The 67,984-nt window shown below is 46.4% G+C and overlaps 35 non-coding genes and 2 pseudogenes across 35 annotated transcripts; 36 read left to right on the top strand and 1 right to left on the bottom strand.

Moving 5' to 3' along the window:
* Positions 1-8,975: 8,975 nt before the first annotated feature.
* Positions 8,976-9,049, bottom strand: TRNAN-AUU (transfer RNA asparagine (anticodon AUU)). Its single transcript has one exon. It is a non-coding gene; the product is annotated as a tRNA-Asn (tRNA).
* Positions 9,050-26,001: 16,952 nt separating this feature from the next.
* LOC135020955 (U1 spliceosomal RNA) lies at positions 26,002-26,165 on the top strand. The gene has a single exon (XR_010218288.1). It is a non-coding gene; the product is annotated as a U1 spliceosomal RNA (small nuclear RNA).
* A 152-nt stretch (positions 26,166-26,317) lies between these two features.
* Positions 26,318-26,480, top strand: LOC135020983 (U1 spliceosomal RNA). The gene has a single exon (XR_010218316.1). It is a non-coding gene; the product is annotated as a U1 spliceosomal RNA (small nuclear RNA).
* Positions 26,481-27,151: 671 nt separating this feature from the next.
* On the top strand, positions 27,152-27,315 carry LOC135020974 (U1 spliceosomal RNA). Its single transcript, XR_010218307.1, has one exon. It is a non-coding gene; the product is annotated as a U1 spliceosomal RNA (small nuclear RNA).
* Positions 27,316-27,467: 152 nt separating this feature from the next.
* LOC135020980 (U1 spliceosomal RNA) lies at positions 27,468-27,630 on the top strand. Its single transcript, XR_010218313.1, has one exon. It is a non-coding gene; the product is annotated as a U1 spliceosomal RNA (small nuclear RNA).
* Positions 27,631-28,301: 671 nt separating this feature from the next.
* LOC135020972 (U1 spliceosomal RNA) lies at positions 28,302-28,465 on the top strand. The gene has a single exon (XR_010218305.1). It is a non-coding gene; the product is annotated as a U1 spliceosomal RNA (small nuclear RNA).
* A 152-nt stretch (positions 28,466-28,617) lies between these two features.
* Positions 28,618-28,759, top strand: LOC135021004 (U1 spliceosomal RNA; annotated as a pseudogene).
* Positions 28,760-29,451: 692 nt separating this feature from the next.
* Positions 29,452-29,615, top strand: LOC135021020 (U1 spliceosomal RNA). Its single transcript, XR_010218349.1, has one exon. It is a non-coding gene; the product is annotated as a U1 spliceosomal RNA (small nuclear RNA).
* A 152-nt stretch (positions 29,616-29,767) lies between these two features.
* Positions 29,768-29,930, top strand: LOC135020985 (U1 spliceosomal RNA). Its single transcript, XR_010218318.1, has one exon. It is a non-coding gene; the product is annotated as a U1 spliceosomal RNA (small nuclear RNA).
* Positions 29,931-30,603: 673 nt separating this feature from the next.
* Positions 30,604-30,767, top strand: LOC135021015 (U1 spliceosomal RNA). Its single transcript, XR_010218344.1, has one exon. It is a non-coding gene; the product is annotated as a U1 spliceosomal RNA (small nuclear RNA).
* Positions 30,768-30,919: 152 nt separating this feature from the next.
* Positions 30,920-31,082, top strand: LOC135021008 (U1 spliceosomal RNA). The gene has a single exon (XR_010218338.1). It is a non-coding gene; the product is annotated as a U1 spliceosomal RNA (small nuclear RNA).
* Positions 31,083-31,753: 671 nt separating this feature from the next.
* LOC135021026 (U1 spliceosomal RNA) lies at positions 31,754-31,917 on the top strand. Its single transcript, XR_010218355.1, has one exon. It is a non-coding gene; the product is annotated as a U1 spliceosomal RNA (small nuclear RNA).
* A 152-nt stretch (positions 31,918-32,069) lies between these two features.
* Positions 32,070-32,232, top strand: LOC135020996 (U1 spliceosomal RNA). Its single transcript, XR_010218329.1, has one exon. It is a non-coding gene; the product is annotated as a U1 spliceosomal RNA (small nuclear RNA).
* A 671-nt stretch (positions 32,233-32,903) lies between these two features.
* LOC135021019 (U1 spliceosomal RNA) lies at positions 32,904-33,067 on the top strand. The gene has a single exon (XR_010218348.1). It is a non-coding gene; the product is annotated as a U1 spliceosomal RNA (small nuclear RNA).
* Positions 33,068-33,219: 152 nt separating this feature from the next.
* On the top strand, positions 33,220-33,382 carry LOC135020977 (U1 spliceosomal RNA). The gene has a single exon (XR_010218310.1). It is a non-coding gene; the product is annotated as a U1 spliceosomal RNA (small nuclear RNA).
* Positions 33,383-34,053: 671 nt separating this feature from the next.
* LOC135020967 (U1 spliceosomal RNA) lies at positions 34,054-34,217 on the top strand. Its single transcript, XR_010218300.1, has one exon. It is a non-coding gene; the product is annotated as a U1 spliceosomal RNA (small nuclear RNA).
* A 152-nt stretch (positions 34,218-34,369) lies between these two features.
* Positions 34,370-34,532, top strand: LOC135020990 (U1 spliceosomal RNA). The gene has a single exon (XR_010218323.1). It is a non-coding gene; the product is annotated as a U1 spliceosomal RNA (small nuclear RNA).
* A 671-nt stretch (positions 34,533-35,203) lies between these two features.
* LOC135020958 (U1 spliceosomal RNA) lies at positions 35,204-35,367 on the top strand. The gene has a single exon (XR_010218291.1). It is a non-coding gene; the product is annotated as a U1 spliceosomal RNA (small nuclear RNA).
* Positions 35,368-35,519: 152 nt separating this feature from the next.
* LOC135020994 (U1 spliceosomal RNA) lies at positions 35,520-35,682 on the top strand. Its single transcript, XR_010218327.1, has one exon. It is a non-coding gene; the product is annotated as a U1 spliceosomal RNA (small nuclear RNA).
* A 673-nt stretch (positions 35,683-36,355) lies between these two features.
* LOC135021014 (U1 spliceosomal RNA) lies at positions 36,356-36,519 on the top strand. Its single transcript, XR_010218343.1, has one exon. It is a non-coding gene; the product is annotated as a U1 spliceosomal RNA (small nuclear RNA).
* A 152-nt stretch (positions 36,520-36,671) lies between these two features.
* LOC135021007 (U1 spliceosomal RNA) lies at positions 36,672-36,834 on the top strand. Its single transcript, XR_010218337.1, has one exon. It is a non-coding gene; the product is annotated as a U1 spliceosomal RNA (small nuclear RNA).
* Positions 36,835-37,505: 671 nt separating this feature from the next.
* On the top strand, positions 37,506-37,669 carry LOC135021025 (U1 spliceosomal RNA). The gene has a single exon (XR_010218354.1). It is a non-coding gene; the product is annotated as a U1 spliceosomal RNA (small nuclear RNA).
* A 152-nt stretch (positions 37,670-37,821) lies between these two features.
* Positions 37,822-37,984, top strand: LOC135020982 (U1 spliceosomal RNA). Its single transcript, XR_010218315.1, has one exon. It is a non-coding gene; the product is annotated as a U1 spliceosomal RNA (small nuclear RNA).
* Positions 37,985-38,655: 671 nt separating this feature from the next.
* On the top strand, positions 38,656-38,819 carry LOC135020966 (U1 spliceosomal RNA). The gene has a single exon (XR_010218299.1). It is a non-coding gene; the product is annotated as a U1 spliceosomal RNA (small nuclear RNA).
* A 152-nt stretch (positions 38,820-38,971) lies between these two features.
* LOC135020989 (U1 spliceosomal RNA) lies at positions 38,972-39,134 on the top strand. Its single transcript, XR_010218322.1, has one exon. It is a non-coding gene; the product is annotated as a U1 spliceosomal RNA (small nuclear RNA).
* Positions 39,135-39,805: 671 nt separating this feature from the next.
* LOC135020957 (U1 spliceosomal RNA) lies at positions 39,806-39,969 on the top strand. The gene has a single exon (XR_010218290.1). It is a non-coding gene; the product is annotated as a U1 spliceosomal RNA (small nuclear RNA).
* A 152-nt stretch (positions 39,970-40,121) lies between these two features.
* On the top strand, positions 40,122-40,284 carry LOC135020993 (U1 spliceosomal RNA). Its single transcript, XR_010218326.1, has one exon. It is a non-coding gene; the product is annotated as a U1 spliceosomal RNA (small nuclear RNA).
* Positions 40,285-40,957: 673 nt separating this feature from the next.
* Positions 40,958-41,121, top strand: LOC135021013 (U1 spliceosomal RNA). Its single transcript, XR_010218342.1, has one exon. It is a non-coding gene; the product is annotated as a U1 spliceosomal RNA (small nuclear RNA).
* A 152-nt stretch (positions 41,122-41,273) lies between these two features.
* Positions 41,274-41,436, top strand: LOC135021006 (U1 spliceosomal RNA). The gene has a single exon (XR_010218336.1). It is a non-coding gene; the product is annotated as a U1 spliceosomal RNA (small nuclear RNA).
* Positions 41,437-42,107: 671 nt separating this feature from the next.
* On the top strand, positions 42,108-42,271 carry LOC135021024 (U1 spliceosomal RNA). Its single transcript, XR_010218353.1, has one exon. It is a non-coding gene; the product is annotated as a U1 spliceosomal RNA (small nuclear RNA).
* Positions 42,272-42,423: 152 nt separating this feature from the next.
* Positions 42,424-42,586, top strand: LOC135020984 (U1 spliceosomal RNA). Its single transcript, XR_010218317.1, has one exon. It is a non-coding gene; the product is annotated as a U1 spliceosomal RNA (small nuclear RNA).
* Positions 42,587-43,257: 671 nt separating this feature from the next.
* On the top strand, positions 43,258-43,421 carry LOC135021018 (U1 spliceosomal RNA). Its single transcript, XR_010218347.1, has one exon. It is a non-coding gene; the product is annotated as a U1 spliceosomal RNA (small nuclear RNA).
* A 152-nt stretch (positions 43,422-43,573) lies between these two features.
* On the top strand, positions 43,574-43,736 carry LOC135020976 (U1 spliceosomal RNA). The gene has a single exon (XR_010218309.1). It is a non-coding gene; the product is annotated as a U1 spliceosomal RNA (small nuclear RNA).
* Positions 43,737-44,407: 671 nt separating this feature from the next.
* Positions 44,408-44,571, top strand: LOC135020965 (U1 spliceosomal RNA). The gene has a single exon (XR_010218298.1). It is a non-coding gene; the product is annotated as a U1 spliceosomal RNA (small nuclear RNA).
* A 152-nt stretch (positions 44,572-44,723) lies between these two features.
* Positions 44,724-44,886, top strand: LOC135020988 (U1 spliceosomal RNA). Its single transcript, XR_010218321.1, has one exon. It is a non-coding gene; the product is annotated as a U1 spliceosomal RNA (small nuclear RNA).
* Positions 44,887-45,557: 671 nt separating this feature from the next.
* LOC135021017 (U1 spliceosomal RNA) lies at positions 45,558-45,721 on the top strand. Its single transcript, XR_010218346.1, has one exon. It is a non-coding gene; the product is annotated as a U1 spliceosomal RNA (small nuclear RNA).
* A 152-nt stretch (positions 45,722-45,873) lies between these two features.
* Positions 45,874-46,015, top strand: LOC135021000 (U1 spliceosomal RNA; annotated as a pseudogene).
* Positions 46,016-67,984: the final 21,969 nt, after the last annotated feature.

Genomic DNA, 67,984 nt, shown 5'->3' with positions numbered 1-67,984 from the left:
CCTTGGCGGGTGACACTCGGGTGTGGGCCGCAACCCCGTTGTGATGCCACTGACCCATGGGAAGCTTTACGTGGCTTACCCATGTGTTAGTAGCCCCAAGCATCTTTTGTGTTAGTCCCTGAAGAAAAACTTCAAATATTTACAAATAAATTTTGTAATCAATGGGCCTAATTCAGTAAGGATTGCAAATTCTGCTAAGTAACAGAATTTGCAATCCTTTGGTTCGCATGCTGGGGCCACCCAGCATGCCGCCTCCCTTCTTGACCACGCTGAAATTGCAGTCGCAGTGCAGTTTAGCGTGATCATAAAAAATGGGTTAGCCTCCTGTTGGTGCAGACTGTATGTGTGCGCAGGAAGCCGCCACCATTTTTGTGATCGCAGCTGCTGCATGTGATGTCATACAACCGCTCTGACCACGCCTCCTGTTTCTCCGTTGCCGACCCCATTTTGAAGCCCTGCCCACGCACCGCTCCATCTCCGACTTGGAAATGGAGTGTTGCTGACCCCCCCCCCAGCACCGATTGACAGTCAGAGGCGATCGCATTAACTGCGGGGTGCCGCAGAAAATGCAGGCGCATGTGTATGCTCTTAGCAATTTTTGCAGTTGGACTGCTTATTGCGATTGCAATCCAACCTGAATCAGGCTCTATTACCTATCACAATGCACTGCGGGTAGTACAAAATGGGGTTAATATAAGAGAAAACCCCCCAGAGCTGTGCTCCTTAACTGTCCCTGGTGGCTAGTGGAGCAGCTGCCCAGTAATCAGTGTCCACGCCAGTGCGCACATGGCCCGCCCCCTACAGCCACGCTGGATCACGGTATAGTGTGGGCACAGAAGTCCCTTACCTCCCTTTCATCAGCGGCCTCGTGATCCCGGAGGGCGCTGTGTGTGTGACTTACCTTAGGAAGAAACCGGAGCCTCCGCTGCAGTGACCCAGCAACCAGGGCGCGGGAGTATACTACGCCGCTGGGAGTGATGGAGCTGCAGTAAAGATGTCTATTAGACCTAGCCTGCTGCAGCCCTTGTAGATTCTTATAAAAAAAAGTTCTTCTTTTCTTGTCAAAATTAATAGCTAAGAATAGGCTGCCTGAGGCAGCCCCCTCTTAAGTGGCCTGCTACTGAAGGCACCAACTACAAACTGAGCTCCCTGTTCATGGAAGCGAGGTTATAGAGGAGGGGGCGCTGAGCATCTTGGGAACAGTCAAAAGCTTTGAGCCTGTTGGTGCCTCAGATCAAGATCCTACTCTACACCCCAATGTGAATCCTTGTGGAGTCCAGTGTACCCCACAGAAGAAATGAATGTGTCACACCCATTGGCAGCAACATTAGAATAGCTGCTGATGGGCACAATTGAGAAAGGAAGGGGGGAAAACATTTGAATCCAGCACATATATGTAATTTGAATATGTAATTTGTACCTTCCTACTTTAAAATGTAATGGATGAACCTCACCCTGTGAGAACTATCTTCATGATCAAGAGATCTCATACGCAAGAAAAGCATGTGCTGGGATAGGGCTGTGGAGGGCGGCTGCTCGGGCACACACCCGTCAAGTTAAGGAGATTCAACTGAGGAAGCACAAGGGAACTGCAGGGAGACCACATATTTTCAGATGAACATGAGAGGGCGGAAGGCTGCCTAATACTGAAGCACCCTCAAACATCAAACCATATGCAACAACTAGTACAAGCATTCCTGGGGAAAGGTCTGCAGCAGACGGATTTGCATACGGTGATGTCATCCAAGCAATGGGCATAGTTGGCTGCAACCCTCGTCTGCATATGAAAAGAGAAAATGGTCACGCAGGGCATGGCGGCCTTTGTGGGGTTGCGCTTGGCTGACCCCTAGATCGCTTTATACACCCCCATCAGTGTGGGTGGGTGGGGCACCCTGGGCAGCATAAATTCCTCACAAAAGGCTGGCAAAAGTGGACATTAGTGCCTGGGCACTGTCCTTACCCCGCCAGCGTAATTAATTATTTGTTTCTGAGCGGGACAGAAGCGTGCCATTACAGCGGCGGGGCTTCTTCCTCACCTCACCAGCACATCTATAGAGCGTTACAAGTCTATCACTATAGAGTTTATTATTTCCCAGACTGTGTACTTTTGGCGCTGGGTTGTGAGCTGAAAAATCCTCTCTGTCCCTCTGACAGATTTACTGTAGGTCTATCCCCCATAAGCCGATGTGTCTGTGGGTACTTGGTACATGTGTGTCAACATGTCGGTGGCTGAATGTTTTTCCCAAGAGGAAACTATATTAGGAATGCAGACATATGATGGTGGCCCTGTTGGCACCACCAATAACTGACTGGGTGAAAGTTTCAATAATATCAGAGTGAGGTTGGATAAATCTGTGTCCCAGACACAGACGTAGAGAATAGATGTGATGTTCATGGCTATGCTTCTTTTCCCTCAGGCCCGCAAAAATGTTACTACACACTGATACTGACTCGGATACTGATTCCTATGTCGACCCAAATTGGCATCTGACGTCGCCTGCAGTGCACCCTGCAGTGCCTGTGTTTGTGTGGAAGCATGGCGCACAGCATTCCGCTCGCTGCAACCCTCGTCTGCATATGAAAAGAGAAAATGGTCACGCAGGGCATGGCGGCCTTTGTGGGGTTGCGCTTGGATGACCCCTAGATCGCTTTATACACCCCCATCAGTGTGGGGCTCATGTTGGCCATGCCCAAGCCCCTGAAGCATTCAAGCTGATTTCTTGCAGCAGCTGGACCCAGTAACAGCTCCAGAGTTGCTCTACAAGACAAGTAAAAGGGTGTGAGCCCTGCAGCACCACCTGTAGTTTGCATACACACATATATAGGACAGCATCTCTTATATGCCCCAGGGGCAATAAAATAGTAGCCTTATCTAGGGTATCCGTCCATGCCGCTACAGCACTACACACCCAGGCCGACGCAATTGCCTGTCTGAGTAAGGTACCTGAATGTGTATAAATGGACTTCAGGGTAATCTCCTGTTTGCGGTCAGCAGACTCTTTGAGGGTAGCCGTATCCTGGGACGGGAGGGCTACCTTCTTGGATAAGCGTGTTAATGCTTTGTCCACCCAAGGGGAGGATTCCCATCGTAACCTATCCGTTGATGGGAAAGGGGAATCCTTTTGGAAATCTGCAGGAGATTCCCAAGCTTTTTCACATAACTCGTTCAGCTCGTGTGAGGGGGGAAAGGTTACCTCAGGCTTCTTTCCCTTGTACATATGTACCCTCTTGTCAGGGATAGGGGGCTCCTCTGTGATGTGCAAAACATCTTTTATTGCCATAATCATATATCAAATGTATTTTGCCAATTTTGGCTGTAACTTTGCATCATCGTAATCGACACTGGAGTCAGAATCCGTGTCGGTATCTGTGTCAACATCTGGATAGTGGGCGCTTATGAGACCCTGACAGTCCCTGCGACATAGGATTAGGCATTGGTTGAGACCCTGACTGTCCCAAAGCTTCTGCCTTGTCTAATCTTTTGTGCAATGAGTTTACACTAGCATTTAAAACATTCCACATATCCATCCAATCAGGTGTCGGCGGAGACACCACGTTCATTTGCTCCCGCTCCTCTCTAATATAGCCTTCTTCCTCAGACATGTCGACACACGCGTACCGACACACCACACACACAGGGAATACTTTTACTGAAGACATTTCCCCCACAAGGCCCTTTGGAGAGACAGAGAGAGAGTATGCCAGCACATACCCCAGCGCTATATAACCCAGGAATAGCACAGTAACTTAATGTTTGAACAATCGGTGAGGGGGAACATCTTGAAACCCCAGTTTGTACCCTTGGGACACTATTTGTAAAACACACGAGTCCATGTCCGAATGAATCCAGAACTGACTGAAGAGTTTTAGACGTGCCCCCACTGGTGCGGGCTCCTGCAAGAGAGCCCCAGCGTCATGCAGTGGATTTGGCAGAAGCAGAGGATGATCTCTGCTCCTGCGATCTTGAAGAGGATGCAGACCTCTTCTCTCTTCTCCTTCCTCTACCTGCAAAGAAAGGGGAATCTTAACTTCTTGCATATCTATTGGGCCGAAATGACTGCATCAGATAATGATGCGTCTTCATCCGTTGGGAGGGAACATAGGGCAAGAAGGTTGACTTACCTGCGGGAGCTGCCGAGATCAAATTAACTAGGCAGTCACCAAACAAGGCTTCACCTTCATAGGGAAGAGACTCCCTTTCTTCTTGGAGTCAGCATCAGCATTCTCTTGGTGAATCCACAATGCCCTCCTATCCGACACTGCCATGAAATTGGCCCGTGAACTCAAGAGTCCTATATCCCTTGCAGTCTCACGTAAGTATGCTGCAGTGTCCTTGATATGATACAACGTAAGGAGTATCCCATCTCTCCAGGGTATCTATATCGGATGACAAGGTATTCGACCAATTCTTGAATACTACTACTCACCCATGCACATGTAATGGCAGGTCTAAGTAATGTACCCGTGGTTACATAACTAGAAATAATGTAGCTTCCTGCATACGATCCGCTGGATTTGTGACAGGGCCCCGTGCAGAACAGGGGGTGACTCCCACTTTATTCTGTCCGCGGCGGGAAATGAATAAACAACCAGAATCCTTTTGGGGATTTGAAACCATCTTGTCGAGCTGGCCCAGACTTTCTCAAACAGAGATGGAGGAACGTTACATCAGCTTTCATTATATATCTATATATACATACATATAGACCCCTTTGTCAGGAACAGCAGGGTCTTCAGTGATTTTAATATGTCCTTAATATCCACAATCATGTACTGAATGCTCCTTGCCAATATTGGATCTAATCAGGAAACATTATGGTCGACATAAGTATCAGTATCCGTGTCAGTATCAGTGTGTAGTAACTGGGCAAAATAACATTTTTGCGACCCAGCGGGGCCTGAGGGAAAAGAAACATAGCCATGAATATCACATCTATTCTCTACGTCTGTGTCTGGGACACAGATTTATCCAACCTTACTCTGATATTACTGAAACATTTACCCAGTCAGTTATTGGTGGTGCCAACAGGGCCACCATCATATGTCTGCATTCCTAATATAGTTTCCTCTTGGGAAAAACATTCAGCCACCGACATGTTGACACACATATACCAAGTACCCACAGACACACCGGCTTATGGGGGACAGACCGTCAGTAAATCTGTCAGAGGGACACAGAGGATTTTTCAGCTCACAATCCAGCGCCAAAAGTACACAGTCTGGGAAATAATAAACTCTATAGCGATAGACTTGTAATGCTCTAAAGATGTTCTGGTGAGGTGAGGAAGAAGCCCCGCCGCTGTAATGGCGCGTATCTGTCCCGCTCAGAAATAATTAATTACGCTAGCGGGGTAAGGACAGTGCCCAGGCACTAATGTCCACTTTTTCCAGCCTTTTGTGAGGAATTTATGCTGCCCAGGGTGCCCCCCCCCCCCGTGCCCTGCACCCTGCAGTGCCTGTGTTTGTGTGGGAGCATGGCGCGCAGCGTTCCGCTCGCTGCTCGGTACCTCAGAATGCCGTCACTGAAGAAGAAGTCTTCTGTTCTTCTGCTACTCACCTGTCTTCTGGCTCTGTAAGGGGGTGACGACAGGCTGCGGGAGTGTGCATCTAGGCGTACCCAGCGATCAGCACCCTCAGGAGCTAATGGTGTCCTGTCAGCCTGAAGCAGAGCCATTGAACTCACTAGAAGTTGGTCATACTTCTCTCCCCTAAGTCCCACGAAGCAGGGAGACTGTTGCCAGCAGCCTCCCTGAAAATAAAAAAAACTAACAAGTCTTTTCAGAGAAACTCAGTAGAGCTCCCCTGTAGTGCATCCAGTATCACTGCGCACAATACTAAAACTGGAGTCTGGAGGAGGGGCATAGAGGGAGGAGACAGTTCACACCCTTTGAAAGTCTTAAAGTGCCCATGTCTCCTGCGGATCCCGTCTATACCCCATGGTTCTTAATGTGACCCCAGCATCCTCTAGGACGTATGAGAAAACAAATAACGCACACACGAGGAGGAGAGAACTAAGGAAGCTATAAGGAGTAGAGGGGAGGGAGGGGGGTTGAAAGGTAAGGTAGTAAAGGCATATTGGATAAACTACAACCTTATACATATTCATTAATGTACCAGTAGTTAGAAGTAGAAGAGCTCTAACAGAAACCACAAAGCTTATCTAAAGCCACACCACACTGGATATGCCCAATCTCATTTGATTTTTGAAGCAAAGCAGTATTGGACTTTGTTAATACATGGATGGGAGACTGCTTGGTAGTATCAGATTCTTTAGGTGTTTTTAAACTACCAACACCATTTTCTTGGTACATTTAATTTTTACATGTATTCTTTTATGTACCAGAAGTTAGAAGTAGAAGAGCTGTAACAGAAACCACCAGCTCATCTACAGCCACAGCACACTGGATTTGCCCAATCTCTCCTGATCATGGAAGCTGAGCAGTGTTGGTCCTGGTTTTAGTAATTGGATGGGAGACCACAAGGAAATACCAGGAGCTGTGTGTATTTTTACAATACTAACACCGTTCTCTTGATGCATTCCATTTTGAAACATTGGGGCAGATCTATTAAGCCTGGTGAACTGATAAAGTGCAAGGTGATAAAGTACCAGCCAGTCAGCTCCTAACTGTCATTTTTCAAACCCAGCCTGTGACATGGCAATTAGGAGCTGATTGGCTGGTACTTTATCACCATGCAAATTATCATTTCACCAGGTTTAATAAATCGGCTGCTTACTCATTTATGTACGAGTAGTTAGAAGTAGAAGAACTCTAACAGAAACCACTAAGCTCATCTACAGCCACACCACACTGTATATGCCCAATATCACCTGATTTTAGGCCTGGTTTGTTCTTGGATGTGAGACCACCTGGGAATACCAGGTGCTGTAGGTAGTTTTATACTACCAACACCGTTCTCTTGATGCATTCCATTTTGAAACATTGGGGCAGATCTATTAAGCCTGGTGAACTGATAAAGTGCAAGGTGATAAAGTACCAGCCAGTCAGCTCCTAACTGTCATTTTTCAAACCCAGCCTGTGACATGGCAATTAGGAGCTGATTGGCTGGTACTTTATCACCATGCAAATTATCATTTCACCAGGTTTAATAAATCGGCGGCTTACTCATTTATGTACGAGTAGTTAGAAGTAGAAGAACTCTAACAGAAACCACTAAGCTCATCTACAGCCACACCACACTGTATATGCCTCTTCTTACATTCCGCTGCACTTATTGTGGGGTAGCCGCAATCCCTTCTGCTGTACGGTTCCACATTACATTGTTTCTTGTCACTTCCTGTTGATGCAGTAAGGAAACATCCAGGAATTACAGCAGCTTAGTTTTTTTTTTTTTTAACTGGGGCAATTTAGCTAGATCACAGGGCAATTTAGCTCCTTTGGTCCTTTTTTAGGACCAGTTAATCAGACAGTTGAGCAAACTGAAAAACAGCTAACAGGAAATTTCCACTTAAATGGTATTTTCTAATCTTATCTGACCATGACTAAGAATAAAGGATACACAAGATAAACTCTTAGAGCCATGGACCTTATCCATGTTTAAGCTCCATCAAATCTGTAATCAATAGCACTACATGCTCCCACTTTACCACTGTACTATATACTCTACCTGTGTTTTTAAGGTAAAAACACCATTTAACCCCAGTGACACTTGAATTAAAGCAGCAGCCTCTGGAATAGCATTCCTTAGCATTAATCCCAGGAAATCTGCAATCTTCACGCTCTTTGATAGCCATGCTACATTGCTGTTTACTTGGATGGAGCAGAGAGCACAACATCAGGACATAGGAAATATTACAATGCATGATAAGAAAGGTGTGAGCTCTACAGCAAGGCCTCTAACCCTTTGCCAGTGCCAAATACATAGGGCTTAACTCAGATCTGATCACAGCAGCAAATTTATTAGCTAAAACCATGTACACTGCAGGGGGGGGGGGTGTATAATATGTGCAGAGAGAGTTAGATTTTGGTGCGGTGTGTTCAAACTGAAATCTAAATTGCAGTGTAAAAACAAAACAGCCAGTATTTACCCTGCACACAAACAATATAACCCACCTAAATCTCTCTGCAAATGTTATATCTGCCCCCCCCCCCATCCCTGCAGTGCACATGGTTTTGCCCACTAGCTAACAAATTTGCTGCATCTGGGAATTACAGCAGCTTAATATTTCTTTTTACAGAAGGTTCAGCAAATTAAATTATTTAGTGAAATACTGTAATCATAACAGTTACAGGGATATTGTAGGTAGATTTATTGTCAGTGGATAAATGTAAAAATTAAACCCTTAGGCATAGTTCCAAAATGCTGTCATTGCAATCCAGATTTTAAGGATATCATGCTTGAGCACAGGTGACTTAATTAGAACTTCGGTCAATGTGAATTAACCATTGGACTCAACCATGGTTATCCTTAAAACCCAGGGGTCTATTTAAGATCGATCTTAATCGATGTTGGGCTTCCAGGTTGAAAAAAACACACACATTTGTTTTCACATTAAACAGACTTCCACATGAGAAAGCAGCAAGGATGCAGTGGCGTTAATGTTTCCTGGTGTCAACTTGTATTATTTCAGTAGACATTGAAATGAGGATGCATCTTGCTGCCTTTCCAATGAAGCAAGTTTAATTTAGTAATAGGTGAAAAACCATCCTTACAAAGGTGTTAATCAGAGACTTGGCTTTGTGGACACTTTTCAGAGAACAAATTTGTTAGCATAAAAATAAAGCCAGAAAATGAAGAGCTGTTTAATCACTCGATTGGATTTTTCTGCCAGCATATTTTTTTTCTCTGCAACCCACTGCTAAATTGTGCTTCCTAGCTGTTTTTTATAAAATCACTGAATCAAATCTAACTCTGATTACATCAGAGAAGGCCATGTACCCTACACCATAAGAGGAGGTTTGAAATTTTGACTTGTCTACTTAAATATCACCAAAATCTGATCACAAGGTTAATTACGTCCCTGGGTGGGATTGAACCACCAACCTTTTGGTTAATAGCCAAACACACTAACCAATTGCGCCACAGAGACACTTTGCAAAAGTCCATACTGACAAAGGCTAATAAGCATTCATCTAAAACGTTTCCTAGAAAAACTTTAAAAAGTCAATAATCTGGAGAGTTTTTGTAAGATGTTTCTTCCATCAACCAACGAAGAAACACATTGGTACTTTCCCATGATGAGTGAGTGCTTCAGGATCTCTTGCACTTACATGTGCAGCAGAGTACTGCAATGGAAGCATGCTGGGCCCATAACCCAGAGGTAGGCAGATTTAAACTATCCTCTGCTATATGCATTTTTTTTTGTTAATTAAAGTAATCCAAAACTGGGATTGATATTTTGTCTCTTTTATTTTTACTTAAAGTACAATAACTTTTACCATTTTAATTTGTTTTAATAGTATATTGACAGTATTATTTTCTTTCAAAAATCCACTTCATTTTCTTTACCCTATTATTAAAATGGTAATTGAAGAAGAGGAATTGTTGCTTTGACTGCAGCATTCCCGGGGTTAACTGGTGTTTCTTCAAGTCACAAGGTATGGAGCTGCTGTATAGTTACTCGCAAGTCAGTAGTTGTATGATGCTCACACCTGTTAAGCTGGATACACACAGAATGCCCTACACAGGGGGTGAAATGAGCGCCACCCCCACCCCCCGTACGTTCAGCACACATCACGCTGTGCTGAGCGGGGGGAGAGATGTGTGCTGAGCAGTTCGCTCAGCACACATCTCTCCCCAAAATCGGGCCGTGAATACGGACCTTTAAACTGGATCCACACTTAGATTATCTGTCCAATTTTTTTTTCTAGTTGAAACAAAATTATGCTAATATGTGGCAGCAAATTACAATTGACCATTTGTTCACAAACACTGGAAAACATCCAAAAATGGTCATTTAGATAAATTGGTTAAATCCATTTCATTTAGCTAATTTATCCAAACTACCTTTATTGTATCTTTGTGGGTGAATGATGTGTGGGTCAGTGTTGAGGGTGGTGGAGGAGATGGTTAATAGGCACAGCAGGGTGTGGACAGTCAAATAGTGTGCTTAGAGGTTCAGAGTCATTGTATGAGACTCTGGCAACAGTGACTTGATGAGTCTGGTGTCCATAGGGTGGGACGCATTAACCTTTTTATGCTATTGAAATAGTTCTCCTCCTGACCGACGCAGTTCCTTGCTCCGAGGTTGGTGTATTGTCCTGTTGCAGCGCCTCTCCACTGTGGTCACAGTGAGCTGTGTGGTGTTGCTGGCGCATGCCAATCTCCCCCCAACCTCCCTCTTGCATTTCAGACCTACGTACGCATGATGGGATCTTGTATGATATGCGCGTGTGCTGTAGAGATGAAAGTGGGGGTGAGGAGGCAGATCGTGAGATGGGGAAACTTTGTGGACTGTTAGCGAAGGGGAGCACTGGGCAATCTGAGTTGCAAAGAGGGCAGCAGAAGAGGTTATTGCATGTGCACTGGTGACAGGTCTATCCTTGGTGGCCAGCCTCAGTGGCAAAGGGGTACATGAGCTAGTGTCCCTTGACCAGCCATGTACCATGGCCACCTCCCTACCTCCTATATATTCTCCCTGATCTGTCACTTTGTTATGGTCTGCTGCTGGCACTGGTGTATCGTCCTGCAGTTGCCGTCTCCGCCCATTGCTGTGACTTCCCCCAGAGTTAGCCACACAGAGTATTGAGTATAAGTGTATACAGCGCTAACAAAAAACTGGATATGGGAAATTAATAATCACAATTTATTATAAAACATTGTTGCAACAATTAAATTCATATATAAAAAAAAGGAGGGGGACAATACTTTGTCAATAAAAAGTAAAAATATATATATATAGGGCAGGCACAGCAATTTTTGTTTGATAAATTACCACACGAGGAAGCCGAATAGGTACACTGGTGCAAGTCCTTGGAATAGTAGCCACAGTCCTAGGGAGCAGTTTGCAGTGCTAGCAGATAAAGTCCAAATGAAAAAGGCCGATCTTTATGATGTTTGATCCGGACTGAGGTGCGTCCTGTCAGATTGTTGGATCTTTCTGTGCCTTGTGGACATCCGCTATTTTTCCCAATTTGCTGGTGGACTTCTAGGCTGGTTTCCAGGTTCCAAAAGTGATTCCAGTGGTATACGGCTCCTCAGAACCAACGCGTTTCGCTGTATTCACAGCTTTTTCACTTGAAAAAGCTGTGAATACAGCGAAACGCGTTGGTTCTGAGGAGCCGTATACCACTGGAATCACTTTTGGAACCTGGAAACCAGCCTAGAAGTCCACCAGCAAATTGGGAAAAATAGCGGATGTCCACAAGGCACAGAAAGATCCAACAATCTGACAGGACGCACCTCAGTCCGGATCAAACATCATAAAGATCGGCCTTTTTCATTTGGACTTTATCTGCTAGCACTGCAAACTGCTCCCTAGGACTGTGGCTACTATTCCAAGGACTTGCACCAGTGTACCTATTCGGCTTCCTCGTGTGGTAATTTATCAAACAAAAATTGCTGTGCCTGCCCTATATATATATATTTTTACTTTTTATTGACAAAGTATTGTCCCCCTCCTTTTTTTTATATATGAATTTAATTGTTGCAACAATGTTTTATAATAAATTGTGATTATTAATTTCCCATATCCAGTTTTTTGTTAGCGCTGTATACACTTATACTCAATACTATTTACCCAGGGACTAACTATCCCTTTAAAACAGCAGCTGAAAAGGATAAGCATATCCTCTTAACAGCGCCGGACTAATTACCTTGGTAATTTATTTTTTTGCACTTAGCCACACAGAGTGACAGATCTGGGAAAATATATAGGAGATCATTACTTTCACTTGCAGCCTACCTTATTTTTTGCAGCCTAGCATGCTCCTGACCCCTTCTCTCACTAATACTTATACAACATTCATGAACTCATCTTAAGGTTTCTTTATTATTCAGTCACACTGTCTTGGATCCAAACCATTTCCTGTGGCATTGCAGTCAAACAATTGAGCTATTTACCCTTGCATAGAAAGGTATAATCTAAGCTAGAGAATTCTATTTGGAGCTCACCTTGTACTTTGTGAAGAAATAATCAGCTTTGTGGCTGAGCAGATATATGGAGTGTGTGGCTGCACACTGCATTGATCTGCTGAGTTGCAATGCTAATATTTTTTTTTTTTGCAAAGTACCAATAGCTTCATTGTGAAGGTGGAAAGAAGGGTGTTACGGCATGGAATGTACAAACTGCGAGACCCTGCTGGTAGCGCCTTTGTCTATTTAGTAGGAAGGGCACGTAACAGCCGGGGGGCAATGGAGGAAGCCCCTTTAGGGCTGGAGCCCGGCGGCAACTGACTCCGTTGTCTCTGGCAGTTCCGCCCCTGGACTAGAGGAATGGTCAAGAACATGGCAACATTTAATGCCAAAAAATGCAAAATCATACACGTCTCAAAAATGCAAAGGCTAACTATAATATTAAGGGCATTATAATGGCAAGAGGAAAGCTATCTAAGTATTACTATTTCAGGTAAGCAATGTAACAAAGCAATAGGAAAGGCAAGTCAGATGCTTGTTTGCATAGGTTAAAGAACCAGTAGCAGAAAAAAGTAATACAGGTTGAGTATCCCATATCCAAATATTCCGAAATACGGAATATTCCGAAATACGGACTTTTTTGAGTGAGACTGAGATAGTGAAACCTTTGTGTTTTGATGGCTCAGTGTACACAAACTTTGTTTAATACTCAAAGTTATTAAAAATATTGTATTAAATGAACTTCAGACTGTGTGTATAAGGTGTATATGAAACATAAATGAATTCTGTGAATGTACACACACTTTGTTTAATGCACAAAGTTATAAAAAATATTGGCTAAAATGACCTTCAGGCTGTGTGTATAAGGTGTATATGAAACATAAATGCCTTCTGTGCTTAGATTTAGGTCCCATCACCATAATATCTCGTTATGGTATGCAATTATTCCAAAATACAGAAAAATCCGATATCCAAAATTCCTCTGGTCCCAAGCATTTTGGATAAGGGATACTCAACCTGTAATGCCACTGTATAGGTCCTTGGTACAGCCACATTTAGAATCCTGTGTTCAGTTCCAGAAGCCATATCTCCAGAAGGCTGTAAATACATTAGGGCAACTAAAATTGTGCATGGCCTACATCACAAAACTTACCTGGAAATACTAAAAAATGTTGATGTGTATAGTTTGGAGAAGGGAAGAGGGAACATACAGTAATAGAAACATTTAAATATATAGAGAGGAATGTAATAGGGTGTGAGAATCAGAAAGTGAGAGATTTTGTGTTTTTTCCTGTTGTTTTTTTTTTTTTGTTTGATTGTTTGTTTTTAAAGTGGCAATCCTTTACATGGCAAAACCAGGTTGATATTTGCCATGTAAAGGATTGCCACCGTGGGCATGTGTAGAAGGGGCACTGCTACTGTTGGCATTATGTGTGTAAGCTGCACTGATATGGTGGTTATGTGTATAAAGGGCACTGCGACTGTGGGTATTATTATTATTATTATTACATGCGGTGTAATGACAATAAGATAGTGCTACTGTGTGGCGTATTTTGATTTGGGGTGCTATTGTGTGGCCATGCCCCTTCCTTGTGATACCACACCTTCTTTTTTTAAGGAGCGCACTGTCCCTTTATTAAGTATTGGAGAGAGGGCCCAAATTAATAGTTTGCAGGGAGGCGCCAAACACCCTAGCACTGGCCCTTTGGTAGGGGACAGGATTTGCTTCTGCTTGTGCACATATGTTATGATTGCCAGCCAACAGCACTGGTTTTGCCTATAACACTAACTATAAATATTTTGAATTGGTCCTGGACCACCAATCCAAGGCACCCCTGCAAGTGTCCTGAGGCACCCCAGGGTGCAGTTTGAGAACCACTGGTCTAGTGAGTACCCAGGATAATTATTGTAGCTGGTCTGCGGGTAACAGCTCTCAGATCCACTTCTAGAAAAAAATGCAGCAATGTAATTTGAGTGACAAACTGCAGAGATGAACCCTTTCTGTGACTGCTGCACAGGGATCACACAAACTCTATTCATAGGGCTGACTTCACTTAGGGGAGATGTTCTCACCCCGCAAAGAAGTGCGAGTATATACCGCACTTACGGTACCATTGGATTTACAGATATTTTCTTGCAATACACTATGGGGGTCATTCTGAGTTGATTGCTCGCTAGCAGTTTTTAGCAGCCATGCAAACGCATTGTCGCTGCCCACTGGAGAGTGTATATTCACTTTGGAGAAGTGCGAACACTTGAGCAGCAGAGCGCCTGCAAAATCGTTTCAAAATAAGACCAGCACTGTAGTTACACTTCGTGTGCGTTGATTCTAACAACCGAGGGACGGCTTTTGATGTCACACACCCATCCAGCGAATGCCCAGCCACGTCTGCATTTCTTCTGCCACGCCTGCATTTTTCCAAGCACTCCCTGAAAACGGTCAGTTGCCACCCAGAAACGCCCTCTTTCTGTCAATCTCCTTGTGGCCTGTTCTGTGATTGGAATAATCGCTAGAACTAGTGCAAAACCACAATGGACTTTGTACCCGTACGATGCACATGCACATTACGGAGCATGCGCATGCACAGATTAGCCATTTTTTTTCAACTGATTGCTACGCAGCGAACAACGGCAGCATGCGATCAACTCGGAATGACCCCCTATATACATAGAAACATGGATTTTTTACTGCAGGAATTATGGTTAGTTTAGGGGTATCGGTTAGGGTCAACAGAGGTGTAGCTAGGGGTCCAAGCGCCCCTGGCAAAGTAAGGGACTGGCGCCCCCCCTTTCGATAAAGCATTGCAGTCCATTGGCGGTTACCATGTTGGAGCCACAGCAACTGACCCCCTCCCCCACACGCTGCCCTACATCATCGGCTGGGATTCACTGTTGGTGTGAAGCCACTGGGAACAGTCTGGTAGCATTAGCAGCAGTCTGTGTCATAGATAGGGAAGGCAGAAGGTTAACTAGCTAATAGCAGTCTGTTGGCAGCAGAGGCTGGGCGGGGGGCTGAGAATGAGCCAACGCTGATCAATGTCCAGTCTGCTTAGACAAAAATATTTTGTGATCAGGGCTGGTTCTAGACCAAAGGAGCCAATGGCAAAAATTTCCTTTGGCACCCCCCCCCCCACACACATACACACACACCAAAAAAAAACATATCCCAGTTTAACATAACGCTATGTGGTGCAAGGTGTGGAGCTGGTTACTTGTATCAGACCTCTGACATTTGCCTTTTCACCCATATTGCATACTTTTTCTTGCAGGTTGTGTCTTAATTCAAGAAGTGTTCTAAGTACTTCAGCTTAGTATCTTTACTGACCCCTCTTTACCCCACACTACATAACTGACCCCTCTATACCCTACACTACATCACTGACCTTTCTATAACCATCACTGCATTACTGACCCCTCTATACAGTACACTGACCTCTATATACCTGCTAGTACATCCCTGATGCCTATATTCCCTAAGCTAAATCCCTGATGCCTCTATTCCCTACGCTACATCCCTGACGCCTCTATTCCCTATGCTACATCCCTGACGCCTCTATACCCTACGCTACATCCCTGATGCCTCTATTCCCTACGCTACATTCCTGATGCCTCTATAACCTACGCTACATCCCTGACGCCTCTATACCCTACGCTACATCCCTGACGCCTCTATACAGTACAATGCATTACTGATCCCTCTAGACCATATATCCTCATTACATCAGAGAGATAGTGAAACACTGGAAAAAATAAGGATAAAGTGGACTACAGAAACTGATGCTCTAAACAAAGGAGAGAGAGAGAAAAGCACAAGGGAAAGTGGGCAATCGGAACACCATAGAGAGAGGAGAGATAGAAATGCCTGAAAAAGTAAAGGGGGTTGGGTATGGCATCCGGCGCTCGGGATTCCAGCAGTCACATGATACCTAATCCTAACCCTCTGGGGGGGTGGCGGATAGGGCTAACCCTCAGGGGGTGGCAGCTAGGACTAACCCCCCCCCCCTCCTAGTGCCTTCCCTAACACCCGCTCCCCCGGTCCTAACCCTCCCTCCAATACTCGCCTTCGGGATGTTGGCTGTCTGTGTGCCGGCACCAGTCTCCCAAGTGGTGTCAGGATTCCAACATCGGTCAAATGACCGCCGGTATACCGTCTGCCGGGATGGTAAATGTATCCTGAGGACAGGTAGTGAGTGTGGAGGGATAGGTGGTTCAGTAAAATGTAACAGCTCAAACTGCGATCATTCACTGATAAATTGATTTATAGCTCTCCCTTTTTAACCATTGCAGTCATAAAAGCAATGTTTTTTAAACTTTTAAATAAAGCTTGTTAGCAATGCATCCCCAGCACACTGTATATGCTGGGAGATGTAGTTCTCAATATGAAAACATTTAATTACTGTATGAACTAGAGATGAGCGGGTTCGGTTTCTCTGAATCCGAACCCGCCAGAACTTCATGTTTTTTTTCACGGGTCCGAGCGACTCGGATCTTCCCGCCTTGCTCGGTTAACCCGAGCGCGCCCGAACGTCATCATGACGCTGTCGGATTCTCGCGAGGCTCGGATTCTATCGCGAGACTCGGATTCTATATAAGGAGCCGCGCGTCGCCGCCATTTTCACACGTGCATTGAGATTGATAGGGAGAGGACGTGGCTGGCGTCCTCTCCATTTAGAATTAGAATAGATTAGAGAGACACTTGATTTACTAATTTTGGGGAGCATTAGGAGTACTCAGTAGTGTACAGTGCAGAGTTTTGCTGATAGTGACCAGTGACCACCACTTTTATTTATAATCCGTTCTCTGCCTGAAAAAAGCGATACACAGCACACAGTGACTCAGTCACATACCATATCTGTGTGCACTGCTCAGGCTCAGGCCAGTGTGCTGCATCATCTATTATCTATATATAATATTATATATATCTGTCTGACTGCTCAGCTCACACAGCTTATAATTGTGGGGGAGACTGGGGAGCACTACTGCAGTGCCAGTTATAGGTTATAGCAGGAGCCAGGAGTACATAATATAATCCGTTCTCTGCCTGAAAAAAGCGATACACAGCACACAGTGACTCAGTCACATACCATATCTGTGTGCACTGCTCAGGCTCAGGCCAGTGTGCTGCATCATCTATTATCTATATATAATATTATATATATCTGTCTGACTGCTCAGCTCACACAGCTTATAATTGTGGGGGAGACTGGGGAGCACTACTGCAGTGCCAGTTATAGGTTATAGCAGGAGCCAGGAGTACATAATATATTATATAGTGAGTGACCACCAGACACACAGTGCAGTTTATTTAATATATCCGTTCTCTGCCTGAAAAAAGCGATACACACAGTGACTCAGTCAGTCACATACCATATCTGTGTGCACTGCTCAGGCTCAGGCCAGTGTGCTGCATCATCTATATATATTATATATCTGTCTGACTGCTCAGCTCACACAGCTTATAATTGTGGGGGAGACTGGGGAGCACTACTGCAGTGCCAGTTATAGGTTATAGCAGGAGCCAGGAGTACATAATATTATATTAAAATTAAACAGTGCACACTTTTGCTGCATGAGTGCCACTGCCAGTGTGACTAGTGACCAGTGACCTGACCACCAGTATATAATATTAGTAGTATACTATCTCTTTATCAACCAGTCTATATTAGCAGCAGACACAGTACAGTGCGGTAGTTCACGGCTGTGGCTACCTCTGTGTCGGCACTCGGCAGCCCGTCCATAATTGTATATACCACCTAACCGTGGTTTTTTTTTCTTTCTTTATACATACATACTAGTTACGAGTATACTATCTCTTTATCAACCAGTCTATATATTAGCAGCAGACACAGTACAGTGCGGTAGTTCACGGCTGTGGCTACCTCTGTGTCGGCACTCGGCAGCCTGTCCATAATTGTATATACCACCTAACCGTGTTTTTTTTTTCTTTCTTTATACATACATACTAGTTACGAGTATACTATCTCTTTATCAACCAGTCTATATATTAGCAGCAGACACAGTACAGTGCGGTAGTTCACGGCTGTGGCTACCTCTGTGTCGGCACTCGGCAGCCCGTCCATAATTGTATATACCACCTAACCGTGGTTTTTTTTTCTTTCTTTATACATACATACTAGTTACGAGTATACTATCTCTTTATCAACCAGTCTATATTAGCAGCAGACACAGTACAGTGCGGTAGTTCACGGCTGTGGCTACCTCTGTGTCGGCACTCGGCAGCCCGTCCATAATTGTATATACCACCTAACCGTGGTTTTTTTTTCTTTCTTTATACATACATACTAGTTACAAGTATACTATCTCTTTATCAACCATTCTATATATTAGCAGCAGACACAGTACAGTGCGGTAGTTCACGGCTGTGGCTACCTCTGTGTCGGCACTCGGCAGCCCGTCCATAATTGTATACTAGTATCCAATCCATCCATCTCCATTGTTTACCTGAGGTGCCTTTTAGTTGTGCCTATTAAAATATGGAGAACAAAAATGTTGAGGTTCCAAAATTAGGGAAAGATCAAGATCCACTTCCACCTCGTGCTGAAGCTGCTGCCACTAGTCATGGTCGAGACGATGAAATGCCAGCAACGTCGTCTGCCAAGGCCGATGCCCAATGTCATAGTACAGAGCATGTCAAATCCAAAACACCAAATATCAGTAAAAAAAGGACTCCAAAACCTAAAATAAAATTGTCGGAGGAGAAGCGTAAACTTGCCAATATGCCATTTACCACACGGAGTGGCAAGGAACGGCTGAGGCCCTGGCCTATGTTCATGGCTAGTGGTTCAGCTTCACATGAGGATGGAAGCACTCAGCCTCTCGCTAGAAAAATGAAAAGACTCAAGCTGGCAAAAGCAGCACAGCAAAGAACTGTGCATTCTTCGAAATCCCAAATCCACAAGGAGAGTCCAATTGTGTCGGTTGCGATGCCTGACCTTCCCAACACTGGACGTGAAGAGCATGCGCCTTCCACCATTTGCACGCCCCCTACAAGTGCTGGAAGGAGCACCCGCAGTCCAATTCCTGATAGTCAGATTGAAGATGTCAGTGTTGAAGTACACCAGGATGAGGAGGATATGGGTGTTGCTGGCGCTGGGGAGGAAATTGACCAGGAGGATTCTGATGGTGAGGTGGTTTGTTTAAGTCAGGCACCCGGGGAGACACCTGTTGTCCGTGGGAGGAATATGGCCGTTGACATGCCAGGTGAAAATACCAAAAAAATCAGCTCTTCGGTCAGTTCGGTGTGGAGGTATTTCACCAGAAATGCGGACAACAGGTGTCAAGCCGTGTGTTCCCTTTGTCAAGCTGTAATAAGTAGGGGTAAGGACGTTAACCACCTCGGAACATCCTCCCTTATACGTCACCTGCAGCGCATTCATAATAAGCCAGTGACAAGTTCAAAAACTTTGGGTGACAGCGGAAGCAGTCCACTGACCAGTAAATCCCTTCCTCTTGTAACCAAGCTCACGCAAACCACCCCACCAACTCCCTCAGTGTCAATTTCCTCCTTCCCCAGGAATGCCAATAGTCCTGCAGGCCATGTCACTGGCAATTCTGACGAGTCCTCTCCTGCCTGGGATTCCTCCGATGCATCCTTGCGTGTAACGCCTACTGCTGCTGGCGCTGCTGTTGTTGCCGCTGGGAGTCGATGGTCATCCCAGAGGGGAAGTCGTAAGCCCACTTGTACTACTTCCAGTAAGCAATTGACTGTTCAACAGTCCTTTGCGAGGAAGATGAAATATCACAGCAGTCATCCTACTGCAAAGCGGATAACTGAGGCCTTGGCATCCTGGGTGGTGAGAAACGTGGTTCCGGTATCCATCATTACTGCAGAGCCAACTAGAGACTTGTTGGAGGTACTGTGTCCCCGGTACCAAATACCATCTAGGTTCCATTTCTCTAGGCAGGCGATACCGAAAATGTACACAGACCGCAGAAAAAGAGTCACCAGTGTCCTAAAAAATGCAGCTGTACCCAATGTCCACTTAACCACGGACATGTGGACAAGTGGAGCAGGGCAGGGTCAGGACTATATGACTGTGACAGCCCACTGGGTAGATGTATGGACTCCCGCCGCAAGAACAGCAGCGGCGGCACCAGTAGCAGCATCTCGCAAACGCCAACTCTTTCCTAGGCAGGCTACGCTTTGTATCACCGCTTTCCAGAATACGCACACAGCTGAAAACCTCTTACGGCAACTGAGGAAGATCATCGCGGAATGGCTTACCCCAATTGGACTCTCCTGTGGATTTGTGGCATCGGACAACGCCAGCAATATTGTGTGTGCATTAAATCTGGGCCAATTCCAGCACGTCCCATGTTTTGCACATACCTTGAATTTGGTGGTGCAGAATTTTTTAAAAAACGACAGGGGCGTGCAAGAGATGCTGTCGGTGGCCAGAAGAATTGCGGGACACTTTCGGCGTACAGGCACCACGTACAGAAAACTGGAGCACCACCAAAAACTACTGAACCTGCCCTGCCATCATCTGAAGCAAGAAGTGGTAACGAGGTGGAATTCAACCCTCTATATGCTTCAGAGGTTGGAGGAGCAGCAAAAGGCCATTCAAGCCTATACAATTGAGCACGATATAGTAGGTGGAATGCACCTGTCTCAAGTGCAGTGGAGAATGATTTCAACGTTGTGCAAGGTTCTGATGCCCTTTGAACTTGCCACACGTGAAGTCAGTTCAGACACTGCCAGCCTGAGTCAGGTCATTCCCCTCATCAGGCTTTTGCAGAAGAAGCTGGAGGCATTGAAGGAGGAGCTAACACGGAGCGATTCCGCTAGGCATGTGGGACTTGTGGATGCAGCCCTTAATTCGCTTAACAAGGATTCACGGGTGGTCAATCTGTTGAAATCAGAGCACTACATTTTGGCCACCGTGCTCGATCCTAGATTTAAAGCCTACCTTGGATCTCTCTTTCCGGCAGACACAGGTCTGCTGGGGTTGAAAGACCTGCTGGTGACAAAATTGTCAAGTCAAGCGGAACGCGACCTGTCAACATCTCCTCCTTCACATTCTCCCGCAACTGGGGGTGCGAGGAAAAGGCTCAGAATTCCGAGCCCACCCGCTGGCGGTGATGCAGGGCAGTCTGGAGCGACTGCTGATGCTGACATCTGGTCCGGACTGAAGGACCTGACAACGATTACGGACATGTCGTCTACTGTCACTGCATATGATTCTCTCAACATTGATAGAATGGTGGAGGATTATATGAGTGACCGCATCCAAGTAGGCACGTCACACAGTCCGTACTTATACTGGCAGGAAAAAGAGGCAATTTGGAGGCCGTTGCACAAACTGGCTTTATTCTACCTAAGTTGCCCTCCCACAAGTGTGTACTCCGAAAGAGTGTTTAGTGCCGCCGCTCACCTTGTCAGCAATCGGCGTACGAGGTTACATCCAGAAAATGTGGAGAAGATGATGTTCATTAAAATGAATTATAATCAATTCCTCCGCGGAGACATTGACCAGCAGCAATTGCCTCCACAAAGTACACAGGGAGCTGAGATGGTGGATTCCAGTGGGGACGAATTGATAATCTGTGAGGAGGGGGATGTACACGGTGATATATCGGAGGGTGAAGATGAGGTGGACATCTTGCCTCTGTAGAGCCAGTTTGTGCAAGGAGAGATTAATTGCTTCTTTTTTGGGGGGGGTCCAAACCAACCCGTCATATCAGTCACAGTCGTGTGGCAGACCCTGTCACTGAAATGATGGGTTGGTTAAAGTGTGCATGTCCTGTTTTGTTTATACAACATAAGGGTGGGTGGGAGGGCCCAAGGACAATTCCATCTTGCACCTCTTTTTTCTTTTCTTTTTCTTTGCATCATGTGCTGATTGGGGAGGGTTTTTTGGAAGGGACATCCTGCGTGACACTGCAGTGCCACTCCTAGATGGGCCCGGTGTTTGTGTCGGCCACTAGGGTCGCTAATCTTACTCACACAGTCAGCTACCTCATTGCGCCTCTTTTTTTCTTTGCGTCATGTGCTGTTTGGGGAGAGTTTTTTGGAAGGGACATCCTGCGTGACACTGCAGTGCCACTCCTAGATGGGCCCGGTGTTTGTGTCGGCCACTAGGGTCGCTAATCTTACTCACACAGCTACCTCATTGCGCCTCTTTTTTTCTTTGCGTCATGTGCTGTTTGGGGAGGGTTTTTTGGAAGGGACATCCTGCGTGACACTGCAGTGCCACTCCTAGATGGGCCCGGTGTTTGTGTCGGCCACTAGGGTCGCTAATCTTACTCACACAGCTACCTCATTGCGCCTCTTTTTTTCTTTGCGTCATGTGCTGTTTGGGGAGGGTTTTTTGGAAGGGACATCCTGCGTGACACTGCAGTGCCACTCCTAGATGGGCCCGGTGTTTGTGTCGGCCACTAGGGTCGCTAATCTTACTCACACAGCTACCTCATTGCGCCTCTTTTTTTCTTTGCGTCATGTGCTGTTTGGGGAGGGTTTTTTGGAAGGGCCATCCTGCGTGACACTGCAGTGCCACTCCTAGATGGGCCCGGTGTTTGTGTCGGCCACTAGGGTCGCTAATCTTACTCACACAGCTACCTCATTGCGCCTCTTTTTTTCTTTGCGTCATGTGCTGTTTGGGGAGGGTTTTTTGGAAGGGCCATCCTGCGTGACACTGCAGTGCCACTCCTAGATGGGCCCGGTGTTTGTGTCGGCCACTAGGGTCGCTAATCTTACTCACACAGCTACCTCATTGCGCCTCTTTTTTTCTTTGCGTCATGTGCTGTTTGGGGAGTGCACGCTGAGATCAATAAATGCACAGCCAAATGGCTTTGCACAGCCTACACCATTGGACTTAAGTAGAAGACTATTACAAGTGAAACCAATAATTGAAATCTGTAACCACACCCCACCCCCTCAAATGCCAGGCAATAAATTACCTTAAAAACAACAACCAGGCATTCCACAAAGATTAAACTGGGTCTATATCATTCAAAACTTTAAAAAAGTACTTAAAAATCACATACTATGCGATAATGTTTCAATTTGCATTACCCAGCAGAATTAGCTTTGCATATATAGATATAGTGCAGCAGAATATATTGGTGGTTGTAGTCAATTGTAATTACCTGTAGGTGACAAGAAGAGAAGAAACGTCAATTCACAATCGATATCAGCTGAATATAAATTAACGCTGATTGAACGCTGCTGTTATGTGTCAATTTTATCACGCTTTGATAAAAATGCACGCTTGGATCAATAAATGCACAGCCAAACGGCTTTGCACAGCCTACACCATTGGACTTAAGTAGAAGACTATTACAAGTGAAACCAATAATTGAAATCTGTAACCACACCCCACCCCCTCAAATGCCAGGCAATAAATTACCTTAAAAACAACAACCAGGCATTCCACAAAGATTAAACTGGGTCTATATCATTCAAAACTTTAAAAAAGTACTTAAAAATCACATACTATGCAATAATGTTTCAATTTGCATTACCCAGCAGAATTAGCTTTGCATATATAGATATAGTGCAGCAGAATATATTGGTGGTTGTAGTCAATTGTAATTACTCAGCAGAATTAGCTTTTCATATATAGATATAGTGCAGCAGAATATATTGGTGGTTGTAGTCAATTGTAATTACCCAGCAGAATTAGCTTTGCAAATATAGATATAGTGCAGCAGAATATATTGGTGGTTGTAGTCAATTGTAATTACCCAGCAGAATTAGCTTTGCATATATATAGTGCAGCAGAATATATTGGTGGTTGTAGTAAATTGTAATTACCCAGCAGCAGCTCTACTGCACTCAACATCACCAGTGCTCACAATATATATAATGCTATATACTATGCCATAGTGGTGCTTACTATATAACACCCCCTACTGCGTTCCCCCTGGCAATGAGCATGACACCCAGAGAGTGAAACCCCTGGCAATGAGCATGACACCCAGCACGTGAAACTCTTGGCATTGAGCAGTTTTTGTAAAAGTAATTAGAAGCTTTACTGTAGGGCATAGTGTATCACAGATATTGTGGTGAGTGACATAATATGTTCCAAAGGGCATTAATGTGTGGGGCTTACCCTGCACAGAAACAAAATAACTCACCCAAATCTAACTCTTTCTGCACATGTTATATCTGCCTCCCCTGCAGTACACATGGTTTTGCCCAACTGCTAACAAAATTCCTGCTGCGATCAACTTGGAATTACCCCCATCGATTGATGTTTTCACACTGCTCGTGTATATAAGACATAGGGCCTAATTCAGTTTGGATCGTAATACGCGTTCCAACCGCAAAAACTATGAAGAGGATGGGGGCATATACGCAGGGTCCATCCTGTGCATGTGCCTACATTTTCTCCGGGTGCCCCGCAGAAAATACGAATGCCTCTGCCTGTCAATCAGTAGAGGGCGTACCTTCGCAGGTATATCGCGATCATGAGCCATGTCTCCCATTTTTGTCATTATAGGTGCTCTGTGAGCTGCTGGCCATGCCCCAGCCCCTCTGTCTCCCGTGAATAGAGATTGAGGCTTATTCAGACCAGATCGCTTCAATTTATTTTCACCCAGCGGGCAATCTGGTTTGCATTGCACATGCGTATGCGCCACAATGCGTAAGTGCGACGGCCCGGAGATCACAAGAAGATTGACAAGAAGAGGGTGTTTGTGTGGGTGGCAACTGAATGTGTCTAGGGAGTGTCCGGAAAAACACTGGAGGGACCCGGCGTTTTGTGGGAGGATTTGTGACGTCACCTCAATGGCTGAGTAAGTGCTGAGCTGTGCAGCTCTTGTGCACATGTGATCACACACCTGCACAGCAAATTTTCCCTTCCGCTGTAGGCGACAACTACCTGATTACAGGGATGCAAAAAACACACCCTAGCGATCAGGTCTGAATTACCCACAATGTGCATATTTGCAGAGCAACAAGCTACAGGGAGCCTTCCACCCCCCATCCACCCCCTTCCCCATGGGAAGGGGGGGGGGGTGTTTGGGTTAGCTGGACATTCCCCAAAAAAGTGACTGTCCTGCAAAAATTGGGATAGTTGGGAGGTATGTTCAAATACATTTATTGTTTTGCATGCAGGGTAAATACTGGCTTCTTTGACATTTAGCCACAAATGCTGCACAGCTGAATTACAGTATTACACTGCAATTAACAGTTATGCTAGGACATTCCCCCTCCCAAATCTACCTCTCTCTGCATGTTACATCTGTCCCACAGTGGCGTGCGGTGAGGTCAGTGGCTAGTGAGGCACTACAGCCATAATGTCCGCCGAATCCTGCCCATGACCCTTAGCCAATGCCCGCTACTGCCTCTGAGCCGATACCCGCTGCCACCGCCAATGGCTTACAAACTCGCCCACAATCAACTGACCCAGCCCTCCGCACTATCCTGACTTCTCCCGTCTGCTTACTTTGTGCTTTCCAATGCACAATGCAAACTACAGGTAGTACTGCAGGGCCCACACCCTTTTACTTGCCTTACAGAGCAGCTCTGGGGCTGTTACAGAGCCCAGCTGCTGCAAGAAATCAGCTTGAATGCTTCAGGGGCTGGGGCATAGCCAACATGAGCCCCACACCGAAGGAGGGTGGAGGTGTTTAATGCGAACTAGGGGTCATCCAAGCGCCGCAAAAGGCCGCCATGCCCTGCACGCCCCTTTTCTCTTTTCATATGCAGACGAGAGTTGAAGCCAACTTTGACCCACTGCTTGGATGGCATTACCATATGCAAATCAATCTGCTGCAGGCCTTCCCCCAGGAATGCTTGCACTAGTTGTTGCATTTGGTTTGTTGTTTGGGGGTGCTTCAGTATTAGGCAGCCTTCTGCCCTCCCATGTTCATCTGAAAATATGTGTTCTCCCTGCAGTTGTTGTCCCCAGATGAGAGTTCCCTTGTGCTGCCTCAGTTGAATCGCCTTTACTTGACAGAGATGTGCCTGAGCAGCGGCCCTCCCCAGCCCTATCTCAAATCATACTTATTTTGCATAGGAGATACCATGGTCATGAAGATTGTTTTCCCAGGGTGAGGTTCATTCATTGCATTCTGGGTATGCTGACCCCTGTGATTTCCCCAAATGTGGGAAACTCGACTGCATTATTTGTGGTAGTGGGGGACTGTGTTTGTGCTTTCCTCTGGTCAGCTCTGGTAAAAGTCAGATTTCTTTGTCTCAGATCTTCCTCTAGCCTTGTTCTTCTTTCGAGAGTTCCCTTGTGCTGCCTCAGTTGGATCTCCTTCACTTGACAGGGGGGTGCACGAGCAGCGACCCTCCCCAGCTCTAGCCCAACTCCTACTTACCTGCCAGGTGAGATACTATGATCAGGAAGGTGCTTCTCCCAAGGCAAGGCTCACCCATTGCACTCTGGGTGTGCTGCTCCTGCGATTTCCCCAAATGTGGGACACTTGACTGCATAATTTGTGTTTCCTCTGGTCGGCTCTCATATAATTCAGATCTCTTTGTCTCAGGTCTTTCTCCAGCCTAGTTTGCTGTCTGTTTCCACTTCTCTTTTCTTGAGCCGCTCCCTTCTATGCCCTTGCGCACTATCCTGACCTCTCCCGTCTGCTTACTTTGTGCCTTCCAACGCACAATGCATACTACAGGTAGTGCTGCAGGGCCCACACCCTTTTACATGCTTTACAGAACAGCTCTGGAGCTGTTACAGTGCCCAGCTGCTGCAAGAAATCATCTTGAATGCTTCACGGGCTGGGGCATAGCCAACATGAGCCCCACACCGAAGGAGGGTGGAGATGTTTAATGCGAATTAAGGGTCATCCAAGCGCCACAAAAGGACGCCATGCCCTGCACATCCCTTTTTTCTTTTCATATGCAGACGAGGGTTGAAGCCAACTTTGACCCACTGCTTGGATGACATCACCATATGCAAATCCATCTGCTGCAGGCCTTCCCCCAGGAATGCTTGTACTAGTTGTTGCATTTGGTTTGTTGTTTGGGGGTGCTTCAGTATTAGGCAGCCTTCTGCCCTCCCATGTTCATCTGAAAATATGTGTTCTCCCTGCAGTTGTTGTCCCCAGATGAGAGTTCCCTTGTGCTGCCTCAGTTGAATCGCCTTTACTTGACAGAGATGTGCCTGAGCAGCGGCCCTCCCCAGCCCTATCCGAAATCATACTTATTTTGCATAGGAGATATCATGGTCATGAAGATTGTTCTCCCAGGGTGAGGTTCATTCATTGCATTCTGGGTATGATGACCCCTGTGATTTCCCCAAATGTGGAAAACTCGACTGCATTATTTGTGGTAGAGGGGGACTGTGTTTGTGCTTTCCTCTGGTCAGCTCTGGTAAAAGTCAGATTTCTTTGTCTCAGATCTTCCTCTAGCCTTGTTCTTCTTTCGAGAGTTCCCTTGTGCTGCCTCAGTTGGATCTCCTTCACTTGACAGGGGGGTGCCCGAGCAGCGACCCTCCCCAGCTCTAGCCCAACTCCTACTTACCTGCCAGGTGAGATACTATGATCAGGAAGGTGCTTCTCCCAGGGCAAGGCTCACCCATTGCACTCTGGGTGTGCTGCTCCTGCGATTTCCCCAAATGTGGGACACTTGACTGCATAATTTGTGTTTCCTCTGGTCGGCTCTCGTATAATTCAGATCTCTTTGTCTCAGGTCTCTCTCCAGCCTAGTTTGCTGTCTGTTTCCACTTCTCTTTTCTTGAACCGCTCCCTTCTATGCCCTTGCGCACTATCCTGACTTCTCCCGTCTGCTTACTTTGTGCCTTCCAACGCACAATGCGAACTACAGGTAGTGCTGCAGGGCCCACACCCTTTTAGTTGCCTTACAGAGCAGCTCTGGAGCTGTTACAGTGCCCAGCTGCTGCAAGAAATCAGCTTGAATGCTTCAGGTGCTGGGGCATAGCCAACATGAGCCCCACACCGAAGGAGGGTGGAGGTGTTTAATGCGAATTAGGGGTCATGCAAGCGCCGCAAAAGGCCGCCATGCCCTGCACATCCCTTTTTTCTTTTCATATGCAGACGAGGGTTGAAGCCAACTTTGACCCACTGCTTGGATGACATCACCATATGCAAATCCATCTGCTGCAGGCCTTCCCCCAGGAATGCTTGCACTAGTTGTTGCATTTGGTTTGTTGTTTGGGGGTGCTTCAGTATTAGGCAGCCTTCTGCCCTCCCATGTTCATCTGAAAATATGTGTTCTCCCTGCAGTTGTTGTCCCCAGATGAGAGTTCCCTTGTGCTGCCTCAGTTGAATCGCCTTTACTTGACAGAGATGTGCCTGAGCAGCGGCCCTCCCCAGCCCTATCCCAAATCATACTTATTTTGCATAGGAGATATCATGGTCATGAAGATTGTTCTCCCAGGGTGAGGTTCATTCATTGCATTCTGGGTATGATGACCCCTGTGATTTCCCCAAATGTGGGAAACTCGACTGCATTATTTGTGGTAGTGGGGGACTGTGTTTGTGCTTTCCTCTGGTCAGCTCTGGTAAAAGTCAGATTTCTTTGTCTCAGATCTTCCTCTAGCCTTGTTCTTCTTTCGAGAGTTCCCTTGTGCTGCCTCAGTTGGATCTCCTTCACTTGACAGGGGGGTGCCCGAGCAGCGACCCTCCCCAGCTCTAGCCCAACTCCTACTTACCTGCCAGGTGAGATACTATGATCATGTAGGTGCTTCTCCCAGGGCAAGGCTCACCCATTGCACTCTGGGTGTGCTGCCCCTTTGATTTCCCCAAATGTGGGAAACTTGACTGCATAATTTGTGTTTCCCCTGGTCGGCTCTCATATAATTCAGATCTCTTTGTCTCAGGTCTCTCTCCAGCCTAGTTTGCTGTCTGTTTCCACTTCTCTTTTCTTGAGCCGCTCCCTTCTATGCCCTTGCGCACTATCCTGACTTCTCCCGTCTGCTTACTTTGTGCCTTCCAACGCACAATGCGAACTACAGGTAGTGCTGCAGGGCCCACACCCTTTTACTTGACTTACAGAGCAACTCTGGAGCTGTTACAGTGCCCAGCTGCTGCAAGAAATCAGCTTGAATGCTTCAGGGGCTGGGGCATAGCCAACATGAGCCCCACACCGAATGAGGGTGGAGGTGTTTAATGCGAACTAGGGGTCATCCAAGCGCCGCAAAAGGCCGCCATGCCCTGCACGCCCCTTTTCTCTTTTCATATGCAGATGAGGGTTGAAGCCAACTTTGACCCACTGCTTGGATGACATCACCATATGCAAATCCATCTGCTGCAGGCCTTCCCCCAGGAATGCTTGTACTAGTTGTTGCATTTGGTTTGTTGTTTGGGGGTGCTTCAGTATTAGGCAGCCTTCTGCCCTCCCATGTTCATCTGAAAATATGTGTTCTCCCTGCAGTTGTTGTCCCCAGATGAGAGTTCCCTTGTGCTGCCTCAGTTGAATCTCCTTTACTTGACAGAGATGTGCCTGAGCAGCGGCCCTCACCAGCCCTATCCCAAATCATACTTATTTTGCATAGGAGATACCATGGTCATGAAGATTGTTCTCCCAGGGTGAGGTTCATTCATTGCATTCTGGGTATGCTGACCCCTGTGATTTCCCCAAATGTGGGAAACTCGACTGCATTATTTGTGGTAGTGGGGGACTGTGTTTGTGCTTTCCTCTGGTCAGCTCTGGTAAAAGTCAGATTTCTTTGTCTCAGATCTTCCTCTAGCCTTGTTCCTCTTTCAAGAGTTCCCTTGTGCTGCCTCAGTTGGATCTCCTTCACTTGACAGGGGGGTGCCCGAGCAGCGACCCTCCCCAGCTCTAGCCCAACTCCTACTTACCTGCCAGGTGAGATACTATGATCATGAAGGTGCTACTCCCAGGGCAAGGCTCACCCATTGCACTCTGGGTGTGCTGCTCCTGCAATTTCCCCAAATGTGGGACACTTGACTGCATAATTTGTGTTTCCCCTGGTCGGCTCTCGTATAATTCAGATCTCTTTGTCTCAGGTCTCTCTCCAGTATAGTTTGCTGTCTGTTTCCACTTCTCTTTTCTTGAGCCGCTCCCTTCTATGCCCTTGCGCACTATCCTGACTTCTCCCGTCTGCTTACTTTGTGCCTTCCAATGCACAATGCAAACTACAGGTAGTGCTGCAGGGCCCACACCCTTTTACTTGCCTTACAGAGCAGCTCTGGGGCTGTTACAGTGCCCAGCTGCTGCAAGAAATCAGCTTGAATGCTTCAGGGGCTGGGGCATAGCCAACATGAGCCCCACACCGAAGGAGGGTGGAGGTGTTTAATGCGAACTAGAGGTCATCCAAGCGCCGCAAAAGGCCGCCATTCCCTGCACGCCCCTTTTCTCTTTTTTGATATGCAGACGAGGGTTGAAGCCAACTTTGACCCACTGCTTGGATGGCATTACCATATGCAAATCAATCTGCTGCAGGCCTTCCCCCAGGAATGCTTGCACTAGTTGTTGCATTTGGTTTGTTGTTTGGGGGTGCTTCAGTATTAGGCAGCCTTCTGCCCTCCCATGTTCATCTGAAAATATGTGTTCTCCCTGCAGTTGTTGTCCCCAGATGAGAGTTCCCTTGTGCTGCCTCAGTTGAATCTCCTTTACTTGACAGAGATGTGCCTGAGCAGCGGCCCTCCCCAGCCCTATCCCAAATCATACTTATTTTGCATAGGAGATACCATGGTCATGAAGATTGTTCTCCCAGGGTGAGGTTCATTCATTGCATTCTGGGTATGCTGACCCCTGTGATTTCCCCAAATGTGGGAAACTCAACTGCATTATTTGTGGTAGTGGGGGACTGTGTTTGTGCTTTCCTCTGGTCAGCTCTGGTAAAAGTCAGATTTCTTTGTCTCAGATCTTCCTCTAGCCTTGTTCTTCTTTCGAGAGTTCCCTTGTGCTGCCTCAGTTGGATCTCCTTCACTTGACAGGGGGGTGCACGAGCAGCGACCCTCCCCAGCTCTAGCCCAACTCCTATTTACCTGCCAGGTGAGATACTATGATCAGGAAGGTGCTTCTCCCAGGGCAAGGCTCACCCATTGCACTCTGGGTGTGCTGCTCCTGCGATTTCCCCAAATGTGGGACACTTGACGGCATAATTTGTGTTTCCTCTGGTCGGCTCTCATATAATTCAGATCTCTTTGTCTCAGGTCTTTCTCCAGCCTAGTTTGCTGTCTGTTTCCACTTCTCTTTTCTTGAGCCGCTCCCTTCTATGCCCTTGCGCACTATCCTGACCTCTCCCGTCTGCTTACTCTGTGCCTTCCAACGCACAATGCATACTACAGGTAGTGCTGCAGGGCCCACACCCTTTTACATGCTTTACAGAGCAGCTCTGGAGCTGTTACAGTGCCCAGCTGCTGCAAGAAATCATCTTGAATGCTTCAGTGGCTGGGGCATAGCCAACATGAGCCCCACACCGAAGGAGGGTGGAGATGTTTAATGCGAATTAGGGGTCATCCAAGCGCCACAAAAGGACGCCATGCCCTGCACATCCCTTTTTTCTTTTCATATGCAGACGAGGGTTGAAGCCAACTTTGACCCACTGCTTGGATGACATCACCATATGCAAAACCATCTGCTGCAGGCCTTCCCCCAGGAATGCTTGCACTAGTTGTTGCATTTGGTTTGTTGTTTGGGGGTGCTTCAGTATTAGGCAGCCTTCTGCCCTCCCATGTTCATCTGAAAATATGTGTTCTCCCTGCAGTTGTTGTCCCCAGATGAGAGTTCCCTTGTGCTGCCTCAGTTGAATCTCCTTTACTTGACAGAGATGTGCCTGAGCAGCGGCCCTCCCCAGCCCTATCCCAAATCATACTTATTTTGCATAGGAGATACCATGGTCATGAAGATTGTTCTCCCAGGGTGAGGTTCATTCATTGCATTCTGGGTATGCTGACCCCTGTGATTTCCCCAAATGTGGGAAACTCAACTGCATTATTTGTGGTAGTGGGGGACTGTGTTTGTGCTTTCTTCTGGTCAACTCTGGTAAAAATCAGATTTCTTTGTCTCAGATCTTCCTCTAGCCTTGTTCCTCTTTCGAGAGTTCCCTTGTGCTGCCTCAGTTGGATCTCCTTCACTTGACAGGGGGGTACCCGAGCAGCGACCCTTCGCAGCTCTAGCCCAACTCCTACTTACCTGCCAGGTGAGATACTATGATCATGTAGGTGCTTCTCCCAGGGCAAGGCTCACCCATTGCACTCTGGGTGTGCTGCCCCTGTGATTTCCCCAAATGTGGGAAACTTGACTGCATAATTTGTGTTTCCCCTGGTCGGCTCTCGTATAATTCAGATCTCTTTGTCTCAGGTCTCTCTCCAGCCTAGTTTGCTGTCTGTTTCCACTTCTCTTTTCTTGAGCCGCTCCCTTCTATGCCCTTGCGCACTATCCTGACTTCTCCCGTCTGCTTACTTTGTGCCTTCCAACACACAATGCAAACTACAGGTAGTGCTGCAGGGCCCACACCCTTTTACTTGCCTCACAGAGCAGCTCTGGAGCTGTTACAGTGCCCAGCTGCTGCAAGAAATCAGCTTGAATGCTTCAGGGGCTGGGGCATTGCCAACATGAGCCCCACACCGAAGGAGGGTGGGGGTGTTTAATGCGAACTAAGGGTCACCCAAGCGCCGCAAAAGGCCGCCATGCCCTGCACGCCCCTTTTCTCTTTTCATATGCAGACGAGGGTTGAAGCCAACTTTGACCCACTGCTTGGATGGCATTACCATATGCAAATCAATCTGCTGCAGGCCTTCCCCCAGGAATGCTTGCACTAGTTGTTGCATTTGGTTTGTTGTTTGGGGGTGCTTCAGTATTAGGCAGCCTTCTGCCCTCCCATGTTCATCTGAAAATATGTGTTCTCCCTGCAGTTGTTGTCCCCAGATGAGAGTTCCCTTGTGCTGCCTCAGTTGAATCTCCTTTACTTGACAGAGATGTGCCTGAGCAGCGGCCCTCCCCAGCCCTATCCCAAATCATACTTATTTTGCATAGGAGATACCATGGTCATGAAGATTGTTCTCCCAGGGTGAGGTTCATTCATTGCATTCTGGGTATGCTGACCCCTGTGATTTCCCCAAATGTGGGAAACTCGACTGCATTATTTGTGGTAGTGGGGGACTGTGTTTGTGCTTTCCTCTGCTCAGCTCTGGTAAAAGTCAGATTTCTTTGTCTCAGATCTTCCTCTAGCCTTGTTCTTGTTTCGAGAGTTCCCTTGTGCTGCCTCAGTTGGATCTCCTTCACTTGACAGGGGGGTGCCCGAGCAGCGACCCTCCCCAGCTCTAGCCCAACTCCTACTTACCTGCCAGGTGAGATACTATGATCAGGAAGGTGCTTCTCCCAGGGCAAGGCTCACCCATTGCACTCTGGGTGTGCCGCTCCTGCGATTTCCCCAAATGTGGGAAACTTGACTGCATAATTTGTGTTTCCTCTGGTCGGCTCTCGTATAATTCAGATCTCTTTGTCTCAGGTCTTTCTCCAGCCTAGTTTGCTGTCTGTTTCCACTTCTCTTTTCTTGAGCCGCTCCCTTCTATGCCCTTGCGCACTATCCTGACCTCTCCCGTCTGCTTACTTTGTGCCTTCCAACGCACAATGCATACTACAGGTAGTGCTGCAGGGCCCACACCCTTTTACATGCTTTACAGAACAGCTCTGGAGCTGTTACAGTGCCCAGCTGCTGCAAGAAATCATCTTGAATGCTTCAGGGGCTGGGGCATAGCCAACATGAGCCCCACACCGAAGGAGGGTGGAGATGTTTAATGTGAATTAGGGGTCATCCAAGCACCACAAAAGGACGCCATGCCCTGCACATCCCTTTTTTCTTTTCATATGCAGACGAGGGTTGAAGCCAACTTTGACCCACTGCTTGGATGACATCACCATATGCAAATCCATCTGCTGTAGGCCTTCCCCCAGGAATGCTTGTACTAGTTGTTGCATTTGGTTTGTTGTTTGGGGGTGCTTCAGTATTAGGCAGCCTTCTGCCCTCCCATGTTCATCTGAAAATATGTGTTCTCCCAGCAGTTGTTGTCCCCAGATGAGAGTTCCCTTGTGCTGCCTCAGTTGAATCTCCTTTACTTGACAGAGATGTGCCTGAGCAGCGGCCCTCCCCAGCTCTATCCCAAATCATACTTATTTTGCATAGGAGATACCATGGTCATGAAGATTGTTCTCCCAGGGTGAGGTTCATTCATTGCATTCTGGGTATGCTGACTCCTATGATTTCCCCAAATGTGGGAAACTCGACTGCATTATTTGTGGTAGTGGGGGACTGTGTTTGTGCTTTCCTCTGGTCAGCTCTGGTAAAAGTCAGATTTATTTGTCTCAGATCTTCCTCTAGCCTTGTTCTTCTTTCGAGAGTTCCCTTGTGCTGCCTCAGTTGGATCTCCTTCACTTGACAGGGGGGTGCCCTAGCATCAACCCTCCCCAGCTCAAGCCCAACTCCTACTTACCTGCCAAGTGAGATACTATGATCATGAAGGTGCTTCTCCCAGGGCAAGGCTCACCCATTGCACTCTGGGTGTGCTGCTCCTGCGATTTCCCCAAATGTGGGAAACTTGACTGCATAATTTGTGTTTCCCCTGGTCAGCTCTCGTATAATTCAGATCTGTTTGTCTCAGGTCTCTCTCCAGCCTAGTTTGCTGTCTGTTTCAACTTCTCTTTTCTTGAGCCGCTCCCTTCTATGCCCTTGCGCATTATCTTGACTTCTCCCATCTGCTTACTTTGTGCCTTCCAATGCACAATGCGAACTACAGGTAGTGCTGCAGGGCCCACACCCTTTTACTTGCCTTACAGAGCAGCTCTGGAGCTATTACAGTGCCCAGCTGCTGCAAGTAATCAGCTTGAATGCTTCATGGGCTGGGGCATAGCCAACATGAGCCCCACACCGAAGTAGGGTGGAGGTGTTTAATGCGAACTAGGGGTCATCCAAGCGCCGCAAAAGGCCGCCATGCCCTGCACGCCCCTTTTCTCTTTTCATATGCAGACGAGGGTTGAAGCCAACTTTGACCCACTGCTTGGATGACATCACCATATGCAAATCCATCTGCTGCAGGCCTTCCCCCAGGAATGCTTGTACTAGTTGTTGCATTTGGTTTGTTGTTTGGGGGTGCTTCAGTATTAGGCAGCCTTCTGCCCTCCCATGTTCATCTGAAAATATGTGTTCTCCCTGCAGTTGTTGTCCCCAGATGAGAGTTTCCTTGTGCTGCCTCAGTTGAATCTCCTTTACTTGACAGAGATGTGCCTGAGCAGCGGCCCTCACCAGCCCTATCTCAAATCATACTTATTTTGCATAGGAGATACCATGGTCATAAAGATTGTTCTCCCAGGGTGAGGTTCATTCATTGCATTCTGGGTATGCTGACCCCTGTGATTTCCCCAAATGTGGGAAACTCGACTGCATTATTTGTGGTAGTGGGGGACTGTGTTTGTGCTTTCCTCTGGTCAGCTCTGGTAAAAGTCAGATTTCTTTGTCTCAGATCTTCCTCTAGCCTTGTTCCTCTTTCAAGAGTTCCCTTGTGCTGCCTCAGTTGGATCTCCTTCACTTGACAGGGGGGTGCCCGAGCAGCGACCCTCCCCAGCTCTAGTCCAACTCCTACTTACCTGCCAGGTGAGATACTATGATCATGAAGGTGCTACTCCCAGGGCAAGGCTCACCCATTGCACTCTGGGTGTGCTGCTCCTGCGATTTCCCCAAATGTGGGACACTTGACTGCATAATTTGTGTTTCCCCTGGTCGGCTCTCGTATAATTCAGATCTCTTTGTCTCAGGTCTCTCTCCAGTATAGTTTGCTGTCTGTTTCCACTTCTCTTTTCTTGAGCCGCTCCCTTCTATGCCCTTGCGCACTATCCTGACTTCTCCCGTCTGCTTACTTTGTGCCTTCCAATGCACAATGCAAACTACAGGTAGTGCTGCAGGGCCCACACCCTTTTACTTGCCTTACAGAGCAGCTCTGGAGCTGTTACAGTGCCCAGCTGCTGCAAGAAATCAGCTTGAATGCTTCAGGGGCTGGGGCATAGCCAACATGAGCCCCACACCGAAGGAGGGTGGAGGTGTTTAATGCGAACTAGAGGTCATCCAAGCGCCGCAAAAGGCCGCCATGCCCTGCACGCCCCTTTTCTCTTTTTTGATATGCAGACGAGGGTTGAAGCCAACTTTGACCCACTGCTTGGATGGCATTACCATATGCAAATCAATCTGCTGCAGGCCTTCCCCCAGGAATGCTTGCACTAGTTGTTGCATTTGGTTTGTTGTTTGGGGGTGCTTCAGTATTAGGCAGCCTTCTGCCCTCCCATGTTCATCTGAAAATATGTGTTCTCCCTGCAGTTGTTGTCCCCAGATGAGAGTTCCCTTGTGCTGCCTCAGTTGAATCTCCTTTACTTGACAGAGATGTGCCTGAGCAGCGGCCCTCCCCAGCCCTATCCCAAATCATACTTATTTTGCATAGGAGATACCATGGTCATGAAGATTGTTCTCCCAGGGTGAGGTTCATTCATTGCATTCTGGGTATGCTGACCCCTGTGATTTCCCCAAATGTGGGAAACTCAACTGCATTATTTGTGGTAGTGGGGGACTGTGTTTGTGCTTTCCTCTGGTCAGCTCTGGTAAAAGTCAGATTTCTTTGTCTCAGATCTTCCTCTAGCCTTGTTCTTCTTTCGAGAGTTCCCTTGTGCTGCCTCAGTTGGATCTCCTTCACTTGACAGGGGGGTGCACGAGCAGCGACCCTCCCCAGCTCTAGCCCAACTCCTATTTACCTGCCAGGTGAGATACTATGATCAGGAAGGTGCTTCTCCCAGGGCAAGGCTCACCCATTGCACTCTGGGTGTGCTGCTCCTGCGATTTCCCCAAATGTGGGACACTTGACGGCATAATTTGTGTTTCCTCTGGTCGGCTCTCATATAATTCAGATCTCTTTGTCTCAGGTCTTTCTCCAGCCTAGTTTTCTGTCTGTTTCCACTTCTCTTTTCTTGAGCCGCTCCCTTCTATGCCCTTGCGCACTATCCTGACCTCTCCCGTCTGCTTACTTTGTGCCTTCCAACGCACAATGCATACTACAGGTAGTGCTGCAGGGCCCACACCCTTTTACATGCTTTACAGAGCAGCTCTGGAGCTGTTACAGTGCCCAGCTGCTGCAAGAAATCATCTTGAATGCTTCAGGGGCTGGGGCATAGCCAACATGAGCCCCACACCGAAGGAGGGTGGAGATGTTTAATGCGAATTAGGGGTCATCCAAGCGCCACAAAAGGACGCCATGCCCTGCACATCCCTTTTTTCTTTTCATATGCAGACGAGGGTTGAAGCCAACTTTGACCCACTGCTTGGATGACATCACCATATGCAAAACCATCTGCTGCAGGCCTTCCCCCAGGAATGCTTGCACTAGTTGTTGCATTTGGTTTGTTGTTTGGGGGTGCTTCAGTATTAGGCAGCCTTCTGCCCTCCCATGTTCATCTGAAAATATGTGTTCTCCCTGCAGTTGTTGTCCCCAGATGAGAGTTCCCTTGTGCTGCCTCAGTTGAATCTCCTTTACTTGACAGAGATGTGCCTGAGCAGCGGCCCTCCCCAGCCCTATCCCAAATCATACTTATTTTGCATAGGAGATACCATGGTCATGAAGATTGTTCTCCCAGGGTGAGGTTCATTCATTGCATTCTGGGTATGCTGACCCCTGTGATTTCCCCAAATGTGGGAAACTCAACTGCATTATTTGTGGTAGTGGGGGACTGTGTTTGTGCTTTCTTCTGGTCAACTCTGGTAAAAATCAGATTTCTTTGTCTCAGATCTTCCTCTAGCCTTGTTCCTCTTTCGAGAGTTCCCTTGTGCTGCCTCAGTTGGATCTCCTTCACTTGACAGGGGGGTGCCCGAGCAGCGACCCTTCGCAGCTCTAGCCCAACTCCTACTTACCTGCCAGGTGAGATACTATGATCAGGAAGGTGCTTCTCCCAGGGCAAGGCTCACCCATTGCACTCTGGGTGTGCCGCTTCTGCGATTTCCCCAAATGTGGGAAACTTGACTGCATAATTTGTGTTTCCTCTGGTCGGCTCTCGTATAATTCAGATCTCTTTGTCTCAGGTCTTTCTCCAGCCTAGTTTGCTGTCTGTTTCCACTTCTCTTTTCTTGAGCCGCTCCCTTCTATGCCCTTGCGCACTATCCTGACCTCTCCCGTCTGCTTACTTTGTGCCTTCCAACGCACAATGCATACTACAGGTAGTGCTGCAGGGCCCACACCCTTTTACATGCTTTACAGAACAGCTCTGGAGCTGTTACAGTGCCCAGCTGCTGCAAGAAATCATCTTGAATGCTTCAGGGGCTGGGGCATAGCCAACATGAGCCCCACACCGAAGGAGGGTGGAGATGTTTAATGTGAATTAGGGGTCATCCAAGCGCCACAAAAGGACGCCATGCCCTGCACATCCCTTTTTTCTTTTCATATGCAGACGAGGGTTGAAGCCAACTTTGACCCACTGCTTGGATGACATCACCATATGCAAATCCATCTGCTGTAGGCCTTCCCCCAGGAATGCTTGTACTAGTTGTTGCATTTGGTTTGTTGTTTGGGGGTGCTTCAGTATTAGGCAGCCTTCTGCCCTCTCATGTTCATCTGAAAATATGTGTTCTCCCAGCAGTTGTTGTCCCCAGATGAGAGTTCCCTTGTGCTGCCTCAGTTGAATCTCCTTTACTTGACAGAGATGTGCCTGAGCAGCGGCCCTCCCCAGCTCTATCCCAAATCATACTTATTTTGCATAGGAGATACCATGGTCATGAAGATTGTTCTCCCAGGGTGAGGTTCATTCATTGCATTCTGGGTATGCTGACTCCTATGATTTCCCCAAATGTGGGAAACTCGACTGCATTATTTGTGGTAGTGGGGGACTGTGTTTGTGCTTTCCTCTGGTCAGCTCTGGTAAAAGTCAGATTTATTTGTCTCAGATCTTCCTCTAGCCTTGTTCTTCTTTCGAGAGTTCCCTTGTGCTGCCTCAGTTGGATCTCCTTCACTTGACAGGGGGGTGCCCTAGCATCAACCCTCCCCAGCTCAAGCCCAACTCCTACTTACCTGCCAAGTGAGATACTATGATCATGAAGGTGCTTCTCCCAGGGCAAGGCTCACCCATTGCACTCTGGGTGTGCTGCTCCTGCGATTTCCCCAAATGTGGGAAACTTGACTGCATAATTTGTGTTTCCCCTGGTCAGCTCTCGTATAATTCAGATCTGTTTGTCTCAGGTCTCTCTCCAGCCTAGTTTGCTGTCTGTTTCAACTTCTCTTTTCTTGAGCCGCTCCCTTCTATGCCCTTGCGCATTATCTTGACTTCTCCCATCTGCTTACTTTGTGCCTTCCAATGCACAATGCGAACTACAGGTAGTGCTGCAGGGCCCACACCCTTTTACTTGCCTTACAGAGCAGCTCTGGAGCTATTACAGTGCCCAGCTGCTGCAAGTAATCAGCTTGAATGCTTCATGGGCTGGGGCATAGCCAACATGAGCCCCACACCGAAGTAGGGTGGAGGTGTTTAATGCGAACTAGGGGTCATCCAAGCGCCGCAAAAGGCCGCCATGCCCTGCACGCCCCTTTTCTCTTTTCATATGCAGACGAGGGTTGAAGCCAACTTTGACCCACTGCTTGGATGACATCACCATATGCAAATCCATCTGCTGCAGGCCTTCCCCCAGGAATGCTTGTACTAGTTGTTGCATTTGGTTTGTTGTTTGGGGGTGCTTCAGTATTAGGCAGCCTTCTGCCCTCCCATGTTCATCTGAAAATATGTGTTCTCCCTGCAGTTGTTGTCCCCAGATGAGAGTTTCCTTGTGCTGCCTCAGTTGAATCTCCTTTACTTGACAGAGATGTGCCTGAGCAGCGGCCCTCACCAGCCCTATCCCAAATCATACTTATTTTGCATAGGAGATACCATGGTCATAAAGATTGTTCTCCCAGGGTGAGGTTCATTCATTGCATTCTGGGTATGCTGACCCCTGTGATTTCCCCAAATGTGGGAAACTCGACTGCATTATTTGTGGTAGTGGGGGACTGTGTTTGTGCTTTCCTCTGGTCAGCTCTGGTAAAAGTCAGATTTCTTTGTCTCAGATCTTCCTCTAGCCTTGTTCCTCTTTCAAGAGTTCCCTTGTGCTGCCTCAGTTGGATCTCCTTCACTTGACAGGGGGGTGCCCGAGCAGCGACCCTCCCCAGCTCTAGTCCAACTCCTACTTACCTGCCAGGTGAGATACTATGATCATGAAGGTGCTACTCCCAGGGCAAGGCTCACCCATTGCACTCTGGGTGTGCTGCTCCTGCGATTTCCCCAAATGTGGGACACTTGACTGCATAATTTGTGTTTCCCCTGGTCGGCTCTCGTATAATTCAGATCTCTTTGTCTCAGGTCTCTCTCCAGTATAGTTTGCTGTCTGTTTCCACTTCTCTTTTCTTGAGCCGCTCCCTTCTATGCCCTTGCGCACTATCCTGACTTCTCCCGTCTGCTTACTTTGTGCCTTCCAATGCACAATGCAAACTACAGGTAGTGCTGCAGGGCCCACACCCTTTTACTTGCCTTACAGAGCAGCTCTGGAGCTGTTACAGTGCCCAGCTGCTGCAAGAAATCAGCTTGAATGCTTCAGGGGCTGGGGCATAGCCAACATGAGCCAGACACCGAAGGAGGGTGGAGGTGTTTAATGCGAACTAGAGGTCATCCAAGCGCCGCAAAAGGCCGCCATGCCCTGCACGCCCCTTTTCTCTTTTTTGATATGCAGACGAGGGTTGAAGCCAACTTTGACCCACTGCTTGGATGGCATTACCATATGCAAATCAATCTGCTGCAGGCCTTCCCCCAGGAATGCTTGCACTAGTTGTTGCATTTGGTTTGTTGTTTGGGGGTGCTTCAGTATTAGGCAGCCTTCTGCCCTCCCATGTTCATCTGAAAATATGTGTTCTCCCTGCAGTTGTTGTCCCCAGATGAGAGTTCCCTTGTGCTGCCTCAGTTGAATCTCCTTTACTTGACAGAGATGTGCCTGAGCAGCGGCCCTCCCCAGCCCTATCCCAAATCATACTTATTTTGCATAGGAGATACCATGGTCATGAAGATTGTTCTCCCAGGGTGAGGTTCATTCATTGCATTCTGGGTATGCTGACCCCTGTGATTTCCCCAAATGTGGGAAACTCAACTGCATTATTTGTGGTAGTGGGGGACTGTGTTTGTGCTTTCCTCTGGTCAGCTCTGGTAAAAGTCAGATTTCTTTGTCTCAGATCTTCCTCTAGCCTTGTTCTTCTTTCGAGAGTTCCCTTGTGCTGCCTCAGTTGGATCTCCTTCACTTGACAGGGGGGTGCACGAGCAGCGACCCTCCCCAGCTCTAGCCCAACTCCTATTTACCTGCCAGGTGAGATACTATGATCAGGAAGGTGCTTCTCCCAGGGCAAGGCTCACCCATTGCACTCTGGGTGTGCTGCTCCTGCGATTTCCCCAAATGTGGGACACTTGACGGCATAATTTGTGTTTCCTCTGGTCGGCTCTCATATAATTCAGATCTCTTTGTCTCAGGTCTTTCTCCAGCCTAGTTTGCTGTCTGTTTCCACTTCTCTTTTCTTGAGCCGCTCCCTTCTATGCCCTTGCGCACTATCCTGACCTCTCCCGTCTGCTTACTTTGTGCCTTCCAACGCACAATGCATACTACAGGTAGTGCTGCAGGGCCCACACCCTTTTACATGCTTTACAGAGCAGCTCTGGAGCTGTTACAGTGCCCAGCTGCTGCAAGAAATCATCTTGAATGCTTCAGGGGCTGGGGCATAGCCAACATGAGCCCCACACCGAAGGAGGGTGGAGATGTTTAATGCGAATTAGGGGTCATCCAAGCGCCACAAAAGGACGCCATGCCCTGCACATCCCTTTTTTCTTTTCATATGCAGACGAGGGTTGAAGCCAACTTTGACCCACTGCTTGGATGACATCACCATATGCAAAACCATCTGCTGCAGGCCTTCCCCCAGGAATGCTTGCACTAGTTGTTGCATTTGGTTTGTTGTTTGGGGGTGCTTCAGTATTAGGCAGCCTTCTGCCCTCCCATGTTCATCTGAAAATATGTGTTCTCCCTGCAGTTGTTGTCCCCAGATGAGAGTTCCCTTGTGCTGCCTCAGTTGAATCTCCTTTACTTGACAGAGATGTGCCTGAGCAGCGGCCCTCCCCAGCCCTATCCCAAATCATACTTATTTTGCATAGGAGATACCATGGTCATGAAGATTGTTCTCCCAGGGTGAGGTTCATTCATTGCATTCTGGGTATGCTGACCCCTGTGATTTCCCCAAATGTGGGAAACTCAACTGCATTATTTGTGGTAGTGGGGGACTGTGTTTGTGCTTTCTTCTGGTCAACTCTGGTAAAAATCAGATTTCTTTGTCTCAGATCTTCCTCTAGCCTTGTTCCTCTTTCGAGAGTTCCCTTGTGCTTCCTCAGTTGGATCTCCTTCACTTGACAGGGGGGTGCCCGAGCAGCGACCCTTCGCAGCTCTAGCCCAACTCCTACTTACCTGCCAGGTGAGATACTATGATCATGTAGGTGCTTCTCCCAGGGCAAGGCTCACCCATTGCACTCTGGGTGTGCTGCCCCTGTGATTTCCCCAAATGTGGGAAACTTGACTGCATAATTTGTGTTTCCCCTGGTCGGTTCTCGTATAATTCAGATCTCTTTGTCTCAGGTCTCTCTCCAGCCTAGTTTGCTGTCTGTTTCCACTTCTCTTTTCTTGAGCCGCTCCCTTCTATGCCCTTGCGCACTATCCTGACTTCTCCCGTCTGCTTACTTTGTGCCTTCCAACACACAATGCAAACTACAGGTAGTGCTGCAGGGCCCACACCCTTTTACTTGCCTCACAGAGCAGCTCTGGAGCTGTTACAGTGCCCAGCTGCTGCAAGAAATCAGCTTGAATGCTTCAGGGGCTGGGGCATTGCCAACATGAGCCCCACACCGAAGGAGGGTGGGGGTGTTTAATGCGAACTAAGGGTCACCCAAGCGCCGCAAAAGGCCGCCATGCCCTGCATGCCCCTTTTCTCTTTTCATATGCAGATGAGGGTTGAAGCCAACTTTGACCCACTGCTTGGATGGCATTACCATATGCAAATCAATCTGCTGCAGGCCTTCCCCCAGGAATGCTTGCACTAGTTGTTGCATTTGGTTTGTTGTTTGGGGGTGCTTCAGTATTAGGCAGCCTTCTGCCCTCCCATGTTCATCTGAAAATATGTGTTCTCCCTGCAGTTGTTGTCCCCAGATGAGAGTTCCCTTGTGCTGCCTCAGTTGAATCTCCTTTACTTGACAGAGATGTGCCTGAGCAGCGGCCCTCCCCAGCCCTATCCCAAATCATACTTATTTTGCATAGGAGATACCATGGTCATGAAGATTGTTCTCCCAGGGTGAGGTTCATTCATTGCATTCTGGGTATGCTGACCCCTGTGATTTCCCCAAATGTGGGAAACTCGACTGCATTATTTGTGGTAGTGGGGGACTGTGTTTGTGCTTTCCTCTGCTCAGCTCTGGTAAAAGTCAGATTTCTTTGTCTCAGATCTTCCTCTAGCCTTGTTCTTGTTTCGAGAGTTCCCTTGTGCTGCCTCAGTTGGATCTCCTTCACTTGACAGGGGGGTGCCCGAGCAGCGACCCTCCCCAGCTCTAGCCCAACTCCTACTTACCTGCCAGGTGAGATACTATGATCAGGAAGGTGCTTCTCCCAGGGCAAGGCTCACCCATTGCACTCTGGGTGTGCCGCTCCTGCGATTTCCCCAAATGTGGGAAACTTGACTGCATAATTTGTGTTTCCTCTGGTCGGCTCTCGTATAATTCAGATCTCTTTGTCTCAGGTCTTTCTCCAGCCTAGTTTGCTGTCTGTTTCCACTTCTCTTTTCTTGAGCCGCTCCCTTCTATGCCCTTGCGCACTATCCTGACCTCTCCCGTCTGCTTACTTTGTGCCTTCCAACGCACAATGCATACTACAGGTAGTGCTGCAGGGCCCACACCCTTTTACATGCTTTACAGAACAGCTCTGGAGCTGTTACAGTGCCCAGCTGCTGCAAGAAATCATCTTGAATGCTTCAGGGGCTGGGGCATAGCCAACATGAGCCCCACACCGAAGGAGGGTGGAGATGTTTAATGTGAATTAGGGGTCATCCAAGCGCCACAAAAGGACGCCATGCCCTGCACATCCCTTTTTTCTTTTCATATGCAGACGAGGGTTGAAGCCAACTTTGACCCACTGCTTGGATGACATCACCATATGCAAATCCATCTGCTGTAGGCCTTCCCCCAGGAATGCTTGTACTAGTTGTTGCATTTGGTTTGTTGTTTGGGGGTGCTTCAGTATTAGGCAGCCTTCTGCCCTCTCATGTTCATCTGAAAATATGTGTTCTCCCAGCAGTTGTTGTCCCCAGATGAGAGTTCCCTTGTGCTGCCTCAGTTGAATCTCCTTTACTTGACAGAGATGTGCCTGAGCAGCGGCCCTCCCCAGCTCTATCCCAAATCATACTTATTTTGCATAGGAGATACCATGGTCATGAAGATTGTTCTCCCAGGGTGAGGTTCATTCATTGCATTCTGGGTATGCTGACTCCTATGATTTCCCCAAATGTGGGAAACTCGACTGCATTATTTGTGGTAGTGGGGGACTGTGTTTGTGCTTTCCTCTGGTCAGCTCTGGTAAAAGTCAGATTTATTTGTCTCAGATCTTCCTCTAGCCTTGTTCTTCTTTCGAGAGTTCCCTTGTGCTGCCTCAGTTGGATCTCCTTCACTTGACAGGGGGGTGCCCTAGCATCAACCCTCCCCAGCTCAAGCCCAACTCCTACTTACCTGCCAAGTGAGATACTATGATCATGAAGGTGCTTCTCCCAGGGCAAGGCTCACCCATTGCACTCTGGGTGTGCTGCTCCTGCGATTTCCCCAAATGTGGGAAACTTGACTGCATAATTTGTGTTTCCCCTGGTCAGCTCTCGTATAATTCAGATCTGTTTGTCTCAGGTCTCTCTCCAGCCTAGTTTGCTGTCTGTTTAAACTTCTCTTTTCTTGAGCCGCTCCCTTCTATGCCCTTGCGCATTATCTTGACTTCTCCCATCTGCTTACTTTGTGCCTTCCAATGCACAATGCGAACTACAGGTAGTGCTGCAGGGCCCACACCCTTTTACTTGCCTTACATAGCAGCTCTGGAGCTATTACAGTGCCCAGCTGCTGCAAGTAATCAGCTTGAATGCTTCATGGGCTGGGGCATAGCCAACATGAGCCCCACACCGAAGTAGGGTGGAGGTGTTTAATGCGAACTAGGGGTCATCCAAGCGCCGCAAAAGGCCGCCATGCCCTGCACGCCCCTTTTCTCTTTTCATATGCAGACGAGGGTTGAAGCCAACTTTGACCCACTGCTTGGATGACATCACCATATGCAAATCCATCTGCTGCAGGCCTTCCCCCAGGAATGCTTGTACTAGTTGTTGCATTTGGTTTGTTGTTTGGGGGTGCTTCAGTATTAGGCAGCCTTCTGCCCTCCCATGTTCATCTGAAAATATGTGTTCTCCCTGCAGTTGTTGTCCCCAGATGAGAGTTCCCTTGTGCTGCCTCAGTTGAATCTCCTTTACTTGACAGAGATGTGCCTGAGCAGCGGCCCTCCCCAGCCCTATCCCAAATCATACTTATTTTGCATAGGAGATACCATGGTCATGAAGATTGTTCTCCCAGGGTGAGGTTCATTCATTGCATTCTGGGTATGCTGACCCCTGTGATTTCCCCAAATGTGGGAAACTCGACTGCATTATTTGTGGTAGTGGGGGACTGTGTTTGTGCTTTCCTCTGGTCAGCTCTGGTAAAAGCCAGATTTCTGTGTCTCAGATCTTCCTCTAGCCTTGTTCTTCTTTCGAGAGTTCTCTTGTGCTGCCTCAGTTGGATCTCCTTCACTTGACAGGGGGGTGCCCGAGCAGCGACCCTCCTCAGCTCTTGCCCAACTCCTACTTACCTGCCAGGTGAGATACTATGATCATGAAGGTGCTTCTCCCAGGGCAAGGCTCACCCATTGCACTCTGTGTGTGCTGCTCCAGCGATTTCCCCAAATGTGGGAAACTCGACTGCATAATTTGTGTTTCCCCTGGTCGGCTCTCATATAATTCAGATCTCTTTGTCTCAGGTCTCTCTCCAGCCTAGTTTGCTGTCTGTTTCCACTTCTCTTTTCTTGAGCCGCTCCTTTCTATGCCCTTGCGCACTATCCTGACTTCTCCCGTCTGCTTACTTTGTGCCTTCCAACGCACAATGCGAACTACAGGTAGTGCTGCAGGGCCCACACCCTTTTAGTTGCCTTACAGAGCAGCTCTGGAGCTGTTACAGTGCCCAGCTGCTGCAAGAAATCAGCTTGAATGTTCTTCGTTGATTGATGGAAGAAACATCTTACAAAAACTCTCCAGATTATTGACTTTTTAAAGCTTTTCTAGGAAACGTTCTAGATGAATGCTTATTAGCGTTTGTCAGAATGTAAGTTTGCAAAGTGTCACTGTGGCGCAATCAGTTAGCGTGTTCGGTTATTATCCAAAAGGTTGGTGGTTCAATCCCACCCAGGGACGTAATTTACCTTGTTATCAGATTTTGGTGATCTTTAAGTAGACAAGTCAAAATTTCAAACCCCCTCTTGTGGTGTAGGGTACCTGGCCTTCTCTGATGTAATCAGAGTTAGATTTGATTAAGTGATTTTATAAAAACAGCTAGGAAGCACAATTTAGCGGTAGGTTGCAGAGAAAAAAAATATGCTGGCAGAAAAATCCAATTGAGTGATTAAACAGCTCTTCATTTTCTGGCTTTATTTTTATGCTAACAAATTTGTTCTCTGAAAAGTGTCCACAAAGCCAAGTCTCTGATTAACACCTTTGTAAGGATGGTTTTTCACCTATTACTAAATTAAACTTGCTTCATTGGAAAGGCAGCAAGATGCATCCTCATTTCAATGTCTACTGAAATAATACAGGTTGACACCAGGAAACATTAACGCCACTGCATCCTTGCTGCTTTCTCATGTGGAAGTCTGTTTAATGTGAAAACAAGGTGATATCTAATTAGCACACAGGTAAGGAATTAAGAAAATCTTTATTTAAGGGTGAAGATGTTTCTCACAAAATCGTTGCCCCAATGCATCATTGAAATTCAAGCTGGAAAGATGATTTTAATATATCACTTGTACATTTTGTATTGCTCTTCTGGTGACAATGTAGTTTGTTTTTGTCAATTACCATTTTAATAATAGGGTAAAGAAAATTAAGTGGATTTTTGAAAGAAAACAATACTGTCAATATACTATTAAAACAAATTAAAATGGTAAAAGTTATTGTACTTTAAGTAAAAATAAAAGAGCCAAAATATCAATCCCAGTTTTGGATTACTTTAATTAACAAAAAAAAATGCATATAGCAGAGGATAGTTTCAATCTGCCTACCTCTGGGTTATGGGCCCAGCATGCTTCCATTGCTGTACTCTGCTGCACATGTAAGTGCAAGAGATCCTGAAGCACTCACTCATCATGGGAAAGTACCAATGTGTTTCTTCGTTGGTTGATAGAAGAAACATCTTACAAAAACTCTCCAGATTATTGACTTTTTTAAGTTTTTCTAGGAAACGTTTTAGATGAATGCTTATTAGCATTTGTCAGTATGTACTTTTGCAAAGTGTCTCTGTGGCGCAATCAGTTAGTGTGTACGGCTATTAACCAAAAGGTTGGTGGTTCAATCCCACCCAGGGACGTAATTGACCTTGTTATCAGATTTTGGTGATCTTTAAGTAGACAAGTCAAATTTCATACCCCCTGTTATTGTGTAGGGTACCTGGCCTTCTCTGATGTAATCAGAGTTAGATTTGATTCAATGATTTTATAAAAACATCTAGGAAGCACAATTTAGCAGTGGGTTGCAGAGAAAAAGAAATATGCTGGCAAAAAAATCAAATTGCGTGATTAAACAGCTCTTCATTTTCTGGCTTTATTTTTATGCTAACAAATTTGTTCTCTGAAAAGTGTCCACAAAGCCAAGTCTCTGATTAACACCTTTGTAGGGATGGTTTTTCACCTATTACTAAATTAAACTTGCTTCATTGGAAAGGCAGCAAGATGCATCCTCATTTCAATGTCTACTGAAATAATACAGGTTGAAACCAGGAAACATTAATGCCACTGCATCCTTGCTGCTTTCTCATGTGGAAGTCTGTTTAATGTGAAAACAAGGTGATATCTAATTAGCACACAGGTAAGGAATTACGAAAATCTTTATTTAAGGGTGAAGATGTTTCTCACAAAATTGTTGCCCCAATGCATCATTGAAATTCAAGCTGGAAAGATGATTTTAATATATCACTTGTACATTTTGTATTGCTCTTCTGGTGACAATGTAGTTTTTTTTGTCAATTACCATTTTAATAATAGGGTAAAGAAAATGAAGTGGATTTTTGAAAGAAAACTATACTGTCAATATACTATTAAAACAAATTAAAATGGTAAAAGTTATAGTACTTTAAGTAAAAATAAAAGAGCAAAAATATCAATCCCAGTTTTGATTACTTAAATTAACAAAAAAAAATGCATATAGCAAAGGATAGTTTCAATCTGTCTACCTCTGGGTTATGGGTCCAGCATGCTTCCATTGCAGTACTCTGCTGCACATGTAAGTGCAAGAGATCCTGAAGCACTCACTCATCATGGGAAAGTACCAATGTGTTTATTCGTTGGTTGATGGAAGAAACATCTTACAAAAACTCTCCAGATTATTTATTTTTTAATGTTTTTCTAGGAAACGTTCTAGATGTATGCTTATTAGCCTTTGTCAGTATGAACTTTTTGCAAAGTGTCTCTGTGGCGCGATCGGTTAGTGTGTTCGACTATTAACCAAAAGGTTGGTGGTTCAATCCCACCCAGGGACGTAATTGACCTTGTGATCGGATTTTGGTGATATTTAAGTAGACAAGTCAAAATTTCAAACCCCCCCTTATTGTGTAGGCTACCTGGCCTTCTCTGATGTAATCAGAGTTAGATTTGATTCAGTGATTTTATAAAAAACAGCTAGGAAGCACAATTTAGCAGTGGGTTACAGAGAAAAAAAATATGCTGGCAGAAAAATCCAATTGAGTGATTAAACAGCTCTTCATTTTCTGGCTTTATTTTTATGCTAACAAATTTGTTCTCTGAAAAGTGTCCACAAAGCCAAGTCTCTGATTAACACCTTTGTAAGGATGGTTTTTCACCTATTACTAATTTAAACTTGCTTCATTGGAAAGGCAGCAAGATGCATCCTCATTTCAATGTCTACTGAAATAATACAGGTTGACACCAGGAAACATTAACGCCACTGCATCCTTGCTGCTTTCTCATGTGGAAGTCTGTTTAATGTGAAAACAAGGTGATATCTAATTAGCACACAGGTAAGGAATTAAGAAAATCTTTATTTAAGGGTGAAGATGTTTCTCACAAAATCGTTGCCCCAATGCATCATTGAAATTCAAGCTGGAAAGATGATTTTAATATATCACTTGTACATTTTGTATTGCTCTTCTGGTGACAATGTAGTTTGTTTTTGTCAATTACCATTTTAATAATAGGGTAAAGAAAATTAAGTGGATTTTTGAAAGAAAACAATACTGTCAATATACTATTAAAACAAATTAAAATGGTAAAAGTTATTGTACTTTAAGTAAAAATAAAAGAGCCAAAATATCAATCCCAGTTTTGGATTACTTTAATTAACAAAAAAAAAGCATATAGCAAAGGATAGTTTCAATCTGCCTACCTCTGGGTTATGGGCCCAGCATGCTTCCATTGCTGTACTCTGCTGCACATGTAAGTGCAAGAGATCCTGAAGCACTCACTCATCATGGGAAAGTACCAATGTGTTTCTTCGTTGGTTGATGGAAGAAACATCTTACAAAAACTCTCCAGATTATTGACTTTTTAAAGTTTTTCTAGGAAACGTTTTAGATGAATGCTTATTAGCCCTTGTCAGTATATACTTTTGCAATGTGTCTCTGTGGCGCAATTAGTTAGTGTGTACGGCTATTAACCAAAAGGTTGGTGGTTCAATCCCACCCAGGTACGTAATTGACCTTGTTATCAGATTTTGGTGATCTTTAAGTAGACAAGTCAAAATTTCAAACCCCCTGTTATGGTGTAGGGTACCTGGCCTTCTCTGATGTAATCAGAGTTAGATTTGATTCAGTGATTTTATAAAAACAGCTAGGAAGCACAATTTAGCAGTGGGTTGCAGAGAAAAAGAAATATGCTGGCAGAAAAATCCAATTGAGTGATTAAACAGCTCTTCATTTTCTGGCTTTATTTTTATGCTAACAAATTTGTTCTCTGAAAAGTGTCCACAAAGCAAAGTCTCTGATTAACACCTTTGTAGGGATGGTTTTTCACCTATTACTAAATTAAACTTGCTTCATTGGAAAGGCAGCAAGATGCATCCTCATTTCAATGTCTACTGAAATAATACAGGTTGACACCAGGAAACATTAACGCCACTGCATCCTTGCTGCTTTCTCATGTGGAAGTCTGTTTAATGCGAAAACAAGGTGATATCTAATTAGCACACAGGTAAGGAATTAAGAAAATCTTTATTTAAGGGTGAAGATGTTTCTCACAAAATCGTTGCCCCAATGCATCATTGAAATTCAAGCTGGAAAGATGATTTTAATATATCACTTGTACATTTTGTATTGCTCTTCTGGTGACAATGTAGTTTGTTTTTGTCAATTACCATTTTAATAATAGGGTAAAGAAAATTAAGTGGATTTTTGAAAGAAAACAATACTGTCAATATACTATTAAAACAAATTAAAATGGTAAAAGTTATTGTACTTTAAGTAAAAATAAAAGAGCCAAAATATCAATCCCAGTTTTGGATTACTTTAATTAACAAAAAAAAAGCATATAGCAAAGGATAGTTTCAATCTGCCTACCTCTGGGTTATGGGCCCAGCATGCTTCCATTGCTGTACTCTGCTGCACATGTAAGTGCAAGAGATCCTGAAGCACTCACTCATCATGGGAAAGTACCAATGTGTTTCTTCGTTGGTTGATAGAAGAAACATCTTACAAAAACTCTCCAGATTATTGACTTTTTTTAAGTTTTTCTAGGAAACGTTTTAGATGAATGCTTATTAGCATTTGTCAGTATGTACTTTTGCAAAGTGTCTCTGTGGCGCAATCAGTTAGTGTGTATGGCTATTAACCAAAAGGTTGGTGGTTCAATCCCACCCAGGGAAGTAATTGACCTTGTTATCAGATTTTGGTGATCTTTAAGTAGACAAGTCAAATTTCATACCCCCTGTTATTGTGTAGGGTACCTGGCCTTATCTGATGTAATCAGAGTTAGATTTGATTCAATGATTTTATAAAAACATCTAGGAAGCACAATTTAGCAGTGGGTTGCAGAGAAAAAGAAATATGCTGGCAAAAAAATCAAATTGCGTGATTAAACAGCTCTTCATTTTCTGGCTTTATTTTTATGCTAACAAATTTGTTCTCTGAAAAGTGTCCACAAAGCCAAGTCTCTGATTAACACCTTTGTAGGGATGGTTTTTCACCTATTACTAAATTAAACTTGCTTCATTGGAAAGGCAGCAAGATGCATCCTCATTTCAATGTCTACTGAAATAATACAGGTTGAAACCAGGAAACATTAACGCCACTGCATCCTTGCTGCTTTCTCATGTGGAAGTCTGTTTAATGTGAAAACAAGGTGATATCTAATTAGCACACAGGTAAGGAATTACGAAAATCTTTATTTAAGGGTGAAGATGTTTCTCACAAAATTGTTGCCCCAATGCATCATTGAAATTCAAGCTGGAAAGATGATTTTAATATATCACTTGTACATTTTGTATTGCTCTTCTGGTGACAATGTAGTTTTTTTTGTCAATTACCATTTTAATAATAGGGTAAAGAAAATTAAGTGGATTTTTGAAAGAAAACTATACTGTCAATATACTATTAAAACAAATTAAAATGGTAAAAGTTATTGTACTTTAAGTAAAAATAAAAGAGCAAAAATATCAATCCCAGTTTTGATTACTTAAATTAACAAAAAAAAATGCATATAGCAAAGGATAGTTTCAATCTGCCTACCTCTGGGTTATGGGTCCAGCATGCTTCCATTGCAGTACTCTGCTGCACATGTAAGTGCAAGAGATCCTGAAGCACTCACTCATCATGGGAAAGTACCAATGTGTTTATTCGTTGGTTGATGGAAGAAACATCTTACAAAAACTCTCCAGATTATTTATTTTTTAATGTTTTTCTAGGAAACGTTCTAGATGTATGTTTATTAGCCTTTGTCAGTATGTACTTTTTGCAAAGTGTCTCTGTGGTGCGATCGGTTAGTGTGTTCGACTATTAACCAAAAGGTTGGTGGTTCAATCCCACCCAGGGACGTAATTGACCTTGTGATCAGATTTTGGTGATATTTAAGTAGACAAGTCAAAATTTCAAACCCCCTCTTATTGTGTAGGGTACCTGGCCTTCTCTGATGTAATCAGAGTTAGATTTGATTTAATGATTTTATAAAAACAGCTAGGAAGCACAATTTAGCAGTGGGTTGCAGAGAAAAAGAAATATGCTGGCAGAAAAATCCAATTGAGTGATTAAACAGCTCTTCATTTTCTGGCTTTATTTTTATGCTAACAAATTTGTTCTCTGAAAAGTGTCCACAAAGCCAAGTCTCTGATTAACACCTTTGTAAGGATGGTTTTTCACCTATTACTAAATTAAACTTGCTTCATTGGAAAGGCAGCAAGATGCATCCTCATTTCAATGTCTACTGAAATAATACAGGTTGACACCAGGAAACATTAATGCCACTGCATCCTTGCTGCTTTCTCATGTGGAAGTCTGTTTAATGTGAAAACAAGGTGATATCTAATTAGCACACAGGTAAGGAATTAAGAAAATCTTTATTTAAGGGTGAAGATGTTTCTCACAAAATCGTTGCCCCAATGCATCATTGAAATTCAAGCTGGAAAGATGATTTTAATATATCACTTGTACATTTTGTATTGCTCTTCTGGTGACAATGTAGTTTGTTTTTGTCAATTACCATTTTAATAAAAGGGTAAAGAAAATTAAGTGGATTTTTGAAAGAAAACTATACTGTCAATATACTATTAAAACAAATTAAAATGGTAAAAGTTATTGTACTTTAAGTAAAAATAAAAGAGCAAAAATATCAATCCCAGTTTTGATTACTTAAATTAACAAAAAAAATGCATATAGCAAAGGATAGTTTCAATCTGCCTACTTCTGGTTTATGGGTCCAGCATGCTTCCATTGCAGTACTCTGCTGCACATGTAAGTGCAAGAGATCCTGAAGCACTTACTCATCATGGGAAAGTACCAATGTGTTTCTTCGTTGGTTGATGGAAGAAAAATCTTACAAAAACTCTCCAGATTATTGACTTTTTAAAGTTTTTCTAGGAAACGTTTTAGATGAATGCTTATTAGCCTTTGTCAGTATAGACTTTTGCAAAGTGTCTCTGTGGCACAATCAGTTAGTATGTACGGCTATTAACCAAAAGGTTGGTGGTTCAATCCCACCCAGGGACCTAATTGACCTTGTTATCAGATTTTGGTGATCTTTACATAGACAAGTCAAAATTTCAAACCCCCTGTTATAGTGTAGGGTACCTGGCCTTCTCTGATGTAATCAGAGTTAGATTTGATTCAGTGATTTTATAAAAACAGCTAGGAAGCACAATTTAGCAGTGGGTTGCAGAGAAAAAGAAATATGCTGGCAAAAAAATCCAATTGAGTGATTAAACAGCTCTTCATTTTCTGGCTTTATTTTTATGCTAACAAATTTGTTCTCTGAAAAGTGTCCACAAAGCCAAGTCTCTGATTAACACCTTTGTAGGGATGGTTTTTCACCTATTACTAAATTAAACTTGCTTCATTGGAAAGGCAGCAAGATGCATCCTCATTTCAATGTCTACTGAAATAATACAAGTTGACACCAGGAAACATTAACGCCACTGCATCCTTGCTGCTTTCTCATGTGGAAGTCTGTTTAATGTGAAAACAAGGTGATATCTAATTAGCACACAGGTAAGGAATTAAGAAAATCTTTATTTAAGGGTGAAGATGTTTCTCACAAAATCGTTGCCCCAATGCATCATTGAAATTCAAGCTGGAAAGATGATTTTAATATATCACTTGTACATTTTGTATTGCTCTTCTGGTGACAATGTAGTTTGTTTTTGTCAATTACCATTTTAATAATAGGGTAAAGAAAATTAAGTGGATTTTTAAAAGAAAACAATACTGTCAATATACTATTAAAACAAATTAAAATGGTAAAAGTTATTGTACTTTAAGTAAAAATAAAAGAGCCAAAATATCAATCCCAGTTTTGGATTACTTTAACAAACAAAAAAATGCATATAGCAGAGGATAGTTTCAATCTGCCTACCTCTGGGTTATGGGCCCAGCATGCTTCCATTGCTGTACTCTGCTGCACATGTAAGTGCAAGAGATCCTGAAGCACTCACTCATCATGGGAAAGTACCAATGTGTTTCTTCGTTGGTTGATAGAAGAAACATCTTACAAAAACGCTCCAGATTATTGACTTTTTTAAGTTTTTCTAGGAAACGTTTTAGATGAATGCTTATTAGCATTTGTCAGTATGTACTTTTGCAAAGTGTCTCTGTGGCGCAATCAGTTAGTGTGTACGGCTATTAACCAAAAGGTTGGTAGTTCAATCCCACCCAGGGACGTAATTGACTTTGTTATCAGATTTTGGTGATCTTTAAGTAGACAAGTCAAATTTCATACCCCCTGTTATGGTGTAGGGTACCTGGCCTTCTCTGATGCAATCAGAGTTAGATTTGATTCAGTGATTTTATAAAAACATCTAGGAAGCACAATTTAGCAGTGGGTTGCAGAGAAAAAGAAATATGCTGGCAAAAAAAAACAAATTGCGTGATTAAACAGCTCTTCATTTTCTGGCTTTATTTTTATGCTAACAAATTTGTTCTCTGAAAAGTGTCCACAAAGCCAAGTCTCTGATTAACACCTTTGTAGGGATGGTTTTTCACCTATTACTAAATTAAACTTGCTTCATTGGAAAGGCAGCAAGATGTATCCTCATTTCAATGTCTACTGAAATAATACAGGTTGACACCAGGAAACATTAACGCCACTGCATCCTTGCTGCTTTCTCATGTGGAAGTCTGTTTAATGTGAAAACAAGGTGATATCTAATTAGCACACAGGTAAGGAATTAAGAAAATCTTTATTTAAGGGTGAAGATGTTTCTCACAAAATTGTTGACCCAATGCATCATTGAAATTCAAGCTGGAAAGATGATTTTAATATATCACTTGTACATTTTGTATTGCTCTTCTGGTGACAATGTAGTTTGTTTTTGTCAATTACCATTTTAATAATAGGGTAAAGAAAATGAAGTGGATTTTTGAAAGAAAACAATACTGTCAATATACTATTAAAACAAATTAAAATGGTAAAAGTTATTGTACTTTAAGTAAAAATAAAAGAGACAAAATATCAATCCCAGTTTTGGATTACTTTAATTAACAAAAAAAAATGCATATAGCAGAGGATAGTTTCAATCTGCCTACCTCTGGGTTATGAGCCCAGCATGCTTCCATTGCAGTACTCTGCTGCACATGTAAGTGCAAGAGATCCTGAAGCACTCACTCATCATGGGAAAGTACCAATGTGTTTCTTCGTTGGTTGATGGAAGAAACATCTTACAAAAACTCTCCAGATTATTGACTTTTTAAAGTTTTTCTAGGAAACGTTTTAGATTAATGCTTATTAGCCTTTGTCAGTACGGGCTTTTGCAAAGTGTCTCTGTGGCGCAATCAGTTAGTATGTACGGCTATTAACCATAAGGTTGGTGGTTCAATCCAACCCAGGGACCTAATTTCCCTTGTTATCAGATTTTGGTGATCTTTAAGTAGACAAGTCAAAATTTCAAACCCCCTGTTACGGTGTAGGGTACCTGGCCTTCTCTGATGTAATCAGAGTTAGATTTGATTCAGTGATTTTATAAAAACAGCTAGGAAGCACAATTTAGCAGTGGGTTGCAGAGAAAAAAAATATGCTGGCAGAAAAATCCAATTGAGTGATTAAACAGCTCTTCATTTTCTGGCTTTATTTTTATGCTAACAAATTTGTTCTCTGAAAAGTGTCCACAAAGCCAAGTCTCTGATTAACACCTTTGTAAGGATGGTTTTTCACCTATTACTAAATTAAACTTGCTTCATTGGAAAGGCAGCAAGATGCATCCTCATTTCAATGTCTACTGAAATAATACAAGTTGACACCAGGAAATATTAACGCCACTGCATCCTTGCTGCTTTCTCATGTGGAAGTCTGTTTAATATGAAAACAAGGTGATATCTAATTAGCACACAGGTAAGGAATTAAGAAAATCTTTATTTAAGGGTGAAGATGTTTCTCACAAAATCGTTGCCCCAATGCATCATTGAAATTCAAGCTGGAAAGATGATTTTAATATATCACTTGTACATTTTGTATTGCTCTTCTGGTGACAATGTAGTTTGTTTTTGTCAATTACCATTTTAATAATAGGGTATAGAAAATTAAGTGGATTTTTGAAAGAAAACAATACTGTCAATATACTATTAAAACAAATAAAAATGGTAAAAGTTATTGTACTTTAAGTAAAAATAAAAGAGCCAAAATATCAATCCCAGTTTTGGATTACTTGAAATAACAAACAAAAAAATGCATATAGCAGAGGATAGTTTCAAGCTGCCTACCTCTAGGTTATGGGCCCAGCATGCTTCCATTGCTGTACTCTGCTGCACATGTAAGTGCAAGAGATCCTGAAGCACTCACTCATCATGGGAAAGTACCAATGTGTTTCTTCGTTGGTTGATAGAAGAAACATCTTACAAAAACTCTCCAGATTATTGACTTTTTTAAGTTTTTCTAGGAAACGTTTTAGATGAATGCTTATTAGCATTTGTCAGTATGTTGTTTTGCAAAGTGTCTCTGTGGCGCAATCAGTTAGTGTGTACGACTATTAACCAAAAGGTTGGTGGTTCAATCCCACCCAGGGATGTAATTGACCTTGTTATCAGATTTTGGTGATCTTTAAGTAGACAAGTCAAATTTCATACCCCCTGTTATGGTGTAGGGTACCTGGCCTTCTCTGATGTAATCAGAGTTAGATTTGATTCAGTGATTTTATAAAAACATCTAGGAAGCACAATTTAGCAGTGGGTTGCAGAGAAAAAGAAATATGCTGGCAAAAAAATCAAATTGCGTGATTAAACAGCTCTTCATTTTCTGGCTTTATTTTTATGCTAACAAATTTGTTCTCTGAAAAGTGTCCACAAAGCCAAGTCTCTGATTAACACCTTTGTAGGGATGGTTTTTCACCTATTACTAAATTAAACTTGCTTCATTGGAAAGGCAGCAAGATGTATCCTCATTTCAATGTCTACTGAAATAATACAGGTTGACACAAGGAAACATTAACGCCACTGCATCCTTGCTGCTTTCTCATGTGGAAGTCTGTTTAATGTGAAAACAAGGTGATATCTAATTAGCACACAGGTAAGGAATTAAGAAAATCTTTATTTAAGGGTGAAGATGTTTCTCACAAAATTGTTGACCCAATGCATCATTGAAATTCAAGCTGGAAAGATGATTTTAATATATCACTTGTACATTTTGTATTGCTCTTCTGGTGACAATGTAGTTTGTTTTTGTCAATTACCATTTTAATAATAGGGTAAAGAAAATGAAGTGGATTTTTGAAAGAAAACAATACTGTACCCAGTGGAGACTGGGTGCTTTTCAGGAGCTCTCCTGAGCTTTCTGACAGAAAGTATTTTGTTAGGTTTTTAATTTTCAGGGAGCACTGCTGGCAACAGACTCCCTCATCGAGGGACTGAGGGGAGAGAAGCAGCCCTACTCTCTGAGTTGCAAGGTCCTGCTTCTTAGGCTACTGGACACCATTAGCTCCAGTGGGATTGGTACGCAGGATCTCACCCTCGCCGTCCGTCCCAGAGCCGCGCCGCCGTCCCCCTCGCAGAGCCGGAAGATAGAAGCCGGGTGAGTATGAGAAGAAAAGAAGACTTCAGAGGCGGCAGAAGACTTCATGATCTTCACTGAGGTAACGCACAGCACTGCAGCTGTGCGCCTTTGCTCCCATACACCTCACATACTCCGGTCACTGTAAGGGTGCAGGGCGCAGGGGGGGCGCCCTGGGCAGCAATATAAACCTCTTTCGCAAAAATATAACATATATACAGCTGGGCACTTTATATATGTATAAGCCCCCACCAATTTTACAGTTTAAGCGGGACAGAAGCCCGCCTCCGAGGGGGCGGGGCTTCTCCCTCAGCACTCACCAGCGCCATTTTTTCTCCACAGCACCGCTGAGAGGAAGCTCCCCGGACTCTACCCTGCTTATACCACGTTAGACAAGAGGGTTGAAAAGAGGGGGGGGGGGGGGCACATAATTCGCAAATTACATACAGCAGCACTACTGGGCAAACATTAAGTTACTGTTTTATTCCTGGGTTATATAGCGCTGGGGGGTGTGCTGGCATACTCTCTCTCTGTCTCTCCAAAGGGCCTTGTGGGGAAACTGTCTTCAGAAAAAGCATTCCCTGTGTGTGAAGTGTGTCGGTACACGTGTGTCGACATGTCTGAGGAAGAAGGCTATATTAGAGAGGAGCGGGAGCAAATGAATGTGGTGTCTCCGCCGACAGCTGATTGGATGGATATGTGGAATGTTTTAAATGCTAGTGTAAACTCATTGCACAAAAGATTAGACAAGGCAGAAGCTTTGGGACAGTCAGGGTTTCAACCCATGCCTGATCCTATGTTGCAGGGACTGTCAGGGTCTCATAAGCGCCCACTATCCCAGATTGTTGACACAGATACCGACACGGATTCTGACTCCAGTGTCGATTACGATGATGCAAAGTTACAGCCAAAATTGGCAAAATCCATTCGATTTATGATTATGGCAATAAAAGATGTTTTGCACATCACAGAGGAACCCCGTCGCTGACAAGAGGGTACATATGTACAAGGGAAAGAAGCCTGAGGTAACCTTTCCCCCCTCACACGAGCTGAACGAGTTATGTGAAAAAGCTTGGGAATCTCCAGATAAAAGACTGCAGATTTCCAAAAGAATTCTTATGGCGTATCCTTTCCCATCAACGGATAGGTTACGATGGGAATCCTCCCCTAGGGTGGACAAAGCATTAACACGCTTATCCAAGAAGGTAGCCCTCCCGTCCCAGGATACAGCTACCCTCAAAGAGTGTGCTGACCGCAAACAGGAGATTACCCTGAAGTCCATTTATACACATTCAGGTACCTTACTCAGACCGGCAATTGCGTCGGCCTGGGTGTGTAGTGCTGTAGCGGCATGGACAAATACCTTATCTGAGGGGATGGATAGCCTAGACAAGGATACTATTTTATTGACCCTGGGGCATATAAGAGATGCTGTCCTATATATGTGTGTATGCAAACTACAGGTGGTGCTGCAGGGCCCACACCCTTTTACTTGTCTTGTAGAGCAGCTCTGAAGCTGTTACAGTGCCCAGCTGCTGCAAGAAATCAGCTTGAATGCTTCAGGGGCTTGGGCATGGCCAACATGAGCCCCACACCGAAGGAGGGTGGGGGTGTTTAATGCAAACTTGGGGTTATCCAAGCGCCGCAAAAGGCCGCCATGCCCTGCATGCCCCTTTTCTCTTTTCATATACAGATGAGGGTTCCAGCCAACTTTGGCCCATTGCTTGGATGACATCACCGTATGCAAATCCGTCTGCTGCAGACCTTCCCCCAGGAATGCTTGCAATAGTTGTTGCATATGGTTTAATGTCTGAGGGTGCTTCAGTATTAGGCAGCCTTCCGCCCTCCCATGTTCATCTGAAAAGATGTGGTCTCCCTGCAGTTGTTGTCCCAGACGAGAGTTCCCTTGTGCTTCCTCAGTTAAATCTCCTTAACTTGACGGGGGTGTGCCCGAGCAGCCACCCTCCCCAGCCCTATCCCAACACATACTTATCTTGCATATGAGATCTCTTGATCATGAAGATAGTTCTCACAGGTTGAGGTTCATCCTGGACCCGCTCCCCGCTGGAGAGCGCTGATGGGGACAGCAGCGAGGCTTCAGCAGAAGGGTGAGTACGTGTGGCCAGAGACCTCCCTTCCCATGTGCAGGCCTGCAGAGTCTGCCGCGCAGGATGGGGCATGTGGCACTCTCCCTCCCAGGGGCTCTTCCAGATGTAGCTCCTCAGCAGTATTTTTCCCGGGCTGCGCGGCGCTCTCCCCGACTGGCATCCGCCCTGGAACACTGCCTTCCTCAACGCAACATCAGCAGGGGCCCTGCCTCATCACCATCCCAGGTCATTCTCATGTATGTATCATGTATGTGTGTGTGATATATGTATGAATCATATATGTTTGTGATATATATATATATATATATATATATCTATCTATCTATCTATCTATCTATCTATCTATCTATCTATCTATCTATCTATCTATCTATCTATCTATCTATCTATCTATCGTATGTGTGTGTGTGTATATATATGTATCTATAATGTATGTATGTATCTAACTTGTATGTATGTGTTCTATCTATCTATCCTATCTATCGTGTGTGTGATATATGTATGTATCTATCATGTATGTGTTATATGTATGTATCACACCTTCCTCTATACATATACATACATACACACACACACACACACACACACACACACACACACACACACACACACCTATATCTGTACGTACACTGACATACACACACCAACATCTATACATTAACACGCTGACCCCTAAACGTACACCAACGTACCCACACCTGCATCTATACCTACACATGCTGACACGTGGACGTACACCGGCTTACCCACATGTGAATCTATACATACATGTGCTGACACCTGGACATACACTGATTGTACCCACACCTAACATCTATACATACACATGCTAACACCTGGACGTATACAGACGTACCCACATTTGCATCCATGCATATATAGATGTAGGTGTGTGTACGTCAGTGTACGTCCAGGTGTCAACGCGTGTATGTATAGATGCAGGTGTGGGTACGTCTGTGTATGTCCAGGTGTCAGAATGTGTATGTATAGATGCAGGTGTGGGAAGGTCAGTGTAGGTTCAGGTGTCAGCGCGTGTATGTATAGATGCAGGTGCTTGTATGTCCGGATGTCAGTGCATGTATGTATAGATGCAAGTGTGGGTACGTCGGTGTATGTCCATTTGTCAGCGCGTGTATATATAGATGCAGGTGCTTGTATGTTGGTGTATGTCCAGGTGTCAGCATGTGTATGTATAGATGCAGGTGTGGAATGTTGGTGTATGTCCAGGTGTCAGGGCGTGTATGTATGGATATTAGGTGTGGGTACATCAGTGTATGTCCAGGTGTTAGCGCATGTATGTATAGATGTATATATACACACACATACGATAGATAGATAGATAGATACATATTATAAGGGCACGGTCGTGCCCTTATATTAAGGCTGAATCGAACAAACGGAATTCTCCCATAGGGAACTTCTGAGATGGGGGCATGGTGTTTGAGGGGCTACACCTCAAAACTGATTGGACGTACTGAGCTGAAATTTGGCCTGGGCGTGTAGAATCGTCACCCGTGCTGCATGCCAAATTTCAGGGCAAAATAATAAAAATGAGGAATTGGGAGTAACCTAAAGTTCCAACTGTCAGTTTTTTTCTGTGACTTCCTTTGTGGCTTTTTGACACCGTTTTCCTATAGAGTGAATTAGATATTTTTTGGGAAGGCATAACTCCGGATAGAGGACGAATTAAGACTTGGGGTTTGTTTTACTAGATAGAGTATGCCCCAGTGTAGTGCCTTTTGGGGTTGTGGTTTTCAGAAAGTTATAGGGTTTTTTAATTAAGAGAAATATGCCCCATTATAGAGATAGGGCTTTTCAATTTGTTGCGGCTGCGCAGTGGCCGCCAGGAGAGCGAGAGTGAGTGAGGGAAGGGGTCTCGTGCAGGCTGAGGTTATAAAAGTAGCTGCTGGCGGCAGGAGGAGAGCCAGCGGTTCCTGGGTGTGTGCACCTGCGGTCCCTTACAGACTGCAGCGACCCATTAGGACTGTGGAGGAGAGGGGTAGCGGCATAGCAGCCGCAGGCTTACCGAAAGTGCTCACTACTGAGCAATATGGTCCCCTTACCCGAAGTGGGAGCCGCAGCGGGAGGAATAGCTGGAGTTGCGCCGCAGGAGAAAGTCAGAGGACATCCAGAAGAGACATCCGGTGCAGCGCTGACTCCTGACTGACAGCGCTTGCCTACTGAGCGGTGTGGTACCCCCACACCTGAAGCGGGTGCGGGAGCGGCAGCGGCAGCCGGAGAAGACAGCTGTGCTGCACGGAAGAAGTCAGGCAGCAGCACCAGCGGGCTGAGGTGGGGAGGATCAGTATGGTCCCTTACGTGCGGCTCACATTCAGATCCATCCGGCTCCCTTCCCCTCCTCCCCTGCACCCTTAGCAGCCTGCCCCCACATCTCATTCACACCACCGCCGCAGACTCCTCCCCCACACGGTTATTATAATAAGGCCACCCCCCTACCCCCTTCCCTCCCTGCTGTGTGTCCAGCCACCCCCCCCCCCTCACCTGCTGTGTGTCCGGCCTACCCCCCCCCTCACCTGCTGTGTGTCCAGCCCCCCCCCTCACCTGCTGTGTGTCCAGCCCCCCCCCTCACCTGCTGTGTGTCCGGCCTACCCCCCCCTCCCTGCTGTGTGTCCAGCCACCCCCCCCTCACCTGCTGTGCGTCTGGCCTACCTCCCCCCCTCCCTGCTGTGTGTCCAGCCACCCCCCCCTCACCTGCTGTGCGTCTGGCCTACCCCCCCTCCCTGCTGTGTGTCCACCCCCCCCCCCTCACCTGCTGTGCGTCTGGCCTACCCCCCCCCCCTCCCTGCTGTTTGTCCGGCCTACCCCCCCCTCCCTGCTGTGTGTCCAGACCCCCCCCTCACCTGCTGTGTGTCCAGCCCCCCCCCCTCACCTGCTGTGTGTCCGGCCTACCCCCCCCCTCCCTGCTGTTTGTCCGGCCACCCTCCCCTCCCCTGCTGTGTGTCCGGCGGCCTACCCCCCCCCCCTCCCTGCTGTGTGTCCGGCCTACCCCCCCCTCACCTGCTGTGTGTCCAGCCCCCCCCTCACCTGCTGTGTGTCCAGCCCCCCCCTCCTCCCCTGCTGTGTGTCCGGCCTACCCCCCCCTCCCTGCTGTGTGTCCGGCCACCCTCCCCTCCCCTGCTGTGTGTCCGGCCACCCTCCCCTCCCCTGCTGTGTGTCCGGCCACCCTCCCCTCCCCTGCTGTGTGTCCGGCCACCCTCCCCTCCCCTGCTGTGTGTCCGGCCTACCCCCCCCCCTCACCTGCTGCGTGTCCAGCCCCCCCCCTCACCTGCTGCGTGTCCAGCCCCCCCCTCACCTGCTGCGTGTCCAGCCCCCCCCTCACCTGCTGCGTGTCCAGCCCCCCCCTCACCTGCTGTGTGTCCAGCCCCGCCCCCCTCACCTGCTGTGTGTCCAGCCCCCCCTCACCTGCTGTGTGTCCAGCCCCCCCCTCACCTGCTGTGTCCAGCCCCCCCCCCCTCACCTGCTGTGTGTCCAGCCCCCCCCCAACTCACCTGCTGTGTGTCCAGCCACCCCCCCTCCCCTGCTGTGTGTCCGGCCTACCCCCCCCCCCCCCGCTGTTTGTCCGGCCACCCTCCCCTCCCCTGCTGTGTGTCCTGCCTACCCCCCCTCCCTGCTGTGTGTCCAGCCCCCCCCCCCTCACCTGCTGTGTGTCCGGCCTACCCTCCCCCCCTCCCCTCCCCTGCTGTTTGTCTGGCCACCATCCCCTCCCCTCCCTCTGTGTGTTCGGCAACTCCCCCCTCTTCCTGCTGTGTTCGGCCACCCCCTACCCCCTCCCCTCCCTGCCGTGTGTCCGGTCACCCTCCCCTCTCTGCTGTGTGTCCAGCCACCCCCCCCCCCTCTCTGCTGTGTGTCCGGCCACCCCCCCCAGACACGCAGCGCCTGACACACACAGACATGCAACGCCTGACACGCATACGCATATGCAGCGCCTGACACACACGCACACACACAGCACCTGACACACACGCACACACACAGCACCTGACACACACACACAGCACCTGACACTAACACGGACCTGACACACGCGCATACACTCACACGCAGCACCTGACACACACGCAGCACCTGACACACGCACACACAGACGCAGCACCTGACACTCACACGGACCTGACACACACGCACACACTCACACGCGGCGCCTGACGCACATAGACACGCGGCGCCTGGCGCACACGCGGCGCCTGACGCACACGCGGCGCCTGACGCACACGCGGCGCCTGACACACACGCACAGGCAGCGCCTGGCACACACGCACAGGCAGCGCCTGGCACACACGCACAGGCAGCGCCTGGCACACAAGCAGCGCCTGACACACACAGACACGCAGCGCCTGACACACACAGACACGCAGCGCCTGACACACACAGACACGCAGCGCCTGACGCACAGGCAGCGCCTGACACACACGCACACGCAGCGCCTGACACACGCAGCGCCTGACACACGCAGCGCCTGACACACACACGCACCTGACACTCACATGCTCCTGACACACGCAGCACCTGACATACTCACACGCAGCACCTGACACACACGCAGACACGCAGCATCTGACACACACACACGCAGCACCTGACACACACACGCAGCACCTGACACACAAACACGCAGACACGCAGCGCCTGACACACACGCAGACACGCAGCGCCTGACACACACGCAGACACGCAGTGCCTGACACACACGCAGACACGCAGCGCCTGACACACACGCAGACACGCAGCGCCTGACACACACGCAGACACGCAGCGCCTGACACACACGCAGCGCCTGACACACACGCAGCGCCTGACACACACGCAGCGCCTGACACACACGCAGCGCCTGACACACACGCAGGCACGCAGAGCCTGACACACACGCAGACACGCAGCGCCTGACACACACGCAGCGCCTGACACACACGCAGCGCCTGACACACACGCAGACACGCAGCGCCTGACACACACGCAGACACGCAGCGCCTGACACACACGCAGACACGCAGCGCCTGACACACACGCAGACACGCAGCGCCTGACACACGCAGACACGCAGCGCCTGACACACACGCAGACACGCAGCGCCTGACACACACGCACACACACACACACACACACACAGCACCTGACACAGATATGCAGCGCCTGACACACACACGCAGACATACAGCGCCTGACACACACACACACACGCAGACATGCAGCACCTGACACACACATGCAGCACCTGACAGACACACACACACCCACACACACCCACACACACACACAGACATGCAGCACCTGACACACCCACACACACACACATGCATCACCTGACACACCCACACACACAGACATGCATCACCTGACACACCCACACACATATACAGACATGCAGCACCTGACACACACACACACACACACACAGACATGCAGCGCCTGACACACACACATACAGACATGCAGCACCTGACACACACACACACATACAAACATGCAGCACCTGACACACACACACACACACACACACGCAGCACCTGACACACATATATACATGTGGCATTTAACGCACACACGCACAGCACCTGACACACAATCATATACACTCAGAGCACCTAACACACACATACACTCGCAGCACCTCACACACACTCGTATACACACGCAGCACCTGCCACTCACACATATATACACATGCAGCACCTGCCACTCCCACATACATGAACAGCACCTGACACACACATACACGCGCAGCACCTGACAGTCACACACATACAGATGCGACAGCTGACACAAACACATACACGCTCAACACCTGACACCCACGTGGCAGCTGACGCATACAAATGCAGCACCTGAAATACACACATATACACGTGCAGCACCTGAGACACACACATACACGTACAGCACCTGAGACACACACACACACATGTATGTACACGCGCGGCTCCAGGCACACACATACGTACGTACACACACGGCACTTGACACACACACGTACACGCGCGGCACCTGACACACACACGTACGTACGTACGTACGTACGTACGTACGTACGTACGTACGTACGTACGTACATGTGTGGCACTTGACACACACACGTATGCACACGTGTGGCTCCTGACACACACGCGCGTTGCTCCTGACACACACACATGTACGTACGCGCTCGGCTCCTGACACACACACGTATGTATACGCGCGGCACCTGAAACCTACACGTATGTACGTATACGCGCGGCTCCTGACACCCTCACGCATGTACACGCGTGGCTCACTGGCACACACACACACACACACACACACACGTACACGCGCGGCACCTGACACATACACGCGTGTACGTACACACATGCACAGCACCTGACATACACACATGTAGGTATGCGCCACCTGACACACACACACACACACACACACACGTACATGCACGACACCTGACACACACGTACGTACGCGCACGGCACCTGACACACACGTACATACTAGTGATGAGTGGGTTCGGTTCGTCGGAATCCGGACCCCCCGAACTTCACCCATTTTACATGGGTCCGAGGCAGGTTCGAACCTTCCCGCCTTGCTCGGCTAACCCGAGCGCGCCCGAACGTCATCATCCCGCTGTCGGATTCCCGCGAGATTCGGATGTCTGCATTCGTGGAAAGGGGTCCCATGTGTAAACATGGGACCCCTTTCAGTCCGTCTGGTCCGGGTGTTCGGTTTGTTGTTTTGCCAAGTACGTGGAGTTAATCTGGAACCTGGATCAGGTGAGTATAATTATCTTTTATTTTCAGGTACCCGTGGATTCTACTTGGAGAAGAGGACCGACTGCTTCGTGTCAACATAGGTAAGTATGTGTGTGTCGGCAGGTGTGAAATAAAGTTATACTTTCACGGTGTCTGTGTCCTGTTTTTATTTGGGTATTTTTTCCCCAGTAGAACTACAGGTACCAGCGGGCCCGTTTTTCTCCCGCATGCTGGTACTTGTGGTTCTCAAAGTACCAGATTGCGGGGGAGGCTTGCTGGGACTTGTAGTACTACTGGAAAAAACAATATTCTTTCAATTTTCTCAAGGCTATCAGCCTCCCATCCGCAGCCCTTGGATGGGGGGGACAGCCTCGGGCTTCACCCCTGGCCCTTGGGTGGCTGGGGGGGGGCCCTTGATTGAAGGGGTCCCCACTCCCCCAGGGTACCCCGGCCAGGGGTGACTAGTTGGATATTTAATGCCACGGCCGCAGGGCACTGTATAAAAGTGACCCCCGGCTGTGGCATTATCTGTCCAGCTAGTGGAGCCCGATGCTGGTGTAAAAATAATGGGGGACCCTACTCTTTTTGTCCCCCGTATTTTTTGCACCAGCACCAGGCGCAGAGCCCGGAGCTGGTTTTAAAAATACGGGGGATCCCCTGTCCGTTTTTCCCCCGGATTTTTAGAACCAGGACCGGCTCGAAGAGCCCGAGGCTGGTTATGCTTTGGAGGGGGGACCCCACGCAATTTTTCTTTTCCGGGTTTTTCACATTCCATTTAAAAAATAATAATAATAATAATAATAATAATAATCTTTTAAAAAATATATAAATAATACTTGTGCCTCCAAAAAAGACAAACCAAGTACCTAATCCCTTCTAATATAAATAGATATGCTATTACCCCAAAAAAATATTATTTTTTATTAGATTCCGCCTGCAAAGTGTGGCGGATTGAAAATGACGAATTTACTGTTTAAAAGCACTGTTGTCGAATTTACAAACTTCAATTGAATATACTTTTGTTGAATTGCCGCATTTGTACCATTGCAGAAAAGTCGAATTTGTCAAATGTCGAATTTTAAAAAGTCGAATTTTGAAAGGATGCAAGAATAGGCCCCGCCCCCTTCTTCACATCAGCCGTCCCCTTCTACCCCTGTACCTTGCTCTCTCCTGT

Source organism: Pseudophryne corroboree, unplaced genomic scaffold (genome assembly GCF_028390025.1).
Source record: "Pseudophryne corroboree isolate aPseCor3 unplaced genomic scaffold, aPseCor3.hap2 scaffold_364, whole genome shotgun sequence".
In the NCBI taxonomy this organism is placed as follows: Eukaryota; Metazoa; Chordata; class Amphibia; order Anura; family Myobatrachidae; genus Pseudophryne; species Pseudophryne corroboree.
Note: the sequence above shows the minus strand (reverse complement) of the source record. Positions and strands in the feature narration are given on the sequence as shown.